Genomic DNA, 72089 nt, shown 5'->3' on the forward strand with positions numbered 1-72089 from the left:
CGAATTAGTCATGATAACTTAGAGTTTGTGTGCCTATTGATTAAGGAATTAATTCGCTTTATCACTGATCGTATAAAATCATTAGTCTCTATTCTCACGTGGTAAGAAATAACTATAGGGTGGTGCTATTTGCATACTCATTTTTATCTCTCACACACTCTCAATTTTCTGCCGTCGGATCAAATAAATTGAAGAAGATCAAAGAATAAAAAATAACAAAGAGTATATAACAGGTAAAAATAGATGTGTGAATACCTAACTGTATTGATCTTGGACTAGCAAGAGCCCAATCCCTTTCCTCCTGTACAGTTATTAATATTCTAATAGGCGAAAAATTTTTAGGTGTGCTGGGTACACCAAATTTTTTTGGTGTACCCTCACTCATTAGAATTTTTTTGGTGTACAAAAAGTGAGGGTGCACCAAATTTTTTTGGTGCACCCTCACCATTATGAGTGAGGGTACACCAAAAAAATTTGGTGTGCCGGGTACACCGAAAAATTACTCCTAATAGGCATCTTGGGTCCGCCTATTGTTTTAGTAAGGAGCCCGCCAGCGGATGAAGCACTTGTGGACAAACCTATTCGGCCCTGGCCTAAATAACTTTATGAAACCTTATTTGAATATACAAATGAAAATGGAATTATAAATATTCAAATGAAAATGGAATTATAATATATATATATATATAGTTATATAGTTAATCTTCTGATATGATATTATAAACATGAAAAGATTCCTTGACACGTAGGATAAGTGTACTCATATTTGTATATCTCCCAGTTGGACATGATTCAGACGCTAGTGGTTGTGGTTGAGATTGAAAAAGATTGACATTGTTTTTTAGTATATGTTAAAAGTAAATCGTGTTCTCTGGGATGGTTACAAATTCACACTGTCCCTGTGAAGAAATAACTTGGAATCTTCTTGGAAAAAACAGAAGAAAAAAAGACTTGGCACTGATGATTTGTTTACATGCATGTTAAGAAACGTTTGACGGATGAGACACGTACTCGTCCATTTTCAATTTCTACAATTACCATGTTCCTCTACTACCGAAAATTCTGAGCTTAAGAAACTATCTGTTGGGAACTTTTGGATCGTGGTTTCCCATTCGCAAAATCAAACCGCAACTTGTAGGATAAAACAAATAAAGGAGAATAAACAAAAAATAAGCACACATAAAGAAAATCCGAGTTTTGTGAGATTGATCTCGAATTGAGTTGCGTTATATTTATTGAAAATTTTTATTTTATATATTACACGAGAATGGACTAGTTATAAATTCATATCAAATTCGTCATTCAAGAAAGTCAGTTTAAAAATCTTGCACTTACAAATAAAAAGTAATCTACCTAAGTGTAATATTAATACCCACTTATTGACAATTATTAAAACAATCATTTCCTCATTTTCTCCATTTCTCATTGGGGAATTACCTAGGACTTTCTAAAAGATGCTTTTCCACAAGTGTCACTTATGAAAATTATGTACTAAATACTATAGACATGACAGACCTAACACTAAGGCCATCTCTGTGACATCCCACATCGCCCAGGGGAGTGATCCTTAAATGTATATTCTCATCCCTATCTAGCACGAGGCCTTTTGGGAGCTCACTGGCTTCGGGTTCCGTAGGAACTCCGAAGTTAAGCGAGAAGAAGGCTAGAGCAATCCCATGATGGGTGACCCACTGGGAAGTTCCTCGTGAGTTCCCAAAAACAAAACCGTGAGGGAATGGTAAGCCCAAAGCGGACAATATCGTGCTACGGTAGTGGAGCGGGCCCGGGAAGTGGTCCGCCCCGGGCCGGGATGTGACAATTTGGTATCAGAGCCTAACCCTGGTCGCGTGTGTGCCGACGAGGACGTCGGGCCCCTAAGGGGGGTGGATTGTGACATCCCACATCGCCCAGGGAAGTGATCCTTAAATGTATATTCCCATTCCTACCTAGCACGAGGCCTTTTGGGAGCTCACTGGCTTCGGGTTCCGTAGGAACTCCGAAGTTAAGTGAGAAGAGGGCTAGAGCAATCCCATGATGGGTGACCCACTGGGAAGTTGCTCGTGAGTTCCCAAAAACAAAACCGTGAGGGAATGGTAAGCCCAAAGCGGACAATATCGTGCTACGGTAGTGGAGCGGGCCCGGGAAGTGATCCGCCCCGGGTCGGGATGTGAGTTTGGTATCAGAGCCTAACCCTGGCTGTGGTGTGCCGACGAGGACGTCGGGCCCCTAAGGGGGGTGAATTGTCACATCCCGGCCCGGGGCGGACCACTTCCCGGGCCGGCTCCACTACCGTAGCACGATATTGTTCGCTTTGGGCTTACCATTCCCTCACGGTTTTGTTTTTGGGAACTCACGAGCAACTTCCCAGTGGGTCACCCATCATGGGAGTGCTCTAGCCCTCTACTCGCTTAACTTCGGAGTTCCTACGGAACCCGAAGCCAGTGAGCTCCCAAAAGGTCTCGTGCTAGGTAGGGATGGAATATACATTTAAGGATCAGTCCCCTGGGCGATGTGGGATGTCACAATCCACCCCCCTTAGGGGCCCAACGTCCTCGTCGGCACACACGCAGCCAGGGTTAGGCTCTGATACCAATTTGTCACATCCCGGCCCGGGGCGGACCACTTCACGGGCCCGACTCCACCACCGTAGCACGATATTGTCCGCTTTGGGCTTACCATTCCCTCACGGTTTTGTTTTTGGGAACTCACGAGCAACTTCCCAGTGGGTCACCCATCATGGGATTGCTCTAGCCCCCTTCTCGCTTAACTTCGGAGTTCCTACAGAACCCGAAGCCAGTGAGCTCCCAAAAGGCCTCGTGCTAGGTAGAGATGAGAATATACATTTAAGGATCACCCCTGGGCGATGTGGGATGTCACAATCCACCCCCCTTAGGGGCCCGACGTCCTCGTCGGCACATTTCCGGCCAAGGATAGGCTCTGATACCAAATTGTCTCATCCCGGCCCGGGGCGGATCACTTCCAGGGAAGTGATCCTTAAATGTATATTCCCATTCCTACCTAGCATGAGGCCTTTTGGGAGCTCACTGGCTTCGGGTTCCGTAGGAACTCCGAAGTTAAGCGAGAAGGGGGCTAGAGCAATCCCATGATGGGTAATCCACTGGGAAGTTGCTCGTGAGTTCCCAAAAACAAAACCGTGAGGGAATGGTAAGCCCAAAGCGGACAATATTGTGCTACGGTAGTGGAGCGGGCCCGGGAAGTGATCCGCCCCGGGTCGGGATGTGAGTTTTATTGTGACATCCCACATAGCCCAGGGGAGTGATCCTTAAATGTATATTCCCATCCCTATCTAGCACGAGGCCTTTTGGGAGCTCACTGGCTTCGGGTTCCGTAGGAACTCCGAAGTTAAGCGAGAAGAAGGCTAGAGCAATCCCATGATGGGTGACCCACTGGGAAGTTGCTCGTGAGTTCCCAAAAACAAAACCGTGAGGGAATGGTAAGCCCAAAGCTGACAATATCGTGCTACGGTAGTGGAGCGGGCCCGGGAAGTGGTCCGCCCCGGGCCGGGATGTGACAATTGGTATCAGAGCCTAACCCTGGCTGTGGTGTGCCGACGAGGTCATCGGGCCCCTAAGGGGGGTGGATTGTGACATCCCACATCGCCGAGGGGAGTGATCCTTAAATGTATATTCCCATCCCTATCTAGCACGAGGCCTTTTGGGAGCTCACTGGCTTCGGGTTCCGTAGGAACTCCGAAGTTAAGCGAGAAGAAGGCTAGAGCAATCCCATGATGGGTGACCCACTGGGAAGTTGCTCGTGAGTTCCCAAAAACAAAACCGTGAGGGAATGGTAAGCCCAAAGTGGACAATATCGTGCTACGGTAGTGGAGCAGGCCCGGGAAGTGGTCCGCCCCGGGCCGGAATGTGACAATCTCCAACCGAGGGCTGACCATAAGGCTTGTTTTAGCCCCTTGGCCCTCTAAGATATTAATATTTTAATGAACAGTACATGGTCATATTTGCCTCCATTTTCAACCGAGGGCCATAGGGCTTGTTTTAGCCCTGTCACAAAAAACCGTATACAACCAAGGGCCAAAGGGCCATAGGGCCAAACATAATTTATTGTTTAATTTTAAAAATTACAACAACTTAAATTCAAATCCAACAACTTAAATTTAAAAACTACAACTTATATTTAAAAATTACAATGGTAACTGGCCCAAAAAACCAAAAAAATTAGAACTTACATTTAATGAATGGTTTAGGTATTTATAGGAAAAAAAAAAATTAGAATTTTTAAGAATTTATAAAAAAAAAATTGGCCCAAAAAAAAACAAAAAACAAAAAAAAAAATCAAATTTTTGTTGAAGCATTCCTATCAGTTATATCCGACAGGATTTTTTGAATTTCTGGCCAACACCGAGCTAGCTAGCTGGCTGCATGCGGCAAACCCTTTGGCCCTTTTAGATTCTATGGGACCCACGAGCCCTATGGCCTAGCCCTCAGTTGGAAACAGTTTCCGAGCTATTTTCGGCCCTCTAAACCCTTTGATTGGAGATGGCCTAATATCCTTACAAAAGCCATCACAAATAAAGGACACGCCAATCGCTGAAGCGACAATTTGTTTTACTAATTTAAATTGTTCTAGCGATACAAACAGAAAACATAAAACTAGACCTGACAATTTCTTACACGACCTGTTAACATGACACGAAAATAACATGTTTCAGGTAGGCATGATAACTAATCGGATCGTTATCGGGTCACACGATAAGAACCCGTTAATAATGGGTCCTTAACAGGTTTACACGTACTAGGGCAACACATGGGTAACCCGTTTTGACACGTTAAGGAAAATGTTATTTTGATGGTTTTAAATTTTTTTAAACTAATAAAAAAAACCTACTATAAAATACAATAGTCATAGTGTATATGTATAAATTGTATATCAAATATGTATTATTGTATTATTATTCTATATAAACTTAAAAGATTTAAATTTTGTTTATTTTTATAGTATACTATACAAAGAGTGAGATTAAAAAATTATAAAACACATTAAAAGTAAAAATATTAAGTAATTTAAAAATACCAAACACATTAAAAAATTATAATAATTAATTTATAGGTACGAAAAATGTGAAAAAATAGGCAAACGCTCGTGATCGCATTGTCTACGCTTTGAGGATGAGTATATCACCGTTGAATTTTTAGAACCATACAATGTCACATCCCGGCCCGGGCCCCCACCATATTCCGGGCTTTTCTCTCAACCCAAGGCTTCAACAAGTAGCTTCGCTTCCTCCCCATCTCTGAATAGGGCGGAAGGGATCTCTTCTTGCCTGCCGGGCCTCTTTCTCACAACTTCCAACACAAGGCAATGAAATTGTTCCATTACATACTCCTTTAGGTAATCTGAAACATTCACATATGCAGTCAACGCAAGAGCAGCAGCCTTCAATAAAACCTCTAAAATCCATGGCAAAAATGGAGATATCAGATGTGCAAGACTTGCGTAGCACGATATTGTTCGCTTTAGGCCCCGACCATGCCCTCACAGTTTTGTTTTTGGGAACTCGCATGAGAACTTCCTAGTGGGTCACCCATCCTGGGATTGCTCTCGCGCGAACTCGCTTAACTTCGGAGTTCTGATGGAACCCAAAGCCAATGAGCTCCCAAAAGGTTTCGTGCTAGGTAGAGATGGGAATATACATATAAGGCTTATAGAATCCACTCCTCTGGGCGATGTGGGATGTTACAATCCACCCCCCTTAGGGGTCCAACGTCCTCGTCGGCACACTCGCACCACACGGCAAAGTGGCTCTGATACCAAATTGTCACATCCCGACCCGAGCCTCCACCACATCATGAGCTCGACTCCATCGTAGCACGATATTGTCTGCTTTGGGCCCCGACCATGCCCTCACGGTTTTGTTTCTAGGAACTCACACGAGAAATTCCCATTGGGTCACCCATCCTAGGATTGCTCTCGTGATAACTCGCTTAACTTCGAAGTTCCAATGGAACCCGAAGCTAATGAGCTCCCAAAAAGCCTCGTGCTAGGTAAAGATGGGAATATACATATAAGACTTACAAGATCCTCACCACTGGGCGATGTGAGATCTTACATACAAACTCTCATGAATAGTATTTTTAAAGGAGTTCAAAATAAATAAAATTCATAATTATTAATGTACAAGTCTAAAAAATATGAAAACATATATAAACGCTCGTGATTGCATTCTCAACCTTGAAACGCAACTCCCTTCATTTTGCATATGTTAGAACCAATCAAATATGAATTATATAATTATATAATAATTGCACAATTTATTTTGAATGATAACTTCACTTTATATACAATATAACAAAATGTGAACAATTAATAAAATTGTATATAAAATCACAACAATTGACTTGTTTATGGAAGATAGAGGCTTGCAATAGCAATCTCCTAAGACAGAAATTCGCCTCTACACCAGTGCAGTAGTTCACGGACGTCTATCTTGCAGGATACAACCATCAAACCCAAGTTCTTGCACTCGAATTTGGATTCTTGGCGAATTTACTATGTGTTTCCCTGTGGAGGATCAAAGAGAGAGCGATGGAAATTGTATATATCACAGCCATATATATAATGGCGTTTTTGAACAATTATGGTTGTTCATTCTTACCCTTTTAGAAATGATGTAACTATTTTGTATACAATCTTATCCTTTCAAAAAAAAAAAAAAAAAAAAAACTGAATCCTAAAATCAAAAACGTAAAAATCGTACTTGTGTTTTTCGTTCATCAGCAGTGAAATCGGTTTACATTGATTATTTTATTAGTTTCGTTTGGTTGTACCTTCATTTTTCCAAAGGAAAAAAAAAAACAATTTGATTTCAATGAAAAGAGGTACACCTAACAAAATTTTCTCAAGATTTATTTGGCCAAAAACACAAAATAAAAATGATTTCACTTAGCAAAACTACTACAAATGTTACAAATATTGTCCAACTTAAATCGAATGTGTCATCACATAGTTGTAACAAATGCACTTTCATTTGTTTGGTCAAAAAAAAAATCAAATACCATTTTGTAGTTACAAAAGAGATAAAAATGGCCACAATTCAAGCACATACCTCGGGTGCGAGGATGAAGCTCACCACTACTGAAATTACGAAACACTACTAACTAGACTTAGATTGAAATCAAATTTTGTAAAATATGTACATGGAGAATATTAAATTAAACCTTTTAGGGGGGTACGTAGGATGTCTTTGTGCTTTGTGGACGAAATAGTACAAGAGGGTTCAAAGGATGAGAAGCTTCTGGGCATGTGATGCCATGTGGAAAATACGTTTCAAAGGGCTCTACTTGGTGTCGTTTACGTATTATTATGCAACATCTGTAGTCAAGACTCAAACAAAATTTGAACGAATGCACCTAATATCTGCCTGTTTCGTGGACTTGAAGGCACATATATATAAGAGGGAGTACGAACTACTACCCAAAAAGAAAAAAGAAAAAGAAAAACCACAAGAACTTGAGTGCATCAAAATATTGGTTAGATTGGCATGTCTGTTTGATCTTTACGCTTTTTCATAATTCATTTATGATGTTAGGAAACATAATTTAAAGTGGTTGCCTGCATCCATACTTATGATTTTGATCTCCATTTCAAGGAAAGGGCATGCCTAAAAATCCAATTTTTCTAGCATGGTTCCTTTTTGTGCTTATATGCAAAATTACATCTTTTAGGCTTTTATTGAATTTTTTTAAATATAGATCTCAAAGATTAATCCTAAATGGCTAGTTCTAAATTTTATAAAGACGTTATTCTTTTGGAGATAAAAATATATTCGCACGATGTTTGAATTGTTTTACTAATCCATTCACATTCAAAGAAATCGATATTATCATGGATTTCATTTAACTTTAGGGAGGGAGTATGAAAATATTGGATTCTAAAAAAATTTTCTTCATCATAGATGAGGCTTCTTAATCTTTCTTTCTCTAGAGTAAGAAATGTTCATGATCTTCCCGACATGGTTTGCATCCCCTTTTTCTCTTCTCAAAAATTGCTTTGAAGTTCATTTTCCATCATATTCATACACCTTTTTTAAGGATAATTCTCCCATCATATATATAAAGTGGTAGATGCATCCAAATGATTCTAAAGACTAATTGGCTAACTAGCCCACTAATAGTTCACATTTTATTATTAAATAGGGTCAATAAGATCTCAAATCCACTTTTAATCAACCCAATTAACTAAAGTCATCATTTTATATTCGTAAATTGTAATAGTGTGGTACTAAGAATATTATTCCTTTCTTTCACCTCCATGTCTTCTCCTCCCCACTTTTCTCTCACTTTTTTTTTTTTTTGGGAACTTTCCCGTTATTTAGAAAGACCCACCAACCAAGGGTTCTCCCTTTGTGTCCCCCAATGCTTTATTCTACGACTTTTCGTTTTTGTCTCTTTCATTAACATTGGTTACCAAGGAGAACCAGAACCACTGCTTCCAGTCACCCCTTAACAGCCAAGCGCATGAAAACAACAAATCAATCCTTGGGTGCAAGTCGTCATGAATGGGGCACTTATTGCTTTCTTATTGGAAGTGTTAAACACTCGTTCTCAATTGGTGTCACAAGGGTGAAAATATTATAAAACAGACGCAAAATTATATATAATCAGTGATTGATAGAATATGTTTTTCTCCACATGCAATCACAGTTACTGTTTTAGCTTTGGACCTTTACATCAACTACAAGGGAGGTTACATATGATTTACAAAACAATAATTCTAATGAACAATTGGGATTTGGTGGTTCAAGGAAGATCTTGAAGGGACATGGTAGTTGCCAAAGTAGGGGATAAGAATTAGCATGGATGTCAGTGCAAGGAGCAGAAGAGAATACCTTTGAGTAAAGAATCTAGAAGTAGCCATAGCTAGGCCACAAACCACCCCCACCCTTTATGTACATTTGGGATATCCTTGCCTTCTTTTTGCTCCCTTCACTTTCTGCAAAAGTCTTATCAAATGCATTTTCTTCCGTTTTAATAATAAACTGAGAATCAGCTACAGAAGTTGGCAAAGACTCCGGAGTCTCTGCAACAAACAAAATGTAGTTGGATTCTTTGGCCACCTAGTACGTAAGAGACGTGTCATTTAGGTAAAACAATCAAAACTCTGACACGAGGGAACTGTTGGGGACAAACACCATTGTATCAAATAATTAGAGTTTGGGGTTCCCACAATGTCCTTGACTAAGGCTGCAATATTACTGCTCATTTCTTTGGTAGAAAATTCATAACTTAAAAATGCGGTTGTCAATCCGGAGATTATTTGGCGGACAACGTATATTACTATGCACGGTTTATACAATGTTCGTTTGTTAGATAATTTTCATTCATGTTGATAATTCATAAGTAATTTAGGAGAAGAATACAATTGTTACGAAGTGGATGTCATTTTAAATGTCTAACAAGAGCAAAAGGAAAAAGAAGTCATGTGCTTTTAGGTGTGCCAATTAATCTCTTCTATGGTTGATCTTGAGTCTCGTATGGATGGTGTTTTCGTCTCTTTTGATTTATCTATTACCGATCTTTTAGGATATCAATTTCCCTAGTCAATCATTGTACTGCGTCTATTTTATTTATATTATAATATTTATATTAAATTCATCTAATTTATGTGAAGAAAAATTTAAACTAAATTTGTAGTGGCTTGTATTATTTGGTTTTTATCATGGTTGATTCTTGAAATTGAACCTCCCAATTAAAATGGTTCCCGAAATAGAAAATTCATCAATTTGGTACTTTAAAATGGGTTTTGCGAATCATTTTGGTTCTTTCATCACCTTTTCCTTAATTTTTCTGTTAGTGTGTTGTTGTGACACACGAATAAATCCCACCTTTTTAATTATGTAGTGCCACGCAAATCAACCATAAAAAATTAAAGAAGATTTGAACTTCTAAAAGTGATAGAACTAATAAAAATGAAAAACCAATAAACAACTTGAAAAATAAAAAATAAAGAAACTGATGATCGTCATCTTCAAGGAGCAATTTCCAGCACCTCCCTCCCCGCACCTCCGCCCTCCCTACGCCACATCCAGAACTATCTCCTTTCGCCCTCTCTCTCTCTCTGGTAGAGTTCCAAACTTCCAATCCAGCTGGAACATTCAATCTTACTATCTTAGTGGGTGAAGCCTACCGCGAACACAGGATTTGACTCTTCCAACAACCAATTTCTCACCCATGTGACCCTCCAAGAAATAAAACAAATTAGGCCCTTCTAAAAATATTCTTTTATTAATTCTTTAATTATGCAAATTGATGGTGCATGCATGCATAGTTTGAAATTTGATTCTCTTTTTTTCTTTTTCACTTGGTCTCGACAATAACATTATTAAAATGTGTCCTACGAAAACATCCAAATAGCTTAGGTAAGGTGATATTTCGTAATATTACTAAATTTGGTTCTAATTTCCATATGCTAGAAGGAGTATATGCAAACATTTCTTTATCTACAAGCAATAAAAACTTGAGATCTCATGCTTTAGACAACGAAAATGAAGGTAAAAATACAATGTAGAAGAATGCTACAATCGTTGATGAATATCAATCTTCTAATGAGACTCATCTTAATCAACAACTCATACAGTCGAAGATGAACGACTGCGCGACTATATCTAGAATGTTTTTATACAACCTAACTTAGCTTTCATCACAATTTGACAGCGAGAGAGTGTGTGTGTGTGTGCGTAATTAGAAAAGTTGGATATAAATTGTCATGGGTCGTATTGGTGGTTGAGAGGAAGACCAAGACTTGGATGCGGACAGTAAATGTGTGAAAGAGCACATCATCAGTCTTATAGTTCATACTTCATACTTTGCCAACCGACATGATCAATTTATAGTTTCTACCCTCAATAATGCATTCTGATGGATTGAAATTTATTCTTCTCACCATTCTCCGTTGTTGTTTTCTAAGTAACATTTTTGGAACTTTTTAAAAGAGAAATAATAATTAAGGAAAGGGACTGATGGAAGAAGGCCTAAAATTTTCTTTTTAAGAAAGCAATGGGTTCTTTCTTAAAAAGGGTTTAGGCTTTTAATTAACGCCGAACTAGAAAACTATAAAAACTAAACATATAATTATTATGATATGTTGAAATATCCAAATTTATGAGAAAATAAGAGTTTATATATTCTAAACTTCACTCCAACTAATACCGAAGCCTTTTTATGATAAGTCCACACACTTGCTAGACCGTGCATGTGGTATTAATAAGTTAAGGATAATATCGATATTGTACGAAGTAGGCATTTAACCTGTCTCTTTGATAATTTGACATGATATATACTGATATTCAAGTGTCATTGCATCCACTGCTATGTTAGCCTCTCGAAAAATACAAAATAACATAAAAATCATTTCGTGAAATTAATGACAAAATCATGCATGTTCTGTTTTTGCATCTATTTTCGTTTTTTGTTTTTGCATCATTGTTAGGCTTTAGCTGGTGGCAAGTAGTATTCTGGAATCCAAAAAAAAAATGTTGTTGGCTGATTGAGCTGGAGGTTTCCTCAGTCATGATAAGTGGGGCCAAGTTGTTGCAGGAGACGTTGTCACTTGGACTTTTCCTATTTATCCGTACGTAATCGGACGGTGGCGAAGGCTATTTGCTTTTTGAAAGCATTAGCCCACGAATAAAGTCATTCTTCTTTTCTCACTTATTGAAGTCACGATTGACTCATTTGCAATTTATATATAATACACATGTTATTCTATTGGAAATTATTACATATAATTTCTTTTTGAATTTTTATATTAGCATCCCACAAAATATTGAATGTATCTTATGTTAAAATTTAATATTAAATGACTTATTTACCTCATTATGCAATGACAATTTTGACCTTATTAGATTTTTTTTTTTTAATTCTAAATACATCATAAATCACTTTTAGCGTATTATTTATCTTTTCAACTATCAAAACCCTCCCACCCTCTATTGTTGAACAAAACCCTAACCAATGAAACTACAAACATGTTGATTGAAAAAAATTATTTTTGACGAATGGAACACGAAATCTAAGTTTCGGAAGCTTCACATGAGGTAAGACTTCATATTTTTCATTGTGTTAGTGTTTTTGATGAATGGAACACGAAATCGATGTTTTCTAGCAATCCTTGCAGGAGAATCATATTCCTCAATAAGACCTGCAACACGATCAAAATCACATTATAGTAAATAACTATGAAGATCATTAGGAAAGTTGAATGGATTCATATGGCAATACTAACTGTGACTTAGAAGCAGAACCATGTCACAGTCAAGAACATATGTTATACAATGCGCAATAGTAATGACTGTAGTGCAATCAGTAAAGTGATGTCAAAGGGTCTGCTGGATCAGATGTGGGGTGTATGTACAAAATATAAGGTGTATATTGAGAATGTGGGGTGTGGGGGTATTATGAAAAAATATGTGGGGTGTATTAAAATAATTTTTAAGTGAAAAAGCAAATGTGGGGTGTATTAAGTATGTGGGGTTTATTTAATAATTTGTAGGGTGTTAATATAATAAGCCTTTTTTTTTTGCGCATTTACGCTTGTTTTTATACATTAATTTTTTATACAACGTTAATAAGGTCAGCCTAAGTTACATAATATTCTTTAGAATCTTTCATAGAAGTCGATTTCAAGAACTATATTTACGAGTGAGTACTAGTAAGTTACATAATAACTTTAGAGTCTTTCACAGAAGTCGATTCTTAGGGCCTTAAGTTTGATTACAGGAAAAATAGTTAGCTTCACTTTTTGACTCAGCGAGCACAACAAAACTTATAAGGTGATACTTACAATCATAGTCATTATATCATTTATATTAAGAATGCAGATCGAAGGCAAAAAGAATTAATGAAAGTATCGAATTGTATATATCTCGAAGCCAATGCCAATAGCGTATTACTTGGATCGAGTTTAGGGCTCTGAATTAATGATAAGATCTTGCTTAGTGACTTGAGCCTCTAGTTTAATTAAATAAAGCTTTAATATGAATTAACTGAAGCATTAATTAATTGAACACATGAAAATTTTGAAGAAGATGGAGGGATATGACCAAGCGATCGAAATGCTACATGTGGGTGAGCGTGACAAAACATTTTCAGCTCCAATTTGTTGAATAAATCCAAATAAAGAAAACGATTGCTCTAATTCTATTTCACTGTACGGGCACCTTAGCTAGGGCATACCATGAAGTAAATGGAAACCCACAACATCCAACTAATCCAAGTTATTTAGATGAATCATATGATATTAAACCAAATTAATAGTTATAACTCGTAATTAGTCTTGTTAGAGCATCTATAAAGGAGATGTCAAATTTTAACCATCAAAATGATATTTGATGGCTTATGTGACAATTTGACATTTTATACAATTTTTTGCTCCACCCGATATGTTAAACAATAATGTATTTTAGAATTTTTTTTCCATCTCTTTGTGAGGTCCAATTATTGAGACAACCAATCAAATACTTAGAACACAACACCATTTATTATATATTGCATCATATCCATTAATAAAGTTATTAAATGAATTTGAAAGTTGTTGTCAAATTTGACAGCAAAAGGTTTTGCCTTAAATTGATCAATGTCACGTAAGAAATTGAAAGCTCAGTTGGAAAAAGGTTGCTGCCATATTTTACTGTTGTATGTTTATGTGGCAGTTTTGACATCTCCTTTAAAGATGCTATCAAAAATCACATGGTGACATTGGGTATTTGTGTATTAATATATAAACATGTTGATATGGTTGAGTAATAAGGAAATACTAGTCGTTAAATAATGCCTTTGTGCTGAAAATAGATGGGTCACCCATAGCCACTACCTTGGTATACTATAGCACCAAACAATTTAATATACCAAACAACGTTGCCTACACTAGTAGACCCCCTTCCCTTCCCCTTCCAATTGTCTCCTTACGGCAAGGTTAATTAAATTTTTGTATATGATATCAATCTATTAATCTACAGTATATGTTAAAGTTCAAAAATTATTGATGATTATCAGTTAGTTTTACCAAATACCATAGATTGATACATGATATCGAATAATCTTTTCATTCAATTAAATATTCATTTTCCTCATAGTTAGTGAAACCATCAAATGTCACTAATTAAACACATTACAACTTTCACCTACTTATTTTTATACATTTGCTTTCCACCATACATACATGATCCACCACATACTATCATCATCATCCTTAAAACAAACCATCTATAATATTACAATATATATACCCACACGCAGAGATCCCTAACCAAAGCTTATTGATAAGAGGGCGAAGTCATCTCAAATCTCAAGAAAAGCAGAGAGCGAGAGCGACTAGAAACTCAACCCTCCTCTCCTCTCCTCTCTCCGCCACAACAACCGCTATGTCATCGAAGGACTGCGGCCACCATGGCCACAGCAAGTGGAAGAAGAGAATCCGCCGCGGCTGCGCCGGCCTCCTAATCTTCAACTTCATCCTCCTCGTCACAATTCTCATCGTGTGGGCTATCCTCCAGCCTTCCAAGCCCCGCTTCGTCCTCCAAGACGTCACTGTCTTCAACTTCAACACCTCCGTCCCCAACGTCTTCTCCTCCAGCTTCCAGGTCACCATCTCCTCCCGAAACCCTAACGACAAGCTCGGCATCTACTACGACAAGCTTGACGTCTACGCCACGTACCGTTCGCAGCAGATCACGTTCTCGACGCTCATCCCGCCGGTGTACCAAGGCCACAAGGACGTCAACATCTGGTCGCCGTTTATCTACGGCACCGAGGTCCCCATCGCTCCGTACAACTCCATCGCTCTCGGGCAGGACCAGAGTGCCGGGTCGGTTCTTTTGCTCATCAAGATAGACGGCCGGGTCAGGTTTAAGGTCGGCACCTTCATAACCGGACGGTACCATTTGTACGTCCGGTGCCCTGCTTTTATCCCTCTGGGTTCCCAGACCACCGGAATTGTGGTCGGTAATAACGCCGTCAAGTACCAGCTGGTGCAGCGCTGCAGTGTGAGCGTATGAAGAAATTGGAGGCAAAAATTGATGTTGCCCTTAATTGTTGGTCCAACGCCGTTAGTTGAGTTCCTTTTTCTCATGTTTTTATTTTATTTTAGCTTTTTTTAATTTCTGTCTTTTGTATTTGGATAATTACATATATACGTTGGGCTTGGAATTGTACATTTTGCTATAGAATAAGCATGGAGGATTTTATGAAATAGACGTATAGCAAAATTGCAGTCGGTGGTAATTGAATTTTAAGTTTTATAATTTTTATAGTTTTATTAATATAATATGAAATCAATAATCCTGCATTTTTTTTTTGGGGCACATAGCAACTTGGGAGCAAGTGGAGGTTGGGGTGTCAATGTCATTTTATTTCATTTTCAATTTGCCCTTTTAAAATTTTCTATTGTTGCTTGTTGTTCACTCATTTTCTAATTTCTATTTTATTGTTTCTCTCTCACTTTCTCACTTTTGTTATATATATTTTTAATTAATTAGCCTTCCTTTTACTGATTTAGTTATAGTACTTAGCTGGAGAAGTCTTCTTCGCCAACTTTTTCCTCAACATTTTTTCTGATTCTTTCACATGGGAATGGTCTTATTATATGTAGTCCATCTCATTTTCTTGTGAGAAGTTGGAGAAAACAAGTTTTTTGGGAAAATAATTGAACTCTAGAGCATGATTTTCTTATTAAAAAAAGTGATAGTACAAAGAAAGGCCTAAAAATGGCCAGAAGCCAAGGAGAAGAATATTGAGTGCATAAAAGTATACAGTTTATGTTGAATGTGATAAATGTTTGCTTGTACTTATGACTATATGAGTGGCCCTCTACAAAGTATGTGGGGATGGGGCATGGCTTGGGCTTCATGCGTTTATTTAAAGATAAAAAAAATACTTTTATAAATTTATATTTTACCGGCGATTTGAATTTGGTCTAGTTAACTAAAGTAGTGTGCTTCCACTACTGTAATCGAGTTTAAAATTAAGTTAAATACTGTTAGTTTAATCAAGTTAACTAAAGCAGTGTTCTCTCCGTAAAACCTAATGTAAGTAGCAAGCTAGGGTGGGGAGGATTATTGGGAAACTTGGATGGGTTTGGGGGTGGTTTTATATCCTCCACATGGTAGTAGGAGTGGTGGTCCTTTTCATAAACCCCTAATAATGGAGGGAGGGGGATGGAAAGGGACTTTCGTTTATGTTAAAAATAATCCGAAAGAAAAGCTTAATGGAGCTTCCAAGAAGGGAGGTGCCTTAATGCACGCAATGCATGTTAGACTGTTCTGGAAATTTGACATTGTTGAAGCGTGGGCGTACTAACGAGTGTCGCATACACGTCAAACCAATCACATGATTGCATGTTCTCTCAAGCTCTTCACGATTACTCAAGATACAATGAATATATTGCCTACATAAGATTTTGGTCTATGTTGATTTTGTTTAATTTAATTAAAAAGCATAAACAAATTTTGTTTTCCAACGTTGATAGACAACCATTGATTTAATCGGCAACTCACAAATAAGTTTCTCAAAACTCAGTTTCATAGTAAAAAAAAAATTCAGTATAATTTCGAATAAAAAAACCTCTTCACTCAACGGCTTTTCCACCATATATATAATGATAGATGAGAAGAAGCAAAATTATTACCCTAAAAGGGTAGGGCATTTTGAAGTTAGAACGTAACAGGTAGAAGTGTGCACTATAATAATTCACTATTTACATAGTGCTACCCTAATTAACTATATGTATTTGTGAAAATATGATGCCTGGGATTTCACATATATAGGGCCTGAAAAGGAGGATCTGGGCTGCTTGGATTTCCAGTTGAACTACATAAGGCTTCCTGGTGTAGGACTAAAACGTGTTTAAATCAAATAAACACGATGACATGCCAACAGCAACAGAATTAGTGGCAATTAAATCTCATTAATTACGTAAGAAAAGACTAAGGCAACCAAAATCACATTTTATTTCAATCCTCTCCAAAAGATCTTAGGGTTGGTTTGCTATGAAAAACGTTTAGGCTACACCAGCTTGCTGAGTTGTAGGTTGGACCCCTTTGATCTGTACGTTTCTAGTTGGGTGGTTTCAGGCCCAATAAACTTATTAGGACCCAATGGCAGCTTCAAAGACGAGGAATTTTTCTCTTTTTTACAACAATATTTGAGATGGGAGATTTGGATTCTTCATTCATAAAAAGTCAAACTTTTTACTCATAAGTAGAGAATAATATCATTTTTTTTAATTCAAAGCACGATATTCATTTAAGAAAATTGGAGTTTTTACAGTATATGTAGAATATGGTGCAAATTACTGGGCCTCAATAAAAACTTTGGGGATTTCAATCCGGTCAAAGGAAAAAAAAGCATCCTGCACCTAAATTACAAAGATAAATTATCCTCCACAGTGAGATCTATAATAATATCAGAGGTTCTTCAAACCACAATCTTCCTTGATTATTGGAAAGTCCCAACCGTGCTCTAAGAATGCGTCGTTGTGAATAGTAAGTGCTCGGGGATGCTTATTATCAGAGAATGCAAATAGAATAACCTACCCACTTTTACGGATAAAGATTCAAAAGAAAGTCAAGTTATTCCTCCTCTTCCCCAATCACCATCCGAGTAAACTCTTCGGGAGACCAATTTGATGGCAAGCTCACCCCTATTTCCTTCATCTTATCTTGAAAGAAACTCCAACCTAATCATGACAAACCGGGAAGTGTCATAATCTGGTACACCTCTCCTCTATGTTATTCTTTGTGTGCTAGTGGATTGAACTAGAACCTTTTCTTTAAAGAGCTATCCACGAATAAGTCTCGATCTTTCCCATCGAAGATGTATCCTCTGCAGCGAGATTGTTGAGAGCCAAGAGGACCACCGTGGCATCCCCCTCGAGTTCCACTGCTGCGGCATTGACTTCCCGTGCCAACATAACCCCAGCGCGAGCAGCTTCCAACTCCGTGGTGAAATTCCATCAATCTTCTTCACCACCGCAGCCAAAAACTGACCTGTATCATCCCGCACTACCACACAAACTCCTCCTATACTTCACGCTGCTCGTCCCAAGCTCCATCAAAGTTGAACTTCATCCATCCTTGCACTGGTGTCTTCCACCTCACGATACCCGCAGATTTTCTGCCCGAGTTTTCCTTCCCATGCCATCTTTTAAATTCTTGCAGCCATGAAATATTTTTGTAGTGAATATTCTGAGGGTTCTCCGCAAGACCGTGCCAGATAATGTCATTCCTCCCCTTCCAAAACTCCAAATCATAACTAAAAAAAGATCAAAACTCTCCCTTGCCAATGAGGTTAGACGCACTAACCAATCCACCCATCCCAAATTTCCCACTTCATGCACTCGAAAATCCAATGGACTAGAAAACCAAATATTTGCCGATCTTGGACAATCCCTCAAAGCATGTTCTACTGTTTCTATGCCGCCATTACAAAAAGCACAAAAAGCGTCGGTGAGAATCTTCTGTTGTTGTAAACTTGCCCTCGTTGGTAAAGCCTTCGAACAACTTAGCCAGACACAAAGCTTCACCTTCCCAGGAACACACGCCCTCCAAAGGGCTTTCCATAACAATTTGATGTCGCTGCCAATTTCAGACGCTCCAGGACTATTACCATTTCCCACTCCATTCGTACGAGCAATATGGTACGCACTTTTCGTAGTGAACTTCCCATTTGGTTCTGCATTCCACATAATTATATCCGGTGGTTTCAACAAACTAAATGGTATGCTCCTAACCAACCTTGCCTCCTCCTCCCAAAATAGGGCAGTGATCAGCTCCTCATTCCACAAAGTTCCATCTTCCAAAATTAGGTTAGTGACCTTAAGGGAAGCATCCATACCAGCTGGAATTGGGCTGATAACCTTGAAAAAAATTTGTCTTGGCAGCCAATTATCTCCCCAAACATTGATACTCCTCCCATCACCCACACGCCACCTCGCATCCAACTGAATTACACGTGCTTCAGCAATACTCCTCCAAATATAGGAAGCATTCGACTTTACTGGAGCATGCATAAAGCCAACCTGAGAAAAGTACCGAGCCCTGAAAATCTGAGCAACTAGGGACTCGGGATGTTGTAGTATGCACCATCCCGCTCTGCCAACAATGCCAAGTTGAACGTGTACAAATCCTTGAACCCCAAACCTCCTTCACTTTAAGGTTTGCACATTTTCCTCCGACTAACCCAATATATTTTCCGTAGCCCTTGATTTCTCCCCCACCAAAATTGTGCCACCATTTGCCTCAACTCATCACACAACGTCTTCGGTATCAGTAAAGTTTGCATAAATTAGACTGGTATTTATGAAAGTTAGTATAAATTAACATATATAAACTACATATAAAATTAATTAACTTATTGAAGGAAAATTGTGTTTAAAGTTTCAGAGAGACTGGTATTAATGAAAGTTAGAAGACCATTAATCGCATCAATATTGTCCCCACTTAATCGCTCGTGCAATCAATAAGTGGAATTTTTATGCAAAAGGACTTGATGCGATTAAAAGTGGAACTATTGATATAAGTTGTGATCTATTTTGTGAAATGTATGATGTGAGACTTTTTATTCAACATGTCCCCTTATGTGGAACCACTTTCGAGTATACCACTCGTGGAGTAAATTACGTGGTAACAAATTTCTACCGTATTTAGTATTGACGAAATTGTACCTACAAAACAAATAAATACCTTTGTTCAAGGCCAAAGCCTCATGCACCCACAAGGTAGGGGGTGTTTGGCCAATGGATCTCTGATGTCTAAGTTAATTTCTTTGAAAAGAGAGAGAGTTTAGGGCTTAAGTACGTAGCAAAAGCTTACTAGAAATTGATGGAGATAAGGCATTTATAGGGAGGTGGCTGGAGCTAATTATAAGAGAATACGGGACTACAACGGTGACTGAAGCCAGATCATGGGATGAATATAATATAACGGTATTTGAAGTGCTTGCTTTAAGAGATGCACTCAAGTTTCCAAAACAAAAAGGTTTCTCAAGAATTTCCGTGGAAGGAGATTCTAAGTTAATTATTGATGCTATGGAGTGCAGGTATGGTGTCCCTTGGAGAATTCAAGACCGTTGAAGACATCCGTTGGTTAGCTTCCTCCTTTCATTGTGTGACTTGGAAACATATATATCCTGAAGCAAACTTCGTGGTTAATGCTATAAATAATGTGGGTTTATCTCTCTCCAATATGTATATTTGAGATAGGACCCTTCCATTACGAGTTTTTACTGCTTTCATGTTTGATTGTAATAGTATTGGTTGTTCAGGGTTTCTTTAATTGATTTCCTTTTCCAGTAAAAAAACTACAAGATCGTAGGAACCCTAATTACAAAAGTCAAGTAAGCCCACATGTGTTGGGCTCGCGTTAACAAATTCTGATGGATTCATATAAGAGTGTTGTTTTCTGTTTTACACAATCTAAATTAGAAAGTCCAAAAGTTAAGCATGCTCAGATTTGAGTATGCAATTACCTTTTTTTATGTTTTCCAATTCAATTTGCTCTTAAAATTCTCCTTGATATTTTTCTCATTTTCTTAAAATCTTAGCCACCCAATTTCTGAAGGATATTCCTTCCATCTTTATTCAGTTGTTTGCGGACATGGTTGTCAGATAAGGACCTTTTGTTCGTTTTGAATTTTGTTTGTGTGGATTTGGTCCAGTGTGAAAGTTTTGCCATTTTGAGTTTCTTGTTTTTATTTGAACTTGATGTGATTCTGCCTTGTAAACCACTTTGATGCAACATTGACAACTTTTTAGTTTTTTTTTTTTGGAAAATATATACCAAGTTCATGAATCGTAACGGACGTTGAAATTCCAATTTTTTTCGAAACCGAACTAAAAGAAAATAGCCGAACTAGAGCTGGAATCCCCTAATACTGACCCAATCAGTCTGAAAATTAGGTCAAATGCACCGTTCTAATGATCTTGTGAAAGAGAAGAAAGAAAGAAAGGCATGGATCGATACATGTCACCTGTCATGATTTCAAATAGTCGGACTTGGCCGCAAATAACTGTGAACAAGTTATTTACGAAAAGTGAAGATGAACTTGGCAATGCAGAATTTACTTAATTGTCAAATCTATAGTATTCTGCCATAAAATTCAACACCCATGGAGAATTGAGATAGACTTTATGTATAGTTTGTGCTTCATACATGTGTCTCCACCTAAATTCACATTACCAAATGTTAGAAAATAAAATTTCAGTCTAATATTCTAAACGATACGTCCTGAATTTAATTTATGATGTTAGTAAATCACATGATAGTGGTTAGAAGGAAGCTAAACTACCTTGTAAGTTTTTCCAGCTCCAAAATTAGTACAAAATTTAGTTCACATGTGACCTAATTCTCACATGGCTTAAAAAAAAAAAAAAACAAAAACAAAAAAACTAACTAATGAAAATTTCTTGAAAATTTTGAGTTTTAACCAAAATGACAAAAAGGTGTTATAAGTGAATAGTACCAAGAATGATTTTTTAGAGTAAAAATATCCTTAACATTAAAAGTAAACAGTGTTAGAAGTGTTTCGTTTAGACAAAAAAAAAAAATTGGTTCTTTTTATGTTGTTTTCAAGGCAGCCGCCACATATGGCCGTTGGAGGACTTTTCTCTTTCATTTGAATTGAGTGTATCAGTGTTTATATTGCTTTTTTTCTTTATGCATCGTTATCTAATTAGATTAATGAAAATTCTTACATGGTTACTGTAATTTGCGGGTTGTTCCACAAAACTTGATCATTTTCTAAAACAAGCTGCTCTGAAAAAAAAACCATTTGCTTTGCTCTCTTTGTTTAAAAGGGAGAAAGTTAAGGTTTCACAATAAAATTAATAGGTAATATGAGGAGTAGCACAACTTCTTATAAGCTCTTGTATGGTCTTGTCCCTCACTGATGTGCAACTTTGTCATCACATTCTCACATGCTCCTTCACGTATGGTGGATTTTCAAGCTTAACACATGAACAACACAAATTGGATGATATGGAGCATGGGTGGTCATTTGGCCCATTGAATGTCGTGGGGAACATGTGTGGCCGTTAGGCTTTACACGTAGGTCGACCTGCTTTGATAGCATAAAGAAAGTTCAGCTCTATATTGCTCAACTCCTTATAAGCTTTTGCATGGCCTAATCTTTCACCGATATGGGACTTTATCTTCACATTCTCACAGTTATATTAAATAGGAAAAACGATTAATAATGTTTTCTTGGTGTAAAAAAAAAAAAATGATTCATTTTTGCATTTAAGTAATCAAACAGAAACAAAAACGTCAAGCATGAGTTTTATCTAGCCAACAACTTATGCAGAAGTTCAAAGATTTTCTATACAAGTTCCACTAATTACTTATTTTTTCGGTTACAAAATGTAATTAATTAATATATTATATACCAAAAGATTATATAGAGAGGCAAGTTGTAGAATGGTTAGATCTATGGACATGGTACTGTCTATTTCAATGTGATTTGAGAGTTTAATTTTTTCACATATTCTCAGTGTAACATGATATTTAGTCGATATTTTAATCCTTGTAATCTTGCATTTTTAGTGAGCTCGACTTTCAACAAAGTGTTTAAAATATTTTTATGGTTTTGCAGTTAATTATATTGTATTGCAATATTTTTAAACCTAGTGTGAATAGTCTATAAATATGTCTATATAAGGGCCTTTATTCAATAAATGAAAATACCATACTTTTTTTTTATAAAATGATCCAATCTTCAATGGAAAATATCATTGATTAAACAATAATGAATGAATTCGTAACAAGGCACCAATAAGAAGTGGTCAAAAAAGTGATATTTTATTTATTCATTATATATATATATATAGATAAATCAACCATAATTAGATATCGAACTCTGTGTTTTATAGTAATTGATTTTAGAACTCAAACACCCAAACGTTTGTCATTGCACATACTGATCAAATGTTAAAAGTTAAAATTCAAGTTCGGAGAAAGCAATGGTGTCAAAACTTTGGCTTGTTGGTAAACTGAAAAAACGTATTTAGCTAGAGGTTTCATTGATAAATATTCCTTGGCCCCTTGGGGCCCTGATAATCATTATCAAATTGAAGTTGGGTAGAAGCAGATAACAGCAAAAGTCAATCAAGGAAGCTACGTGGAACCACCTCAATTCTCTACTGCTAACAAATCACCATCCCTCCACACGCTGATAGTCTCTCAAACAGAGAATTCCCGCGCACACAAAACTTACCACTTCCACCTTCTAAAGCAACCGCGTTGTGTTGCCACCTCCCCACGCGGCCTCGCCGCATTCCTCCCTTATATATACCCACACCACGCTTCACCGTCTCATCTCTCATTCTTCCCAGCTACACCCATTTCACTACTTTCTATTCCCTACAAATTGTTTGCTGTTCCTCCGACGTCCTCCGCTATGTCAGAGAAACAAGCCCATTTGAACGGGGCCTACTACGGCCCCTCAATCCCTCCCAAATCCCAGTCCTACCACCGCCCTGGCCGCGGCGGCAGCGGATGCCTCAGCTGCTGCTGCAGCTGCATCTTCGGCCTTGTTTTCAAGCTCATCATGACCGCCGTCGTCATCCTGGGCTTGGCGTTTTTCATCTTTTGGCTCATCGTCCGCCCTAACCGTGTCAAGTTCCACGTCACGGACGCCACTCTCACGCAGTTCAACTTCTCCAACGACAACACCCTCAACTACGACCTCGCCCTCAACCTCACCATCCGAAACCCTAACAAGAAGATCGGTATTTACTACGATCGCCTCGAGACCCGGGCCTTTTACGAGGATCAAAGGTTCAGCACGGTTACCTTGACGCCCTTTTACCAAGGGCATAAGAAAACGAACGTGTTGAACCCCGTGTTCCAAGGCCAGCAAGTGTTTGTAGACTCGAAGGCGCTTTCAGAGTACAATCAGCAGAAGAGTACTGGGATTTACGAGATCGATTTGAAGATTTATCTTCGGATTCGGTTCAAACTCGGATTGATCAAGACTGGCAAGTTCAAGCCCAAGATTAAATGCGACTTGAAGGTTCCCTTGACTCAGAACGGAAATTCAGTCGGCACTTTCCAGACTACAAAGTGTAAAGTTGATTACTTCTAATCAATCTTCACAGCCTACGATTGATCGATCGATCTGTCGATCGATCGAGTTCATATATCTTGTTGTTCATTCAGTTTTCGGTTTTTTTTTTTTTTTTTTTAAATTTTTGCTACTATTCTTTTGTTTTTTTGTTTTTGGCATTATTATTACGTTACTAGGTAGCTCTCATATATACAGAGATGATTATATGATTACTTTTGATACCTACTTTGGTTACGCATGTTCATAAATAAAGATGGATTATTTTTAGCGGTTAGACTTTTGCTTTCCGTGATGCATGGTTTTGAAATTGATGTTTTAGTTATACTTGTTCAACGTTCATGTTCATAAATAAATATTGATGGATTATTTTTAGTTGTTAGACTTTTGCTTTCCGTGATGGTTATCAAATTGATGTTTTAGTTACACTTGTTCAACGTTTCATTTCTTTCGAAAACGATAATCCGCCGCTAAAATCTCATGTCATTTCTAATTCTTAACGGTTGAATATTGTCCTTTGGAATAAAACTTAAAATAATAAATGACTTGCGAACACATGCAATCTAATTAGAATTGTGAACCGTTGATTGGTGAGTTATATACTATGTAATGTTCACTTCAATCAACAGATATCAATACTTACCATCACGATGGATAAACTTACTTATTCTGATTTCAATGTTTTTAAAGAAACTCTCTTAATGTGAATAGTTACACGAACAGAGAGATAACAGAAACACACTAAAATGGATATATAGGGAAGTATTTTCTTGAGCATTGGCGACTCATGTTAGCTGTCTCGTCTCTTCGGCCACTTATTCTATGTCACATGGGCTAATTTTGCCGAAAGAGGAGACAGCACATTGTAAGTCGAAGTCGAATATAGCAGTACTCCTTGCTGCTTGTACAAAATGAAATAGTTGATTCGGTCAGAACTTAATCAAAGATTGAATGTTAAAAAATTATAACTTTCTAGAGCAGTGTATTTCATCCTATGTATTTAAATTCGAGTCTTTATCTTTATAGTTTATATTAATTTAGTGTAAAATATCATATGTATCGAAAAAGATAATCTTTCTAAAACTTTTGAGAACTCTTACCGACTGCAGATTTGACTTAACTTACTTATAAACTATAATTGCCTTCATGTTTTCATATTAATTAAAAACAGCTTGGTAGACATAGTTTGGTGGCTAGCTTTCGTTATTTCAATGGAACAGGGGGGAAGAATTCGTGAATGCTTATTCATTAAGGTAATACATGCTTATTTTATATATATATATATATATATATATATATATATATATATATTCAATCCTAATCACAATTAATTTTTTTTTATTTTATAAAAATGCCCTTTATTTGTTGTGTCACTCCTTCAACGAAAATTACATATAATGTGAAAAGACGCTTAAAATCTTACCTCCTCATTGAATATTGAGGAACAAATTTCTGCTGATACCACGTTCATATTGGTCAATTTGGTAATTTGCCTCTCTGTTAGGTTGATATGCATATTTGCTATAGTATATTTACCTTATTTTAAGTTTTAATATTATTGCCTAAACAAAAAATTAATCAGCAAATGGGAACATAGAGAAACTACTGAGAAAGGGTCAAAATTCAGCGGCCGGAAATCATAACAAAGAGACAAAAGAAAAATTAAGCCTTGATTTTATAGTCTGTACCATTATTGTTCAAGTATTGATATTCACACACTCATTTTTATTTTTTACATATTTTTTTAATTTTCAGCCGTTATATCAAATGAATTGAAGAAGAACAATGACTAAATATTAACAAGAGTATGTGAGAAGTAAAAATGAGTGTGAATAGCATTATCCTTATTATTCTAGAGAATTGTTATTGGCATTTCAAAAATCTCATTGTGCACCCTAAACTTTCTATTGTTAGAAATAAAAATACATTTGGGCGGAATGTAAAATGAGATTTTTAGAGTGCTAATAACAGTTCCCTTATTCTATTCCCATAAACAATTGATCCCCCACAAAAAAAATTCATTCCCTTACTTGTCAGTACTTTTAATCTTGACATGGTATCGTCTTTTTTTTTTTTTTTTAACAAATGATATTATCTACCTAACATTACTTAGTCTACAAATTTGATTTCCCTAACATTACTCTTATCTAAGCTAAGGGGGAGAGGGATGTGCTACCAATAATGTGATTAAAATTCACCTTTAGCGAGAATTGAACCTAAAACCTCTCATTATACGTGAAAATGAATACCATTTGACGGTCATATTAAGTGACGACATAATATCGTAGTTTGTTTTACTGCGGCCGAATACTCGGTCGACACAACATTGGTGTTTCACTCATAATTACATTGAGCCCCTTAGGATAAAATCACCCCTGCTTTTGACCCGCTTATCTGAAGAGTTTTAATGAAAATAACCTCGCAATATAATTTCACTTGATCAATATTTATTTAATCACATGGGATATTCTAATGAAGGCTGCCGCTGATTCACTATGTTTATACGGTTGCGAGAAGTTGATCGAATATTACAATTTGTTCTTATAATTAAAAAAACAAATTATTACGCGTTTTGGATTAAAATAAAAAGTTTGTAAGATCCTTTTCGTTAGTTTTCTATTGTACACATGTCTTGTTCCTTAAAGAAATATAGTATCTTCTTTTAACAAATGATAGTATACTACACTAAACTACATGGAAGGAAATCGAAACAGAACCTTGAACGCAATACAACTTCTCTTAATCAACTGGGCTACAAATCACTTGAAGAGAAATATAATACAAGTGAAATATAATACCTGATTACCTAAATGTTTTTCCAAATTCTAGTGAGTGGGTTGTGAGATAGCATTAAGTTGTTAAAAAATTTGAGAATAACCCATCAAAATTTGGGTTATTTTTCTTCTTTTGAATTTCTTTTTATCAAAACCACAGAACTAATTTGGTTAAAGCTGCATGTAAAGGTTCTTTCTTTTTGTTCGTTATATTCATTGGTTTAGCACCCAAACCCAACGCTGAGGCCCAAAGCCCTGGTATAACCTTTGACATTAAGAGGCTCTTTAAAATCTTTTAACCAAATATTATACAGCTCTTTCACTAAAATATAAATTGATAATTAGTAGTATTTTAATAGTTCGTGATCATTATAAATTCACCAGTTTAATCTTTCGTTAAGCAAGAATACAAGTGTGTGATCCTATCATTAGGGGAGCAAACTGAAGTTCGTTCTCTAATTTAGTGTTTTGTCTTTGTGCTAGATTAGCCCAACCTTGGACGCTCTTATAGCGCGTTTACTAATCTATAATCAAATTGAGAAGAATTGAATTGAGGATGAATTGGATTGAGGAGGAATTAAAATGACATTCTGAGCACTTGAGTGTTTCATATTAAAAAACTCAACTGGTGTCGTAGGACGATAACCATCTCTCCACTCATTCAGATGATAACGGGTTCGTCTATAAGGTGCAAGAAAACCTTTTCCGTTTGTGTAGCCACCATCAACTAAATAGTAACAACCTATTGTTGACAAAGAATTAAATTGTCAAGCTTACAACTTTATATCACTTGCAATTCAAAAGCTAAGAATTTTAATTACTAAAAAAAGTAGTGAGTGTCACCATTAGGTATTTTCAATCCATTTCTCCTAGTCACAGCATCTCTAAGAACTCGACCATCATGTACAAACTCTTCCCATCCTGGTAAAACATATATAAACAGCATGTCTGGAGTGCAAACTCCCAAAACATTCATTGCTATTTCATTTTTCCTTGTTCTGTACTTTGGTTTATCACATTCTGGTACATGCACCTTAACAAGTGTTCCATCTAGTGCACCTAAGCAATTCCACAGTATATAGGACACTAAATTAACAAACTAAACTATGAAATAAAAAGCTAGTAATTACTGAGTAGTGTAGGCATGTAGATACTACATACCTTAAACCAGTTCCACTTTGTGTCGATTGAGTTCTCAGGGATAGGCTCAAGTGTTTGCCAGAAATCCTTTTGGCATCGAATCATTGCTTTAATACACTCATGGAAATACTTACTAATTGTTCAACCAAACCTTCTAAAGTGGTGGTTAATTGTGCGATTGGTGTGCAAGAATGTATTGAAAAAAATGCAACCATCTCCTCTATAGACACATTTCGAGTAGCTCGTAGTTGTCCTCTAGTCACAAGAACTTGACATAATCTATGAAAGGATCGTCTATCCATTTGTAGTTCAACAATACATGTCACATCACTCTCATAAATTAAACCATGTAAGTATTCTAATTGCTTGTAAACTCTTATAACTGTTTGACAAGGTGAGGGACTTCTAAGGCACTTTTGGAAACGATACCAAGAATAGAAACAAGAAGTAGCACATGCAACAAATATAGTTCGAAGATAGACAATCAACACATTCAACACAGCATGTAATTTCTTCTTTGTGGACAAACTTAGATGAGCCATTAGTCTACACAAAATAATGAAGAAAAAAAATTTCATGGAGGACTTCAATGAACAAGTTAATAAACATATCTGCAAACTGAAATAAATTAACATTACAGAACACAATCAGTCACAAAAATTTACTTACTGGTTATCTTATTTCCCTTCGACTAATAGGTTATTTGCTAATACTAAGATTGAGGACTTTCTCCACATGAACTTGGTAAATTAAAACAATCCTCTAACTTTTCTCCCCGTTGTTGATAGAGTGATAACATAATTTACACAACACAAATTGTAGTTCAAAGTTCCTTTGCAATAGCTTCAGGTGTTTAATATCCATTTTGTTGTCACATATACCAGGGAATGGAAGTTGACCTGAATACGCAATGAGCCCCTAATAGAAGCAATGTGAATAGCTAAAAAATCTCACACTTTTGAGCACACCCAAATCGAAATCTAAAAGAACCCCATTTAAGGAATCCATCATTTTTCTCCCAATCTTTGCAAATATCATCGCATTCAGCTAACCAAATCCCTAAAAGCAGACCAGCAGTTTCCCATAAACGCCAGAAACTCAAAACTATTAAAAAAATCTTTCTGCAAGAACATTACTTTGGCAAACTTTGTCTTCTACAATTGAGCAAACCAGCTAATTATTCCTCCCATTTCAAATTTAATGGGAAAACAAAATACAACCCACTACAGAACAAGCAATGCAAATCTGAGATTCAAGCGCAAAACACTGAAAAACCATTCCAAAAGTACAGAAAGAGAGAGAGAGAGAGAGAGAGAGAGAGAGAGAGAGAGAATAGAGCAGCTAGAAGAAGCATACGTGATGCACAAGCAAGAAATCTGAGCAAAACCCAACTCACAGTCTGAGCTCTGCTTCCTCCAGTCCTCCTCCACTCCCCTCTTCTGGAAAAAAAAATAAAAAATGATTCTTTGATTCCTCAGACCGTAAGCTCAAAGGAAAACAAACAAAAACTCCTCTTTCACTCTCTCAGTTTTTCACTCTTTCACTCTCTCTCTCTCTCCCTCCCCCCCCCCCCCCCCCCAAAAATTCACTCTCAAGTTTTTCGCACACCAAAAAATAAAAAGAGAAGAAAATTGGGAAAAAAATTGCACGAAATCCTGACGAAATCCTGGAAAGAAAATCCATCGCGGAGAAGAAAGAAACGAGCAGCGAAACGCTGATATTCATCGAGCTCTATGAGCACAGAGATAAAAACGCAGAAGAAGTAGAATTTACCTATCCGTAATTGTGACGAGAGTCGCGGTTGAGAGAGGACAGGCGCCTGCGGCTGAGAGAAGATGGAAATGAGCTGGGTGAAAAGAAAAATAAGTCTAGGTTAAAAGGATAATCTTGGAAATAATGAAAATAAGTGAGGGCATAAAAGAAAAATAATTATCATTCTAATTGCTTGGGCAATTTCGGAATCAAAATAACTTGTATATGTTGGAAATCCAAATCCTTCAATTTCAGGAATTTGATTCCATTTTTTGTGTGGACCTCACGCATTTTTTACTCCTCCCAATTTTAGTAAATACAGGTATAATCCGTAATCAGAATTGGATTTCTTATTCTCATTCCGATTACGGGTTAATAAACACGCTATTAAGGTTCTTCTTCCCGTTAACGCATGAAGTTATTTATTTTAAATCTTAAGTATTTTTGCAACAAAATAATTTGTTGCCTTCGACAAATTCTTTTGTCCAAACCTATTATAGAAGTGAACTCTTTTTAAAACAATAGTTCAATTCGTCCACGATTATTTTATTTATCGCGAACTATTTCGTCAAGTTCTAATGTGATGAAATAATTTAGTCTCTTAGGTTATTTATAATAGCCAATTGAGTTGTCGCGACAGGTGTTATCTAACGACAAAATTTAAATTGTTTCTAATATCCTCCACCGATGGGATTTTTGCGAAAAAAACTCCAACCAAAAACTTTCGTAGCGCACATTTACCAACATGTACTTTTGTCGCCTCATAGCATCTCCAAAAGAGATGTCAAAATGTCAGTAAAAACGGTAACAAAAAACAGCATTAATTTTTTTCAACCGAGAAGCCAAATCTGATGTGGTATGACATGGATTGACATCTCTCCCCCTTACTGCTAAATTTGAAAGCACATTCAGATTTGTTTAATTAATTATTAAATACTTTTTATTAATTTTTTATTGTTTAAACCATTATTCTTTTGTTTCTTTTCATTCCCAATGCAAAGAGAATACATATGAATTATTATTTTATATTTAAAATTTGACATATCGGTTGGAGATCAATAGTTTAAAATATACCAAAGTACTACTTAAGCTTTCAAATTTAAATTTTAAATTTTAAATTTGACATCTCTTTGCATTTTTTTAGGGATCAGGATCCTCTCCTGATCTAAGGATGAGGATCCTCATGACCAAGGCGTGTGAGCTGTTGGATAAAAATTCAATGGCTATGGCTATAATTATTATAACTTTAAAGGGACCTCCTGTTTGTAGCCATTGGATTTTCATCCAACGGCACACACTCCTTGGTCATGAGGATCCTCATACAAGGATCAGGAGAGGATCCTGATCCTTTTTTTAGTGGTCCAACCTTTCTTCCATTTAATCTCCACCATCCTTCAATTCCCCAACAGACAACACAACAGAGTCACATAATGTGTAGCTGTACAGCCCCAGACCGACTCTCATCCCTCCAATTGAGAGAGTTTCTCGATTTCTCTTTCCCTAACTGACTCCCTTTCCTCTTAACTTTCATCCATATCAGTCTGGTCGTCATTGCTTTGTCGCCGTTTCTGTCTTTTCTTCGTCGATTGAGTTTCATCCCCGTGTCCGTCGATCGAGGTCCTTCCCACCCACATGACCATCTCTGTCGATCCTAGTTTGCTTTTTTGTAGTTTGAGATCCTTCAAGATAACCTCTAATGAGATCTATCGAGTTTTACTTGATTTGGGTTTTTTTGCATGTGGTTCTAGTCAGGAATTAAATGGATACAAATTCTACATGTGGGATTTTCTGCATCTTGGTTCTAGTTAGGATTTTGTGTAGTAAAGAAATAGAACAGAAACACAAGCTTTACTCAATACTCACACACTGCCTTCAAAAATTTGCATTAGGTTTTTCAGATTGGAATTGGATCAGGAAATGGACCCGTTGGGACCGACCCATTTGGCCCGTTTCAAATGGGCCGAGTTAAATTCGATTCCATTTTCGAAAATGTGATGACCCGTCCCGTCCCGTCTTGTTTCACTTCCAAACGGATAGGGTCTAGTTTCACTATATTTGGGCTGACCCGGCCGTGCCCACCCCTATATTTGATATTGTCCCGTCCTGTTTCACTTCTAAAACAGATAGGGTCCAGTTTCACTACATTTGGGCCGACTCGGCCGTGCCCACCCCTAGTTTTGATATTGTTGATGCAAAGAAAAACCAATGAGATAAGATTGTAAAATCATATAAAGACAAAAATGCAAAAGATATATCGCAGTAAATCCACACTAAATAGATTTCCCATTTTTACTTTACTAATCACGTTGATTATATTTACATTGTACGAGAGGGATGTAAGAGGGAGATTGAGAGGAATATTTGGAAAAAATATATATATTTGCCGATTAATCCTATAAACTTGTACTGCGTAATTTTCCTCCTGAATATTTGCCGATTAATCACTCTCTTGAATTATTATAATTATTCAATCTCTTCATTTCATTAAGTTTTTAAATTTTCCATCCAACATTTTATTATCTTTACCGGGTGTTGTCCATGTAGGAAATTTACAAAGGGTAAAAAAGTCAATTTGCAAAAAAACTAACCCCAACTAATTTTGCTTTCCCTTCCCTTCCCTTCCATCCCCTAAATTCCTAACCTAGCAAAACAGAGTTTGGCTATTGAAAAATTAATAGAAATTCCTACTAAAATGCTAATGTGACTAGTCGGCGGTTTGGCCCACTTTCAATTATTTTCTCTTTTCTACAGAATTAATAAGTTTGAAAAGTACCTCTCAAAAAGACTAGAATCTCTCACTTACTAATCTTCTCCATTTCTTAATTGCTCTCTTAAACTTTTATAATTATTCAATTTCTCCATTTCGTTAAGTTTTCAAAATTTTCATCCAACATTTCATTATCTTTACCTTGTGTTGTCCATGTAGAAAATTTACAAAGGGAAAAAAAAGTCAATTTACAAAAAAACTACCCCCAACTAATTTTGCTTCCCTTCCCTTCCCTTCCCTCCCCTAAATTCCTAACCCAACAAAACAAAGCTTGGCTACTAAAAAACTAGCGGAAATTCCTACTAAAATGCTAATGTGACTGGTCGTTGGTTTGGCCCATTTTCAATCTTTTTCTCTTTTATACAAAATTAATAAGTTTGAAAAGTACCCCGCTAAAAGACTAGAATTCCCTCACTCGTTTTCTCCATTCCATGATTACTCTTCATAACTTTTATAATTATTCAATTTCTCCCTTTTGTTAAGGTTTCAAATTTTCCATCTAACATTTCATTATCTTTACCGCGTGTTGTCCATGAAGGAAGTTTACAAAGGGAAAAAAAAAGTCAATTTGCAAAAAAACTACCCCCAACTAGGTTTGCTTTCTCTTCCCTTCCCTCCCCTAAATTCCTAACCCAGCAGAACAAAGCTTGGCTACTGAAAAATTAGTGGAAATTCCTACTAAAATGCTAATGTGACTGATTGTTGGTTTGGCCATTTTTTAATCCTTTTCTTTTTTTTTACAGAATTAATAAGTTTGAAAAGTACCCGTCTAAACTATTAGAATTGCCTCACTTACTAGTCTTCTTCATTCCTTGATTACTCTCTTGAACTTTTATAATTATTCAATTTCTCCATTTCGTTAAGTTTTCAAATTTTCCATCCAACATTTCATTGTCTTTACAGTGTGTTGTCCATGTAGGAAATTTACAAAGGGTAAAAAGGTCAATTTGCAATAAAACTACCCCCAACTAATTTTGGTTTCCCTCCCTTCCCACCCATCTGCTCCAAATTTGCCCTAAATTCTTAATCCAACAGAACAAAGCTTGGCTACTGAAAAATTAGTGAAAATTCCTACTAAAAGCTAATGTGACTGGTCGTTTTCAATCCTTTTCTCTTTTTTACAGAATTAATAAGTTTGAAAAGTATCCCTCTAAATGACTAGAATTCTCACTTACTAGTCTTCTCCATTCCTTGCTTACTCTAGAAAAAGTACTCACTCGTTGCCTTTTCTAGCAAAGCCATCATCTATTTTTTCAAGGAAAGTCATCATGCTTTTTAAGTTATATTTTTATGTTATCTCCGTGTGCCATTTTTGTATTACAACATAAAAAGATGAAATAATAATACATAAGAGTACTTTCACCATTGATTTTCCGTTTCCAATGATATGCGAAGACAACTATAAGTACTCGTGAGCATAATTTGGCCTAGTGTAGGGCAATTGGATGTTTTAGCCCTTTGTATGTTTAATATGTGGACAACACGTGACAAAATAACTAAATGTTAGATGAAAAATATAAAACTTAACAAATGAAATAAATTGACTAGTTATAAAACTTACAAGTTTAAGGAGTAAATCCATGAATACCTTTGCCTAAAATGAGGGAGGGGGAGCTCTTTATAGGACAAGGTCTCGTCCTCCCCCTTTACACATTTCATCTGCTAACAAAGAAAAAAAAAAAAAAGAATTATATGCTTCATGTCTACAAAGTTACCAATGACGTTCTTCAACCTACAAGTCCCTCGGAAGAAATTCAAAGAAAGTTCAAATATATTCATACGCAAAGCATCTGTAGTATTAAGGACATCCATATTACAGTAGAAAAGAAACTAATTACGGAAAATAAAAGTAAAGAAATACATGCACTCAGTACGACATACAGATTGTCGAGCAGAAATACTCATATACTATAGGGCAGACGTAATAAAACTGGTAGAGCTCTGAACCCTAATCGGTTCTTCATCCGCATTCAACATGGCATCTAGTTCCTTCACAAATATCTCCATCGCCGCGGCCGGCAAACAAATCGGAACCACAATCCCATCTTCCCCTCTGTTGTCTCTAAACGGTATGTAAAAGCTAGCCACTCCAGGTATTGCCCCGACCCCGCCCTTCGCTGGCCCACCATAAGCCGCTTTCCCCCACCCAAAATCCACTTCTCCGAACCCAGCACGTGTCACATCCGACACAAGGTAAGAATTCACCACCGTGAAGTGGGGCCTACCCTTAATAACCATGAGGTCAGCCAACGACCTCATGTATTCCTCCGTCACGTCCGCCTTGGCCTTCCTCACCAGCTCCAACGCGTACCCCAATGGGTTGTTGCATAGCCTCCCTGCCGTCGTCACCGCCACCGGGAACGCAAAAGCGTTGCCGTAATAACCCACCGGCAACGGGGGGTTGAACTTGGACCGCGAGTTCACAATGCACAACACACGCACCTCCTCATTTGGGTCTTTCTGGAGTGCGATGGTACGGCAGCGCCAGAGGCAGGCCGTGAGGACCTCGAACGTGGAGCACTTACTGAGGAACTGCGGGACAAACCTTCGGATGGCGGACACCTCGGTGGGGCGGAAGAAAAAGGACCGGTGGACCATGTCATCAAGTGGAATTATGGTGCCCTTGGTGTCTTCCACTTCTTCGTATTCGCGGTGCGTGCATGTCACACGGGGTGGGTAACGCGCATTGAGCAGCGCCCTCTGCCACACCGGCTGGACGGTCGGAGAAACTGCGCCACGAGCTATCTCTCCCAAGGCCGTCATGAATTGGACGAGCCCCGCCGCGTCGCTCATGGTGTGGTTAAGACGGAGGGCGACGATGAAACCACCGCACTGGAGCCGCGTCACCTGTTTATGAATTACGATAAATACTGGTTAGTTGAAGGCTACGTTACAACAAACTACTCTACAAACAGGACAACAATTGTCCTGAGTTTCCTTAACTTTATCTACTATCATGAAAAAGACAATAATATGTAGTCTGCTCCAAAATAATAGCTGATATAAAAAGAAAAAAACAAAAATGACTGATGTGTACACATGTGATAAATATTGACGCCAACTGTCTGTATTTAATTTTTCATCGATGACAACTTAGACATTATTTTAGGATTTGAATTTCATCTAGATTGAAATGATAGACATTTTAGAGATTTTTACATCTTAATCATTCATTATGTATCGTGCATTCAGAAATTATTTAACTTTTTTTATTTAAAATTAAATACAAATAGTATATCACGAAAATTAATTATACGATATACGATGAACAGTTAAGATGTGAAGATCCTTAAGATCTTCACAAATAAATCCGAACAAGATCCTCTTTCAGTATTTTAAGTACCATATGTTTTTGTCCGACATTTTTAAAGTTACAAACCTATGTAATCATATAAAATAGTTCAAATTTTATGTTTTAAGCAAAATTATTGCGTATAAAATATAATTATACCTACCTAGTCAAGATACTCTTTTGGGGCTTACATTCAAGATGTTATATACTCTTTTGGACCATCTAGTTTACTGTTAGTACCTAAACCATTGTTGAAACAATCATGCATGTGATGGACCACACACGTGAAATTTCTCCATAGATTTTTATCGTGAATGATAGATTGCAATTTTGAAACTTTCTCAAAAAACCATCATGATCTTTTAATCATGGATGCATGACAGATGACAAGTTTGAAAATAAGAGAGAGATGGATGCCTAAATATTATTTCACTACCACTACTACGAAGAGCAATATAGATACTTAAAATATAATTATATAACATTATTGCTTCGTTTGGTTGGTTGAATGAGATTTGACATTAGAGATATGATTAAATTGACATAGATTTATAAGACATAACCTGTAACTCATGTATAGAAATAGGTTAGATAACCCACTCTATTGTGGATTTATAACCCATCATGTCTAGTCCTGTGTATCTCACATTTTGACACAACAAACAACGGACTAGACTCAATTCTATTTTAATTGATCACAATCTATCTCATCCACCCTACCACAAGAGGCCTATATTTACACGAAAAGATTGATGAAATTTGGTGTAACTTACACTATGAACAAATCACAATAAATTAGTATCAAATTTGAAATTCAAGTAGGTTCTATTTAAGAACATTCACTTATAAAAAAAAGAATTATTATTAGCACTCTAAAATTCTCATTTTGCATTCCAAACTTTCTATATTTAAAAAGTTAAAATACATTTGTGAACAGTGTAAAATGAAAATTTTGAAATATCAATAACAATTCTCTAAAAAAATTACTAAATTATAGTACCAAGTTACGTTAACCAACATTTATTAAGCGATTCTAGTTACATGTACTAGTTTTTTTCCATATATCTTGGCACTTCTAATTTTTTAATTTTTATATTATTACTGTCAGGGTAATCAACTTGTTGGCCAGAAGACAATTAAGTTGATATTTTATCATTTTTATGAAGCCACGTGTATCGTACGTCTATTGTTTTTGGATAAGAAGACATTTACTAAATAACGTACTTGCAGTGCCAGAAGACAATTAGTACAGAGTGAGAAATGTTAATGATGAAATTTTGAGTCCTTACTTTCTATAAAGTACATACGTAATCGTACCTGAATTAGCAAGAGTGGGCAATTAAGAACCCCATCGGAACCAGGAACATTATAAAGAAGCTCCTCCAAGCAAGGGAACGGTGGCTGAAGGGCGTCACCGAATTGCTCTAGGGTAACGTCGGCATCAGCCTCAATGAACATGACACCCTCAGCCGTGCATTCCACCGTGAGCTTCCGGTCAGGTCCCTCCCTGAGCCTACCGGCGAAAGGGTAGTAAAACACTAAGGTTTGTGCAATTGCCTCTCTAAGGACATGCACAGGATCCCTTCCTTGCATGGAGGGATCGTATTTATAAAACTGTATCACGGGGATCTGAAACCGAAGACCTTCTTGGTCATCGATATCAGAAAGTTGTCGAAACTCATATGGCGTGGCCTTTGCCGGCGCCACCAGTTCCGGTTGGCGCCTCTGCACTGTGAAGACCAAAGAAATAGGAGAAGATGCCATTTCCTGAGTGAGAGAAAGTTTTGGTGGTTATCACACTAGAATATAGACAGGTTGTAGTGGTGTGGTGTGGTGTGGTGTGTACTATCGTAGTTCAACTTCGAGAGGTTATTTATAATGCGCCAGAGGGCAATGGGAAGTGCGAAGGCATGCCCTACAACTTTTTTTTGTGTGTGCATTATTTGGGTGGGTGGGTGTGAAATTGCATTGTAAATTTCATGTATCTTTTTCTTTTGTTTCGAAAAAGACGTGATGGTGGGCTTGACTGGAATTGGTTGTTAGGAACATACACTTCCATTTCCTACTCAATTTCATTGGGGTTTTGATCGGTTGGACTTGAACCTTTATAATAGACCTGGCCTAAAAGAAATAGAGAAAAGAAAGACTTGACCTGAATTGGTTGTTAAAAACTGTGTTTAGACACTAAGGAGTTTGTAGCGTGAGGTTCTCCCACCCGTAAATTGTCGCTTGTGTTAAGAAAAAAACCCTTGTCCACATGTATGGAGAAAAAATGGGAGCGAAAGAGATACTGATCTCCCTAGACTGGCATTAGAGGGGAGCAGATGGACCCAAATGACACACAAATTTGTTTTTTTTTTTTTTCTGTCGTATAATTCGATAATATACAGATATATAAACAGTTTTATGGGTCTATATCCAAATTAACGTTCATTGAAGCTAGCTAACATCGATGTTTTCCTAGAGTAGTTCCAGTTTCAAATGCCGCAAAAGTTTTCAGTTAACAAAAATAAAAAAGTAACGAAGGATATGAATTTGAATGTGATTTGACCTTTCCAAAACTTTTTTATTTCCCGTTGGGTTGGGTGGGTGTGAAGTTGCGTTGTAAATTTCATTGCCACTTTGATTGGATTGACCGTAACCTACCAAAATGAAAAGGAGAAAAAGAAAGACTTGATAGTGGACCTAACCTGATTTGGTTCTTGGCTACGCATTTCAGTATTTCTTAAACATAGTGCGCTGGTTTGTATTGCAGTGTTTTGGGAAAAAATTGTTTCTACTGAGTTATGAGAATAAGCAGTTATGAAATAAAACAGTAAAGTATTTGGTAAACTATAATTGTAAAAGTGTTTTTAGCAAAAAAATTAAAAAAAAAATTATTATGGTGTTTTGTAAATTTTTATGTGAAACAGGTGTGACCATATAAAATGACAAAAAAGAAACATATTATTAATTTAATTGTTTCAACAAATAAAATCAATTAACTAACTTATATTTTAAAAATTATGTTCAATTTAAACCTGTCTCTTCCACTTTAACCTTTACTCTTCTTCTCAAAATTCGTAATTCCCGACAGCATCCTCCAGGACAAAGACGACGAGGCAGAAGACGGATTTCAACGTTGTTCCTACACGGCAAGTCTTCCTTGATCTGGTGTGGATTATTTCGACGACATAAACTGATGGCATGTGGATTTGGATCCTCTGACGAGCTTCAGCTTGCATGTAGCGAGGCAGAAGACAGAGGCAGTTGAATATTTGACAAACTGTATTTTTAAAATGTTATGAAATGAAAAACAGTGTAAAAGCGTTTGGTAAATTTCAATATAAAAGTGAAATAATTGTATATAACAACAAAAATAGACGTAGTAGTAGGGGTGTTGGCAACGATAGCGGTGTCAAGGGTAGTTGTGGTGATGGTAGTGAAATGGTGGAGGGTGTGGTGGTTGGGTGCAGGGGTAGCAATGGTAATGGTGATTGGGGTGCAAAAGTTACAATGGTGGTAGAGGTGGTTGCAACATCCATGGTGGTTGAGGTGACTGTGGTGGCAGTTGTGGTTGTGATGGTGGCGGTAGTGACAGTTATGGTTGGTGGTGGTAATGGCAGTTGCGGTTGTTGTGCTAGTGATGGAGGTAGTGGTGGTTGCATCGACGATGGTGGTGATGTAAGGTTAGTGGTTGTAGTCATAGGTGGTGGCAGGTGTGGTTGTGATGGTGGCGGTGGTGACAGTTATGGTTGTTGGTTTAATGGCATTTATTGTTCTGGTGCTAATGGTGGAGGTAGTGGTGGTTGCAGTGATGGTGGTAGTGATGTAAAGTTAGTGATTGTAGTAGTAGGTGACGGTCATCACTTTGTTTTCAAAGGGTAAAATGTAGGTACAACGATAAATAAGGTCAAATTTAAAAATAAACGAGGGTATTACAGAATAAAAAATATTCATTAGGCTCAACTCTATTTTTTTTAGATTATATAAAAGGAGCATTTAAAAGCAATCTTGCTTAATTTTAAAGTGAAACAGTTTTTGGTGAATAAGATCAAATAACAAACGGGACCTTAGACCTATTAGAGGGATACTGTTTACCGTGCCAAACTCATTCTCTTAATATTTTCTTAACAGGTGACCAACTAAAAAAATCAGCAAATATGATTTAGAGCGTGAATTAGAATAAATCTCAATGGCAAAAGAAAATGTACCAAACCTTTATTGCTAGAAGTTATAATCGAAACTCACTGAAAAATTACATTTGAACTCTTAGATTAAAGCAAATTATTATAGTTCAAATCACTAAGACCATCTCCAATGGTTGGGCTAAAAGCCAAATTTTTTAGCCCGGAAAATTTAGCTTTTAGCCCAGAAACAACTTTTCTGCTCCAACCGTTCTGGCCTAAAATTTTAGCCCGGGATTATTAAAGAATGAACTTATGCTATTTTTTTTGTTAAATTAATTTTTTTAAAAAAAAATAAATATGTAGACTATCGTAAATTAATTTAATGAACATTTTAATCTAAAAAAATTTAAATTCCGATAAATATTGAAAAATCACTAAATTTCCCACAAAGTAAGCCGTCAACTTAATTAATAAAGCACATGATTAATAAACTTAATTAATAAAGCACATAATTAATAAAGCATATAATTCATACACTACATAAACTTAACAATCATATCCACTATCTTCACTTGGTGATGGACTTCGTTGAAATGTTGGGATATAGGGTTGAGAATATTCATCATCTTGAAACATACTCCTTGAGGCAGACTTTCGCATAATTTCCTTTTGCTTATCACGTAAGAACTTCTTCCTCTCTGGAGTGTATTGGCTGAGGTCCTTCATCATGAATTCAATTTCAAACCTATTTTCCTCCCTATCCGAGATTTCCTTCATTTGCAAACGCATTCGAGCCGCTTCTTCTTGGCGAGCGCTATGAGTCTCGTTCAATTTTGCCATTCCGGTATCAAGGTGTCCACTCATCAGATCTTGGGACTTCCCTTTTCTCTTTGCTTCCTTTTGCTTATCTCTTCCTGGGGGCCTTGCAAAAGAAGGAGATGGGGTCGTTTCATCAACACCTTTATCTCCGGCATTTGTCTGTGCAGCTTCACGTTGAAATAATCTTCTCCATTGTTGGTCCGCATCGGTTCCCCACCTTGGACAATCCTTGAGGATGTCCCAAGCATGTTGCAACTTAAAAACTTGATTTTTTGGTGTTACTCTTGTCTTGTAAATTTCCATTGCTTTGTCACCCTATGCAAAAAATACATAAAAATAATTAGTTGCAACATAATATTATGTACATGACAAATAAAATATCAAGAACAAAACTCACAATTTCTATGGCGCTCCTCCCACTAGCCATGCCAACCACGGCTCTCTCCAAGCTTCCCTTCCATAAAGTGCATGCTTTGTTGATAGTCTTCCACCGATCATAAACACCACCACCATCCCGCCTGCTACCATTGCAGTTTTCTTGAAACTTTGCAATGATTTTATCCCACAAAACCTTCTTATTTTGATTAGTGCCAACTGCACCATCTTCGCTAACAGAAACCCATGCCAAGCATAGAGCAACATCTTCCTCACAAGTCCAATTACGACCTCTAATATGCTCTCTTGCCATGTTGAACAATTTGGAAATGGAAAGAAATGGTAGAAAGATAAATTGGAAGAATTGTAAGAGAAATTTGAGTTTTGTGTGGATGTTTGAACAAATACATAGGTATTTATAGAGTTTTTGGGTGAATTTTGAGTTAAATAATTTTTTTTAATTATTTTAACCGTTAGATTTAAATTTGGGCCGTTAGATCTTTTTTTTTACCGTTAGATTTGATTATATTTGATCTCAGCCGTTGGATTCAATGTATTTTAAAATAACATATTTAAAAAAATCAAATTTGAATCTGGACCGTTGGATCAACCAACGGTCCTTGAAACGCAACCGTTGGATTGAAAAACTAGCCGTTGGAGTTCATCTCGGTGGCCGACAACCCGCTGACAGTGGGGCCCACCCTGTCGGAGACGGAATGCAAGCGCTCCGCGTGGGGCGCGTTCGCGAGTGAGCGGGCCGAGACTGGCCTTTGGGCCAGCGAGTCCAGTCGCGCGGGGGGGGAAATCTGGGGGGTATTTGGCCCAACTTTAATATTTGGCATTTAGCCCAATGTTTTAGCATGGGTTGGAGATGGTTTGGGGGGGAAATTTGGGGGGAAATTTGGCATTTAGCCCATTGTTGGAGATGGTCTAAGAAGAAAGTTTGATCTATACGGTCACACACTAAGAAATAAATAATGCAACGGAAAAACAGCACATCTTAAAGCTTCTCACCTCTACACGCCTCCACGCCTCTAAAAATAGTAGCTATTCTGCAGGATCAACCCCTACACCGTGAAATGCACCTATAAAACTCGCGTGAGTAAAACTTAAAAAAATAGTTTTGAACAAAGTCAATCAATTTATTAGTGTAGATAATATTATTTGTTAAAAAAAATGAATTAATTGATTAATTAACATCTTTTCATGATTGGTGCATTTCTTGTTCCTTCTAGCGTTTTTCTTCAAAAAAAAAAAAAAAAAAAAAAAAAAAATTCTCTCACGAATCTAAAATGCCAACTCATCACAAATCAAGAATAACTTGCCAAGTACATGAAGCATTTTATCGAACAGAGTCCTAATCTATATTACTATATAAAGCCGGAAGCCACGGGCTTCACAAAAAAGAATGGGACAAAAAATAACTTCCAAACAAAAAAGTTCAGGAGCAGCTAAAATAATTCATCAAATAATGTAGGAGTATTTTTGTCATATAAATAATTTTTTTTTTTTTTATAATTCGTACTTTACAATAGGCTACCAATAATGCAATTCAATCAGCTGTTTATTAAATATTATTTTATCTATTTTTAAACACATTTAAAATATCTAAAGAGGCGCGTAGTGCTAGTTATAAAAAAAAATTTCGCACGCGTATAATAATGTGATTCAATTAATCATCAAATAATTATTTTTTTTAAAACAAATAATATTATCTACACTAATGGGGAGGGATGGACTTAACCTACATGAAAGCTAGTTAAGCTTAAGTGAACTCAAATCTTAAGTCACTTACAAATTACCCCAATTTCACACAACCAAATTCAAGACAATTTCAGTTATGACATTGAACAAAAAGGTGTGAGAATGCTTTTGAGGGACAAGGATTGTCCCTCCCACTTCCGGTGCCCTTTTGTGCCCTCTTGTTTGTATGGTTATGATTAAGCCACGTCAACATTTTATATTACTATTCATTTTTATCTTATTATCTCTATAAAAAAAAACAATATAAAATATTATCATAGTTTATCTGTGACCACACAAAATAGAAAGACACAAAAGAACACTAAAAGTAGAAGGGCTGATAATCCTTGTCTGCTTTTGAGACTCCTCATCAATAAACACCACACAAATCACACACGTGTATGGTATGTAATCATGAGTTCTGTGAAGACCTAGAACATATTACATTTGTATTTTTTATATCTGAAATAGGAAATGTCGGCCCATGTTTATTCTTCATCAGATTAGTTATCTTTTATCTTCTTTCAGCCCAAACAAAAGAGGGAGAAGTCACTCTCTAGCTAAACCTACCAACCAACATAGAGAAATTATTCCTTCTTATCATTTTTGTTTCTGCTTGCTCAACCTATGTGCAAGTGTCGTGTAGCAATATAAACTTAAAAGTCTGAATGTTCGTATTCCTAAGAAAGTGTTGAAAAAAAAATGCAAAATTTGTCACAATTTAACTTTTAGAAGAAAAATTCAACAATTATAAACACTAAAACATCTGAATTCCACCTACATACATCTATTGAATTTCATTATTTCGATTCATTATAACTCAACTGAGATACAAATGTAAAATAATCTCAGTCGGATGATATGGCAATTAAATATTTTCAATATAAAACTGTTTGAAAAGTGATTTTTCATTATAGTTATTCAAAACAAAACACCAATTCAATTCCCTATAGAAATAATCCCAAAAATAATTTGTACTTAAGGCAACAAAATAATATTAAGAAAATTTTCCATCGAAATCATACCAGTCTACTAATTTGTTCAATTCACTAAAAGAAAGAATGTGAAACAAAACTATAAGAAAAACGTGATTGAACCTATGAATTATAACTAACATTCATCAATTCGAAAATAAAATAAATAAGAAATTCCTTGAAATATCCATAATGTAAAATTGACACTAAAACTCCAGAATAAAATCAAAATAATAAACTACATAATCGTAATTAATATAGATTTTTCCCCTTAGCCTAAGCTAGGGAGATTAGTTCTCCATAAACTAAATTAAACAAAGAGTTCTAAAGATTGGAAACTAACTGATAGCAGAGATGCCAGCTTCCGCTTCCACTGAGTCGACCCATCCATAACGCATGCTTATGTCACTGGATTCCTAATTTCTCTGTGTTCCTGGCCTTTCACACCTGGCGATGTCGCTGACTCAATTGCACAGGACGAAGGACGAAGGACTCTTTGTTGTTTGCACCTTGTTTGCAAGTAAGCTGCTTGCTTTTTAACTTGGACCCTTTATTTCTGGCCCAACTACCCGAGGTTGTACTTGCACATTTTCACTTCATTAATCCACTGGACCACGTGGCCTCCTCTTTGCATTCTCTTTCTCATACCTTTACATAAATAAAAGTAAACTAGTCAAGATAAATCAAACAGTTGAATAATGAACTCTCCTAACTAATCAAACTTATGAGAGCTAAAATATATATATATTAGTAAGGCAAACATGCTCGTGGGTATAATTTTTTTTATTTTTTTAACAAACGATAGAATTTACACTAAGGGGTGAGGAAGTGAGCTAAGCCTTACAATGGGCTTGCCATAACAATGTGGTTTAAATTTACTTTTAGTGAGAATCGAATCTAAAACCTCTCACTTGATAACTACATTGCAATATTTGGGAATTGAAGGGAAAATTAAGAAAAAAGGATGAACAGAAGAAAGAACACAGAGATATTAGAGAGAGAAAATAGGATTTGTATTAAATGATTGAATGAAGATTACACACTTTGTTTTTATAAGAGAAATCCTAACTACTCTAACCAAATACTAACAAACTTACTAACTGTATTGTTAACTGTATTTCTAACTGTATCACTGACTTGTACCTTTAATACTCCCCCTCAATCTCAACTGAGGTATCCCAATTTAAGATTATAGTAAAGTCTCAAATAGCAAAAATTGAAATATGGACTAATGGACGCAATACAGAGTGTTCTTGTTCCAGTTTGACTTTGGTGATGTTTTTTGATTGCAAAGGGTTTTGTTGCCCTGAGATTGCAGCAATTGAGCTTGCTTTTGCTCCTCATTTTCTTCTCACTGTGGTCCCACAAACATAAACCTAAATCCATACTTAAACTGACAGGTATCCATACTCAAACATGCTACTTCCACAGATGCTACTTAGTAAACTGACGGGTTAGAACCTAAATTCATACTCTAGAACAGTGCAATTTCATATTGGTTCTTCCCAAAGAATTTCAGCCCTATAAACTGATGTCTACACCTCTCGTATGAGCTTCAATCAAAGAATAACCTCTTATAAAGTTGTAACACACCCTCATGCCGGTTATAACAATTTCTTACAGGATTACCCTTCGTGGGATTTACATTAAAATTCCGTTTCTTTTTTGTTGGGTGGATTAATTCCGATGCTTTATCTTGTTAGTGTCCTGGAAAACTGGATATTGCATCAATGGATTATTTTTTATGCTCGAATACTTGGATTGTATGAATTTGGAGCCTCTCACCCATTTTTCTTAAATTGGGATTTTGCATTGGAAATTGTTGGTTTCAGCATAATTTGCCATACGGGAGTTTGACGGCGGAAGACTTGGACCTGCGAGTTGCAGTTCACTATGGCATCCCATCCACGGCCTCCATTCTTGCTTTCGACCCGATTCAGCGCCTTTTGGCCATTGGAACAATGTGAGTTAAAATGCACCTACTCTCTTCTTTCTTCTTTTTTGTTTATGCTGTTTTCGTTGTGCGAATTGATCAAAAACCAATCTACTTAGCATTGCGCACTGTCGTGTGGTTAATGAGGTATCTTGCTGCAAAGCATTGCTGTTCCACATTTCTCGGAATTGCTATTCGTTTCTGTGGTCCCAGAAATTTTGAATGGCAAAATACACATGTATATTTGGTGAAGCATGCTTGTAGATACTGCAATGAAGGCATGATATTACGTACATCTATTCGCAGATATGATATCCCTGCATCACACAAATCACATTGTTGTTTTGATTCTTATTTGTTTGGTAGGGATGGGAGGATTAAAGTGCTCGGTGGTGATGGTATTGAAGGACTCTTTATATCCCCGAAGCAACTGCCTTACAAATACATTGAGGTATCTGTGTGCACCATTCATTCCCCTTGTTTAGTTACAAGGATAAAGTATCAATAGTAAAGAGTTTAGGGTGAAACATTTTTTTTTTTTTTAATGATATATTTATATAACAACGATTATCGACAATCGTCATCTAATAGTGCCCTGTCTATCCCTTCTTTTTTTTCTCCGGCTATGGAGAATCTATGGAGAATTGGTGTTTTAGTAAGTCATTGACCAAATTTATTCACAACAACTACGATTATCGACAATCGCTCGGAAGTTTGAGAACTATTTAGCCCAAATGGGAAAAAGAAAAGAAAAAATCAATAAGATCGAAAAAGGAAAACAAGGCTCATCCAGTGAAAACATACACAGAAAGGATGAAAGCCAAAAGCGAATGCCAAAGAAAAGTCATTTTCCCAAACCCATTTACATGCATTTCCTCACTTTCCCATTTCCCTTTTCCAATTTTCTGTAATTATTTCCAAGTACAACTAATTCTTTCCAAACTCCAATCAAGAAAATTAAAAAATTGTATGTAAATGCAAGCTTTACCTGTAGATTAGCAACAACAAAAGCAAACTGCTTCCAACAATCTGGAGAAATTTGGGTTTTAATGATTTGAGTTAACTGAAATTGATTTGGATGAGCAGCTTTTTGTTTCGATTCATGGTGTAGCACAAATGAAGAGGTGGAGAAGTACGGAACGAAATGGTGAGAAAATTTGGTTGAGCAGTATTCCGTATCAATTGGCAGTGGAAGAGGAAGGAAACAATGCAGATGAGAGGAATGAAGCGGTGCTACAAATCGCCCTGGCATGCCATGCGTGCAATTTGGGAATTTCACTGTAAAAGCACAAAAAGTAGGAACACATAAACATTAAAATAAGGGCAAAAATGTCAAAACACTGTTGCTTATGAACAGTGTTTTCTCATTCCTCTTTAGTAAATATAAATTTCAACGAATCATTTCGACGTGTACGAGAAACGGAAGCACATGAATTTACTTGTGGGGATGAATAGTTTTATTGTTGGTCGTGACACAAGTTCAAACCTCCTTGAATTTTCCGCTTCGTGTATATAAAAAATGAGAGACTTGTTGAGTTGTTTAGGTGATAAGAAGGGATAAGATTCTCTCCAGATCTTCGGCTAAGGATCCTTTCTGCTCGCAATCGGTGTAGACCTTGTAACCCTCGCCCTCGTGAACAACAGGGCATTCTTCCTTCTGCCACCATCGAGAAGTGGGTGGGGATCAAATCGGCCACCAGCAGGCCAGTCTTTATCCGTTTGTTTGGAGCCGCAGTGGTAGTGGTGGTTTCCTCTGGGTCGGCGTTGGAGGCTTTGATGAATTCTCAGTGTGTGAGACCCAAAAGTTCTTCTTCGTCTTTGATTTCCAAGAAGAAGAGGAAGGGAAAGAAAGATTTATGAACTAAGGATTTGAATCGAACGGCCAAGATAACTTGGTCCTCAGAATTTGAAGCACACAGATCCGGAGAGAATTCTTACCTGATAAGAACCAATTTTTTATCTCCCATGCCACGTGGTAGCCACCACAAGCATCATTGGCTAGTCAAAAATGCCAATTGGCAACACCAGCATCTGCTAAAAGATTATCACTTGCAGCAACACATCATGAACCAATTTTCTCTATTCAAGCAGCGCAGCAGCTTGTTTTTTGAACATTTATCATGCCAACCAAATTCTCTCGTCACTAAAAGTCAAGGCAAATTTGTCACCCACCTTTCAACTTCACTGCTACCAACAATCACTTGGAACTGCACCCCTTTATTATTTGGTCCCATCATCACACACACTAGTGGCTAGTTTAATGACAGGGACTGAAACATATTGGGATCAAGATCAAGTTCAAGTTAGTCCAATTAGAATTCCAATTTAGTGAGCCGTCTTAGGTTTGAGGCACATTGATAGCAGTGGCGTAATATATTTATGTTAAGTTTAATAGTTAGTAAATAGTTGATTCATTGTATGGCCTAACCCAACCACCCTTCCCTTAGCAGATTATCCCATCCACTTAAATGCAGAATATTGTTGTATCAAAAAGTTCTTTTAGCACCCTCCCTTAGAGTAGATTATCCCCTCCGTTTAGACGTGGAATATAATTGTTCAAACAAATAGTCTTTTATGCAACGAAAATGCTACCTCAAGTTAATTGTACACTGTTGTGTGGAAGAATAATATGGTAACCACTTTTGAACTCAATAGTGGTCTATTTACTGACCAAGAATGAGAATGCAAAATGTGGGTATAATTCTAACTCTTGACATCATGCGTTTACTAAAATACAAGGAATAAAAAGGTAATGGAATCCCTTGTTAAACAAACGTGTTCTGTTTATAATTTCAACCATGTATCATTACAAATAGAGACTTGCTTATTTCGTACTTGAACAATGTCACGTATATATCACTTTCATATCATTATCATATCCACAAAGTAAGCAAGCATGCCCTAAATTACAACTACAACAAGAATTTTCTATCGATCGAAATAGTCCAGTCCAAGTCAAACCACAACTCACAAGTAAAGAATCCATCATTCACACTTTTTTTTTGTACTTAGCCATTTAAGATTTAACAACTTCCTCCACTTGCAACATTGCCTACTTGGAAAGACATCCCACCCCGAGGGGAGTATTTATCAAATATAGCAAAAAATTAAGGGAGTTTTAACAGATCACTCTCGATACTGTTCACTTTTAATGAAAAACCACATTTATACATTTCGTTGGTACTATTCATTATACCTTTAAAAAAGGCTTTTCATTAAAAGGAGAGTTTTTTTGGATTTTTCGTTAGTTTTCCCAAAAATTAACCCTTAATTTCAAAAATGTCAATTTTTATAAAAACTTTCAAATACATCCAAATTTTCACTTAAATAGACACAAATACCTCAAATTAAAAATTAAATAAATTAAAGGTTTTTTAGCTACCGTCGCCTCAAGCTCCGATCCAACTCACCTTTGCTTCTACACTCCACCACCACAACCCTATCCCCTTCGACCCCTAATCACTGACATTGAGCGCTGTCATGGTTATCACAAGTTGGAGTAGCAGAATTTCAACCATGCCTACTAATATCATTTTTAGTTTTAAATATAAAAATAGTTTTAAAGTTAATCCACATGTCGTTATATGATTGTATTTGTAAGACCCACCTGATGCCACATCATTACACTAACAGAGCAATTGACATATTTTTCATGAAAAAGCTAAAATGATCACGATGGACAAATTTGAAGAAAGACTAAACTGATTCACGATAGATAAATTCAAGAACACTATTATTGATTATCATTAATTGTTAAGGACCAAATTAAGATGTTATGTCAATATCACGAATCATTTTGGCTAAAAAACCTTTAATTTATTTGATTGTTAAATTTGAGAGTATTTGTATCTATTTCAGTGAAATTTTGGACATATTTGAAAGATTTTATAAAAAATGATATTTTTTAAGTTAAAGGTTAAATTTTTGCAATATTTGATAAATACTCCCCCGAGGGTTTAACCTCCCCATCCACCCACCCACAAAAACCCAAAAACGATGACTTGGCTTCACACAATCCCTCCGCTTGGCAGCCTTGAGAGGTGTTGCCCCGTCATCCAGAAGAAATTTTTAATTGTGACAGAAATATAAATGATACATTAAGTATTTTTATATAAATAATAAGAAATTTTATTTTTTAAGTTATTAACTTTTTAACATTAATACGAAAAATCTCTCGTCATCCGGGTAGCCCAAAACAAAACCTCGACGATATACGGAGTGGCGGGAACGATCAGATTGCTTATAGGTAAGTCAATTGCTTGCTTTTACTCGCTCTGGAGTATTTCGAAACGAAAATGTGTAACTTTTTTCCGTTGTATTGTATAAATCTGTGGATTGAATGGCTATATTTCCAGGGAATGGTGTTTGTTTGCTGAATTGATGTGTTTAGTGCAGGAAATTGTGCTCTTGTAATAACTTCGCGGACGGAAGTTGGGACTTATCTCGGCTTCCCTGTTTATCGACTGACCTCGATGAGGTTTCTGTCCTGCAACGATGGTATGAAGAATTCAACTGCTCAGGAGGTAAGGGTTTTGATTCTTTTCATTCGTTAGCGAGTTTGAGAGTGACTTGGCATGTTTTAATTTTGTGATGTGTTTGTGCAGAAAAAGGATGAGGCGTACTTCATGGCTCTGTTGAAAACAGTCCAATCAACTCCGGGGCTGTATTTCTCGTACAAGACTGATATAACACTAAAGTAAATTCTTATGTCTATTTATGTATCTATTCGGTAAAGTGTTGTATTTATTTATTTAATCATATATAATTGATCATTTCTACCAGCTTTCAAAGAAGATGTAAGTTAGTGGAAGGATGGATGGCCAAACCAATATGGAAGCAGGTTAGTTGGAAATTTGGAATATTGGGTTTATCGGGACCTGATTATTTCTTAAAAGTGATTCATGTTATATACATCAGGTGCATATAAGCATATATATTGTCCACACGTTTAGTTTACTAGGCATCCTCAACTCTTTCCAATTCAGAGGGTTAATGGGGAAAGAAAGGAAAACCGCCCTAAGGATTTGCCAAGTTCTGTGTTTTTGTGCACTATACTTATCTTTTGTTCTCAAGGTGAAAGTTTCAGCTCAATAAAGATACCTTCTCAGTTCATATCCTTGAAAACATGCCATCCTTTGTGCAATTTTTTGGTTGTCAAGAGATCTCCCTTCCCCTTTATCGAAAGGATTTTTTTGTCAGCACTAGAAGACGAGAAAGCATGAGTATCGAGTCAACTGACACACCATATCATATGGATGTTTATCAGTTTTTTCTCTTAATACCATTTTAGCTCCTATCAAATGTTTACTTTACACATTATGATCTATGACTAGTAATTGCTTGGTAGTTTTTAACATTATTTGTGTTTTCAGGCTGAACCTCGATTTGTTTGGAACAGAAATCTTTTGGACGAACTTATCAAGTATAAGGTTAGACTTTCCATCTTTGAGGTCATAATTAGTTAAACAATTTGAAGTATTTTCTGGCTTGCCGCTACTTAATGTATATCTTTAAGGAAGAACAGCATTTCCAAAAGTCGTCAGTTCTTCGCGCACAAATTTTATTGCTAATGCTCATTAATTTTCTCATGGCAGCTTGATGGGTTCATTATTCCTCTAGTACAAGGAAATATCCTGAACTTACTGATTTCTTATGTGTATGTCCCTCTCTCTCTCTCTCTCTCTCTCTCCCTCTCTCTCCCTCTCTCTCTAAGATTGAGATTCAGAGTTTAGGTGAGTAATATGTTATGGTGTTCCTTGACCTACATTTAAGCTTCCAGACTGCACAGCTAAAGCTAAAGGGCTTATCTGCCACACTTACGATAGTCTCAAGGAGGTGTACCTGGCGTCTAGGCACAATCTTATAGAGATGATTGATTCTTGTAGTCACTTTTGTGTCTGTATCTGCATGTTTTGAAGGACTTAAACATGAAACACTGTAATGTGGTCACGTAGGGACAAGAATGTGGAGAAGAGGAGCCAACCTTGATGGAGATGTTGCTAATTTTTTGGAAAATGAGCAGTTGGTGGAGATTGAAGGTTTCCAGCCTGCATTATTGCAGGTAATTCTCATATGAAGGTTCAGAAAAGAAATGTGTGCTGAGGTATTATTGTATCGGAGTATTTTTAGTTACTATTATGTTTCTTTGCCTAAATAGGACATTAGCTTATATCTTGGTCTCATTGTACATGTGATCAACTAAGTTGGCCGAGGATTAAACATTTGAGAAAAGTATATTCTGTTGAGAATGAATCCCATATTGATGGGAGGAGGGACCTTGCATGAGCTTATAAGTAAATTGGGCTAATCCCCATATTGCGAATTGGTTTTATGGTGGAACCTCAACTTTCTTCACATTCTGCCCTCCTTGTTGATGTGAGAAATATCATAATTGTAGAACTTTGTCATTCTTTTCTGAGGTTTATGGACTGCCCCTCACATAGATGAAACTTTTGTACAGTTTAGTAAGGATAGATTGGTTTTTGCCAACTTATATACATTTAGAGAACTTTTTCAATACTATACTTTCTATATATGCAGGCGCTGTTTCACTATTAACCCTTAAGACTGATAATAGATTGGAAGTTTTGTCATAAATTAATTCAAGAAGATTTATTTATCTATTCCTTTTTTCTGAATAAAGACCCTCCATAATACTTTTGATATGTTTTTCAGATTCGAGGTTCAATTCTGCTTCTTTGGTAGCAAATTGTTGACTTGAGCTATAAACCACAACTTTGGTAGCAAATTTGTTGCCAAAGATGCAAATCCATCCCTTTTTACTCTTTTCTGGCTTCTGGTACAGTTCTTGTTAGAGTAGTTTCTGAACTTTCCCAATCTACTTACAGTCAAATGTTGTGGAGCGCCATTTTTTTGATCTTTCCCAAAGATATGGAGAGACAATGGCAATAGACCTAACTGATAAAGGAAGGGTTTCTTCTCTTTTTAATTTTTTACTTTGAATTTAACAATCCTTGCACACTGGTTCACCTTTACGTTAAGCTGAAAAGTTTGTAATTTTTTTCCTTCAAATTGTGTTTGTACGACATGCTCACCTTTTTGTGGCTCTGGGATTCGCTAAATAAGCAATGGTGCCTATAACTCGTCCCAGCTGATTGCTTGTGCTACACAAGTTTTACTGTTTTTTTAATTGTATGCAAAGTATATGTTGTTTCATATATTTCCAGTTATAAGTTTTCCATTTATTGTTATTTGTAGCATGGTGATGAAGGTCAACTAAGCACGGCATTTTCTGCTGAAATGCAAAATCTACCAAATGTGAGGTGACAATTTGCATACTTATGTATGCAACTATGTTGGCTCCCAACTGAATCATTTTCCCACTTCAAGTGGATTCCTTTTTTGTTTTCGAGGTTGCTTAAAACGAAGTCAGTTCTATTGGTTGGCATTGGGAACAATGTCAGAAATGAGATTTTGTTCTCAACTTACTAGTGTTTTTGTACCAGATACGTTTCATTTGACTTTCAACATGTATGTGGTAACTCAAACTTTGAAAACCTAAAGGTTCTATACGAGCAGATCTCAGAGCAATTTGAAAAGCAAGGGTAATGAAAGCGTAATATCTGATTGAATTAAGTATGCCAAAATCCAGGTATGCTGGCTATATGTAATACTGTTTTTAATCAAAATTGTTCCAGTTGAGCAGATACTTCCTTGTAGATGCGAAAGGCAATATACTGGAGGAGCAGAACTGCATTGATTGCCTTGATTGAACAAATGTTACTCAGGTTTCTAAGAAAATTACCTAGTGTGATTGATCTTAATAATTTGTGCCAATATGATATACCATATGCCATTGCATGAGTAAACTGAGATTTGATATTCAATTGTTTACTGGTTCGTTATTTTGTAGAGTTGCTTGGCCCAGAAGTCTCTAGATGCACAGTTGCAGAGGACTGGAGTGCTGGATTCTTCTGAAAGCATTTCTATGTTTGCTGAAGACTACCAAACATTTAGAGCATGTATGGAATTATTCGTGTCATGTATCCTGTCTTTCATAAATGATCAAACGATGTCTATAATAAGTTGTTATACTTATTCTCAATTCCGGGTCTTTGGTGTGGGCGGAGCAAGGTGACGATATAAGCTTCGACTAAGCAAGGACGTATGCCCTTAAAGGGAACCTTGTTAGGTAAATTCAGCTGTATAGTATGACTCGAATCATGGACAATATATATAATGTAATTATGTATATATGTCCTTTTTTTTTTCGAATCATATTCTGGATCCATATGACCGCAGATAAGGGAAGTAGACATTTGGAGGAATAATTAAAGATGGGATGAGTGCTCTTTCAAGATATATTTTGAATAACTTTCAGGATGGCATTCGGCAGGTAAACTGCCTCTCTTTGGCAAATAGAGTATTCCTCATCTGCATGAAAGCAAGTGACTTCCATGTATATATACTTGCTTAAAATAAGTTTCAAATTTGTTCAGGATGCTATGGATCTTATCAGTGGCCGCTGTACAGTTAGAAGGGATATTTCACCATCCCGGGCTGAATCTTTTTCTGTAAGTACAATGAATCTTTCAAAGAAATTGAAGTGCCTGAAGTCCTTGTCTGGTTTTATATATCCCTTTGTTATCAGTTATACAGATCCCGGGTAGGATAATAAAATCTTGGTCCATCTTCTCGGAACCTTGATATTTTAGTTTATGATCGTTTGGGGAGTACCCTTATGGTTCAATTGCATCTCATGAAAGTAAATTTATTAAGAAATCATGCCTACTTTAGCAAATACGAGCGATATTTAATGGATATGCCTTTAGTAACGAAAGGAGAAGTAAAATTCAATTCTAGCAAACTTGATGTTTGATTGGCCAGCTTGGCATGTAATCATCATTAGTTGGCCACGAATGTACGTAACTTGTGCCGCTTTTAAAATGCCTTCACTGAATCTATGGTCAAGTTTTAAGTGAGAACAAACATTGCAGTATCTACCGGTGGCATCAGCTTTGCTAATTGGAGGGTAGACAATGACATCCGTCACACTTCAACAAGGTATTACTATTATTTGGTTTTGCCTGAAATCTTAGCACATGGAACTTTGTTCTCAGGTGCGAGTTCTATTCAATATTCACTAAGACCTGAGAAATTTCGAATCCAACTTGCAGCAGGTCGAAATGCCCAACAGTACATGTCTTCTATTCTTTGTGCTAGAGTGACTGCTGGAGTAGCGGCAGCGGTTAAAGCTAACGGAAGGTAATTCTGTTTGAGACCTCGCTTGTGCAGACTAGTGTAACATTATTCTGAACTCGTTCATTCAAACCGTAGAGTTACTGTGTTGCAAGCCTTGTAATTTCGTAGCTAATATTTACAAGTGACTTGTGGTTAAAATGGTAAACTTGTTTTACTGTTTCCAGTTGCAGCCGATAAATTACTTAGTACATTTGGCCACGAGTTCAAATGGCAGTACAATTGGATATGGTACACTCCTTTAGACATTGTTTTGATAATCTTATGCAATCCAAACAAATTGAAATCGCTCTGAATTTACTCCAAATCTAACATGATTTCAACTGGACGAAATACTTACAATGCCCTTTTGTATTTACTGATGCCAGTTAAACTCATCTCTTCTTGATCGTTGTTAACTTTGCAAACCCTGACTAGAAATAAATATAAAAAGCAGTACGAGAAAATCTGTCCTATCGCCAATTGTTCTCTCGTGTAAAACCTAGTTCTATACAAACTTTGATTGAAAACTTTCTAGGGGGATGACAAGGATCAGACTGTTGTGGACTAAGTTGGTCTGACTATTCCAATCCTCCTAAGCTGTGGACTAAAGTTGGTCTGACTCTTCCGTTCCTTCTAAGCTGTGGACTAAGTTGGTCTACCTTAATATCTGTGGCCATCCAATCTCAAGTGTTTTTTTCTTACATGTGATAAGATTTCTTAATTTCTGTTGGCTAACTATTAAGTTGGTCTATCTTAATTTCTGTGGCCATCCAATCTCAAGTGCTTTTTCTTACATGCGATAAGATTTCTTAATTTCTGTTGACTAACTACTAAGTTGGTCTATCTTAATTTCTGTGGACATCCAATCTCAAGTGTTTTTTCTTACATGTGATAGGATTTCTTCTCTTTAGTGCTTTTGTGAAAATTAAACTTTGGTTTTCTGGTTTTTCATTTGTCTTTGAACAATGATGGAGCATTCACGTACTATTCCTAATCTGGTTTTGTTGAAATTCCTGCATGGCTTCTTTCTCTTAGTCTTATGCATGATGAGCACATGTCCGGAATCTGCTGCATTTCCCAGCTCTACCCTGCTTGGAAACGAATCTGATCGCTTGGCTTTGCTAGACTTCAAGAAAAGAGTAACTGAAGATCCCCTCAGTGTCATGAGCTCGTGGAATCATTCCATCCACTTCTGCAGCTGGGTAGGCATTACATGCCACCGTGCCACCCAAAGAGTCTTGATTCTGGACCTGCAAGATAAACAATTGGTAGGCTCCATTCCACCTTCCATTGGGAATCTTACTCGTCTAATTGAAATAAGCTTGGGAATCAACCAGTTTCATGGTGAAATTCCTCAAGAATTGGGTCGACTGTGGACCTTGGAAAGTCTCAACCTGTCTTTCAATTCTTTAGGCGGGAAACTTCCGACTAATATGTCCCACTGTACACAACTCAGATTTTTGGATCTTTTATCCAATAAGATCATTGGGTCAATTCCACGCCAACTGAGTTCATGGTTGAGTTTGACTGTTCTACAACTTGGAAAAAATAATCTCAGTGGAACCATCCCAGGTTGGATAGGAAATTTTTCTTCTTTGAGGAGTCTTAGACTTGGCGGCAACAATTTTCAAGGAAGCATACCAAATGAGCTCGGGCATATAACAACCTTGGAATTATTCATAGTTGTGAACAATAATTTGTCTGGTATGCTCCCTTCTTCAATTTATAATATTTCTTCCATATACATATTCGGTGTTGCTAAAAACCAATTCCATGGAGAGCTACCACCAAATCTCGCCATCTTGTTTCCTAATCTCGTACAATTTTACTGTGACATAAACAATTTCACAGGAAATATTCCTGTATCATTGTCAAATGCATCTAGACTTCAGGTGATTGATTTTGCTACAAATGACTTCACGGGGACAGTCCCTGGAGAAAGTCTCAGAAGCTTGCGAAGCTTAATTTCGCTAAACTTTGCACAAAATCGACTGGGAAATGGAAAACTTGGTGATTTGAGTTTTCTCAATTTCTTGACTAATTGTACTAGTCTTCAAAAATTGCGTCTTGCCTATAATCGTTTTGGAGGAGAAATCCCAAGATCCATAGCCAACCTTTCGACCCAACTACAAATTCTTACTCTAGGGGGAAATATGTTACATGGAAGCTTCCCAAACGGCATCGGAAATCTGATAAACCTCATTGGTCTAGAGATGGCTCGGAACTATTTGGCGGGTGTTGTCCCTGAAGAAATTGGGAAGCTCGAGAAGATGGGGGAACTGTATTTGTATGATAACAAATTTTCTGGGCCAATTCCATCTTCCCTGGGTAATATGACTTCATTGATAGAGCTCTACATGGATAGAAACAATTTTGAGGGAAGCATACCTCCAAGTCTCGGAGACTGTCCAAAGCTGCTAGTACTTACACTTCATAATAACAATCTAACGGGCAGCATACCTCAAAAGCTTATGGAGCTTTCAACCCTTTCAATTGTTTTGGACCTGTCTGAAAATTATTTGATTGGTTCACTGCCAAGTAATGTGGGTGATCTGGTGCATCTCACACTGCTAAATGTATCAAAAAACAAGTTATCAGGTGAAATCCCCAGCACCATTGGCAGGTGTACTAGTTTGGGGGGCTTGTACTTGGACGACAACAAAGTTGAAGGAACAATTCCTCAGTCTCTTAAAGATTTAAAGGGCTTGGAAGAACTTGACATTTCAAGCAATAACTTATCCGGGCAGATTCCTGAATTCTTAGGCAAGCTTGGAGCACTTAAGTATCTCAATCTTTCTTATAATGATTTTGAAGGCGAGTTGCCTAAAGAAGGAATTTTTTCAAATGTCAGTGGTGTCTCGGTTCTTGGAAATTATAGGCTCTGTGGTGGCATCCCACAATTACATCTACCTGCATGCCCCAAAAACAAACACCATTCATCTCGAGGACTACTTTCCCCAAAAGTAGTCATCCCTATATCTTGTGCACTTGCATTCATAATTGCTCTATCATGCTTCTTCAGTGCTCGTTCAATGCTGAAAAAGTCAAGAGATGGACTTGTAACTTCACGTTCTTATAAGGATTGGAAATTAGGTGTTTCCTACTCACAACTTGTTGAATCGACTAATAGTTTTTCAGTGGATAATTTGATTGGTTCGGGAAGTTTTGGTTTTGTTTATAAAGGTGTAATTCCTAGCGATGGAACGGTAGTTGCTGTTAAGGTATTAAACCTTCAACAACAAGGAGCGTCCAAGAGTTTCAATGATGAATGCAAAGCTTTAAGAAGTGCCAGGCATAGAAATCTTGTCAAGATCATAACTGCATGCTCGAGCATTGATAATCATGGTAGAGACTTCAAAAGTCTAGTCTTCGAGTTCATGCCAAATGGAAGTCTTGACTCGTGGTTGCATCCTAGAGATGAGGATCAATCTCCAAGTAAGAGATTGAATTTTATGCAAAGATTGAACATAGCCATTGATGTTGCTTCTGCGTTAGATCACCTCCACAACCATTGTGAAACGTCCATTGTTCATTGTGATCTAAAGCCGAGCAATGTACTTCTTGATGAAGACATGGTAGCCCATGTTGGGGACTTTGGTTTAGCAAGGTTCCTCTTGGAAGCATCAAATGATCCTTCTCTTAGTCAAACAATGTCATCGCAGCTCAAGGGTTCTATAGGTTACATTCCTCCAGGTATGAGCTTCCATCATTCTAATTTATATTTTCGGTTCTTAATTATTAACTTATTACTAAAAACCAACTAATTAAATTCTATTTATTAAAGATATACTATTGACTCTTTTTCCTGGAAACAAGTAACATTAATCTAAAATAAGATATCAATTTTAATAGTCAATTGCATGTGACATCTTATTGTCTATATGTATGTCATGGCAGAGTACGGCATGGGAGGCCAAGTTTCCATACATGGAGATGTTTACAGCTACGGGATACTTTTGCTAGAAATGTTCACAGGAAAAACACCTACTGATGACATGTTCATCGAAGGTTTAAGCATTTACAAATTTGCAGCCATGGCTTTGCCTGACCATGTCATGGATGTTCTTGACCCTTCATTGCTCCTTGACTTCGAAGCTGATGGTAGTGTTAACGATGACAGATACGAAAGGACTACGCTGCCCAAACGTAACAATCGCGGAATGGTGAAAGCAAAAAAGGTAGAGGAATGCTTGTTTGCTGTGATGCAGATAGGACTTTCCTGCTGTGCAGTATCACCAAGGGAGCGAATGCTTCTGAATATGGTTGTTGGAAAAATGAGTGCAATTAGAGGCTCGTACCTCAAAGTTCAAGAAGGCTAAAGAATGGCAAAGATATCTGCTTGTGGTTTTTCTTTTCTGTACCTTTCCTACCATCGCTTTGAACCTTGCCTCTTTTATGTTAGCGGTTGTTTTATAAGGACGAAGTTTTCATTTGTATGACCTGAAGCTTTCAAATTCTTATTTGTGTGGAGCTATTTGTAATTGTCTTGGTTATGTCTATCCTGTTTAGAATTTGATAAACTCAATGCTGAAGTAGTTTATAACATTTTAGTCGCATATTTCTTCCTAGATGGTTGCATGTGCTACACAAGTTTTGTTGGATTTTTTTGTTTTTTTTTGTTTTTGGTAGCATGTGGGTTATGGTTGTGACGAAGGATGAAAGATTGTTTTAAGGCACGTATAATTATGTTGCCGTTCATAATCTATTTGCCCCGACATACAATGTGCAAAAGGGATATGCGAATAAGCCTTGTGGATACAGTTAAGCCCGACGTTATGCCTATTGTTTATCCAAGTTTTGCACACTCCTAAAACAAATTCCAAACACTCAAGGAGATAGACAAGAATAGTCAAGATTTAACTAGAAATTGATACTGCAGATTTGGTTTTTAGGCTTTCATTATGTCAAATAATAGGAATATAAAGATAATTCTCACTTTTTTTTTCTTCTCTCTAGCCTTGATATCACTTACATGATTTTCTATGTTGTGTCGGGTTCGTTCTAAAACATTTGATCGAGTTGATTTTATAGGCAAATAAATAAGATAGCATGCCTCAAAATATGTTTTCCGAAAATAAATTTATTTTATTATAACAGGTCGTTCCCCTTTACAACATAAAATTGGTAAATAAGAAAAACAAATTTTGTTATATGAATTTTTTTAAACAAATGATATTATCAATAAAGAAGTGGATTAAGTATTTAACAATAATGTGGTTGAAATTTGTTTTTATCGTGAGTCAAATCTCCATTTACCCATATGTTAGCCAAGCCCAGCTCCCCCAATCGCTCCGATCCCCTGTTACAGTAGCATCCCTTCATCCGAGTCCTCTCCAGCTATCTTCAGTAAGCTTTGCTCTTTTCGCTTCTCGTTCTTCCTCTCTAGTTTTCGCATATGTAGAAAACTGCTGCTGTATTTTGATTATTTCCATCTAAAATTCAAATTTCTAGCCGAATGCGCATTGGATTACTTGTTTTAGGGTTCCTGTTCTGTTCAATTTATTAATCGTTTCATCTATTTACACAGCATCTGTAATTCCCACAATTTGTTTTCTGAGATGGCAATTAGCCAAACATCGGAAGCACCCAGAAGTTGACAGAGTAATTAGAAATTAAAAATTTTGGATTTTTTGGGTTTTTTTGGTATTGGAGTTATGGGGCAATGAACTGCTTTGCATTGATGAATTGGTGTGACAAAAGTAAACCACTTTTATTATTTTTGTGCATAGTTGCAAAAACAGATCATGTTTCGCTTAGCTTCTGGAAATCATTTTGTTTTGTTCATCATCGAGACTTAGCCAATATTCTAATCAGGTATTTTTCTTAGGAAACTTGCTTGTTGCTGCTTGTATGTTTGACTGTTGTACTTTCTCGTTCGATACGTTTCCAACCTACTCTCATTCTGTGGCTAGTCTAGTTAAGGAATTAATGACTTCCATAATTCTCACTCGTAATCTTTGTATGTGGCATGCATCTACGGATGTTTGAACTCCTCGGTGTTCTTGGAGCTTTGTTAATCCAATTTCATATCTGATTTAAGATTCAGTAGATGAACTTGGCATTTCCTTTTTATCTTCTACCGAAGGGGACTCCATGCTAAAGATTGCTCAGTAAGTCGATGCTATACTCTTAAAAATCTTTCAAAATCTCAATTGAGTACACCCCGCTTAATGATTTTGGCTACCTAGTGTGTCCTACCCTTTGCTCCCGAGTCCAATCCCTTCCCCCGAGATTAGGGTAGTCAAAAGAAAGGACCCCATTACTATGCGATTCAAAACTTATGGTCTACAAATGAAGGTCAACAACTTTATTTAACATTGGCTTGGGCCTTTAAAACAGAAAATTAATAAATTATAGTGTGGCATCGGCCTTAACTAGAGTACCACGGGATCGCCCTTTGTGGATTTTACCAAAAAACAAATACTCTTAACAATTTCAACAACAGAAAATCAACATCTATGTAGGATTACCCTTCGTGGGATTTACCTACTCACATCAGGGAATTACCCTTCGTGGGATTTACCGTTAATAACTTCTTCTATTCTTCGTGGGATTTACCTATCCACATCACGGAATTACCCTTCGTGGGATTTACCATTTACTTCTTCAAACTTCATCATATAACCGGACTTACTGTAGATTCATGTTAACAACTGAGTTGGTTAGACTCGACATTATAGGCTGAGATTAGGGAAAATCACTGCAAACTCCTCAACAGAATTGCAAAAAAAAAAAAAAAAAAAAAAAAAAAACAGTGAAGTAGAGAGAAGAATTGGATATTGCAAAACTTCTTGACTAAATCGACAATGAACACAAGAATCCAAGAATCCATACCCATTTTATCAAACATATCAAGATTTGCAGAAAAATCAAGAGCATGAACCCAATGAAAAGTCCAATCAAAGCAGCAAAGACCAACACATCAGAAACTTGAACATCTCGGCCATAGCAAGTACTAAGAAAATACTGCACCATATAATTGAAAAGAAGGAAGTTGTCCCCATCCGAACTAAGCTATCAAAGCCCCTTAAGGTGCAATACAACCAGGCATTGATAAAAGAAACAATATACTCTCACACTGCATAAGCCACTTCAAAACGAATGAATATGCCTGCTCAAACTTTGTTTTGACATAATCACGGGCATATAATGCCTTACTTCCAAAGAAAACTCAAACTGGCAATGCCACTTTCCATAATCCAACAATATTCTTGAAATTGGGATCACACAGAAACACAAATACCCAAATCTTAAACAAATATAGTTCCAAACGACAACATAGGCCACAACTAAGTAGTAGAATCATAATTCTTAACTAGCAACAAAAAACTTGAAAAACCCAGAAAAGATCCATTATAATTGTTCAAGAATTCAGAGAAAATGGACTGAAAACATAACCTTCAAATGAAACTTGTGAACTGGGACTTTCTTTAAACACCTGGACTGCATTAAGCATTGATGTCAAAACCACTCCTCAAAAGATCAGCCATATCGTTCTTCGTCATCTTTATATTTAATACATCTTGCTCTCTGAGGATTCACTCACGATCCCCTGAGAAACCCGTGCCGAGAAGAATCTCTCCAATGAGGCCGCTGGCGAGAAGAAGAAGAAGAGATCGAACCAAGTGATGAACACAAAGAAGAAGAAGAAGAAGAAGAAGAATCTCCCCAATGGTAGTAGCAATAGTAGTAGCAGTCACCGATTGGGATGAAAGGATTCCACTGGACCCAAAATAAAAAATTGGTTGACACCCCATCTTCTTTCCTTGTATTAAGAACTCGATGAAAATTTCCATTTTTCACGATTTCATCTTTGTCGTCCTCAATGGCGACTTACTCATCTTCTTCCTCCCACCAAGAGAAACCACAAAAGGTTCAATTCTCGTTGGACTCCGCCATGTACGAAAACCTCTAAGAAATTGGCTCTAGCGACAAGAATTGCATCAAGAAGCACACCAGACTCAGAATCTTATCCATGGCCAACGCTGGTCTCGGAACCAATGGATCTCAGTTCTTCATATGCACTGCCAAGACCGAGTGGCTCGACAGCAAGGCTGTCTACATCCTCATGAACTCTGCAATTGTCACAATCAAGTCTGTCGACCTCGACTAATCCACAGTTGATTTCAAGAGCAAACTACGCAACCCCCTAACAATTGCAACAATCAACCCATGCTCGTGGAAGCACCGAAAATTTAATGGAAATTTGAAGAGAAACTAAACTAGGAAAAAAAAAAATGTAAACTACTACGAAGAAAAACCACCAGAATCCATGGCGTGAGCCTAGTGGCTCCGATACCATGTTAATTACATTGCAATATTTGGGAATTGAAGGGAAAATTAAGAAGAAATGATGAACAGAAATCCTAACTACTCTATTTTTATAAGAGAAATTCTAACTACTCTAACCAAATAGTAACAAACTTACTAACTGTATTGCTAACTGTATTTTTAACTATATTACTAACTTGTACCCTTAATATCACTTACAAGTAAATAAAAATACCACCAGACCGCACTACTAAATGGCTGCTCATGGGTATAATTTAAATACACAAAATGTATACTATTGAGCTATTATCACTTTCCTAATCCATTTTGTGATTATCTTCTGCTATATGCTTAGTACATGATCTGCTATATGCTTAGTGACACTACTATGCTGACTATTGTAGACTATCTAACCAGGAAGTGGGGGGTTTTTAAAAACGGTGAAAACCTTGAGAAGGAGGCGGAGGAGCTAGGGTTGTGGTGGAGACTCTGTAGCTGCAGGTGGCAGTTTGGTGATTTTAGATTGCTCTATGAGCAGTCTATACAGCTGACAAATCTCAGCTATAAAGCAGGTGCTGGAAGATCTAGGTTCAGGTTTCAAAAATGACACATTTCCTATTGGGTGTCTTGAGTATTTCTTTTCAATTTGCTTTATCATGTTGTATTCTTTATTTTGATCCCAAAAAAAAAATCCTCTGAGTACCTATTTCGTGTTTCTACCACCCTACTTGAAGCTTTGAAAAATCATAAGAATTGAAGTTACGAAATGGTCATAATTTCTTGGTGCAGATTTCATAACTTTCAGTTTCGTAGTCCCTTATTTCGTCCGTATTTTCTTTCATTACAAAGCTTATTTTCAAAATATTCTTTCCGTAGGATTGAAGAGGGATTCATAAGCTTTAAATCAAGTACTTAAACGAAAATTTTCATTTATATTTAATGGGTTAAAACCATGTTCAAAAGGGTCCCTTTGAACCCGTGTAAAACTCTGGTACAGATTCTTTTGCACATGCTATTTCAACTCGTGATTCTTCCAGATATCCAATGAATATAAACTCATAAATTTTCGTTGAGTTTTGATAAGTAAAAAAGTTGGTCATATTCTGTCCGCAAAACTGGAAAACATATCAGTTTTTCTGCAGTTTGGCTTTGGTAGAGATGGTGGACGGTGATTTTATATTACAATATTCTAAAATTTGCTTTGCCTGTCGTTTCTTGTTACTCCGACATTCAGCTCTAGACTTGAGGGTGCCTAAGAGCTCGAGAAAAACTAAGGAAAGAAATATTAGCTTGGTTGGAGTCGAGGTAAGGGATTTAGGGATTAATATTTGAATAGAAATCCATAAGTTAGTCATTCACTTATATCTAATCATTTACTTATATTGTTACAGTTTATATGTTTCAGATTCTATTATTGATTGAGTGGTATGCTTGCATAAATATTATGATTCTTGAATTCGATATTGTGATGATTTATGGTTAATAAACTATTGGCACATGATTGGTATATGATGCTTTGAACCCATTGCATTTCATTATATATTGGGGGTCAAGTGTTAAGATTGCAGAAATATTGAAGAAATTGTAGAAAGAATGCACAGAGAGAGAGAGAGAGAGAGAGAGAGAGAGAGAGAGAGAGAGAGAGAGAGAGAGAGAGAGAGAGAATTCGAGCTGAGAGAAAAACACAGTTTTCTTATTTCTTGACAATGGAGTAATCTTCTTGTACAATCTGGTATATGACTAATCAAAGTTTCTTATGAAAGCTAATGTTTAACAACCTTATAACAACCTATGTCATCTATTGACAAGTGTCAATCACTTGAACTATTGATTCATTCTTCACTTGGATTACTTGGATTCTTAACTTCATCATTCTTACATCCCCCACCATCTCATACTTAAGTGAGCTTAGCATGAGATTGCCACAATGTAGCTGAAATAAAGGTGCAGACAACCTTTTTGTTAGAATATTAGTTGACTAGTTTGATGAAGAGACATGTTGTACATGGAGATCTCCTCTTGTTACACTTTCTTTGACAAAATGATGGTCGATTTCAATATGTTTAGATTTGGCATAAAACACTAGATTTATAGACAAAGCTATGGCTGAAACATTGTCACAGTGTATCATAGGTGGAAGTATAAGTGGAATATGCAAATCACATAATAATTGATTTATCTAAGCAAGTTCTGTAGCTGTGATGGCAAGAGCTTTATATTCAGCTTCGATTGAAGACCTAGAGACAGTGTGTTTCTTCTTTGAAGCCCATGAAATAGGATTTGAACCTAGAAAGACAACAAACTCAGAAGTGGATCTTCTGTCCTTAGGATCTTCAGCCAAATCTGCATCATTATATGACTGTGGATATTTTGGTTTTGATCTAAAATGAATTCCGGACTTTGAAGTACCTTTAAGATACTTGATGATTCTCTTAATTGCAATAACATGAAACTCCATTGGATTGTGCATGAACTGACAAGCTCGATTTACTGAGAAAGCTATGTCTGGTCTGGTGAGTGTAAGGTATTGCACTTATTGATCAGGACTGTGATATGGTTTGCCATCATCTTTAAGCAATCTGTAATAGGGAAGACATGGAATGGCACAAAGTTTGCAGTCTTGAAGATCAACATTGTCCACTAACTCCTTTATATACTTTGATTAAACAACAAATAAACCATCAGAACTGTAGCATATTTGTAACTTTAAGAAATAGTTCAAAATTCCTAGATACTTCATATCAAACTCCTTTGTAAGGTCAATAATCACATTTTAAATCAACTAAGGATCACTGCCTGTTAGTATCACATCATCAACATATCCCTAGTGATGTGTGTTGAATAAATAAAGAAAGATATGCTTGTGAAGCTTTGAGGCCAATCTTGGTAAAAAGCTTGTAAATTTCTCATTCCAAGCTATGAGAGCTTGTTCCAGTCCATAAAGTGACTTTTCAAGCTTGCAGACATAATTTGATGGATGATTTGAAATTTGAAGCCCTGGAGGTTGTTCAATGTATACCTCTTCTTGAAGAAAACCATGTAAAAATGCATTTTTAGCATCCAATTGTCTTAGAGACCATTTGAATCAAGCTGTTAATACCAGGATTAGTCTAATTGTTGTTGGTTTAACAACTGGACTAAATATTTCTCCATAGTCTATTCCCTTTTATTGACTGTATCTTTTTGCAACAAATTTTGCTTAATACCTTCACATTGACACTTGCATTTTTCTTTATTCTGTACGCCCATTTGCATCCAACAAGATTTTATGTTGTGGAAAAGGCATTAGTGACCATGTCTTCTGAAAATTAAGGACATCAATCTCCTTTTGCATTACAGTTTGCCATTCTAGTACTTTTGCAGCTGCCTTGAATGTTTTTTGTTCTAAAATGGGTGTATGATTTGCAGCTACTTAAGTAGAATATGCTTTTCTTTTTATAATGCCACTCTTTGTTCTTGTCTGCATTGGTTGCAGAATCTTATGGATTAGAAGAATGACAGTAAGTTATTCTTGTTAGAAATCATGATTAACAAGGATAGGAAATTGTGTAATTTTAGTTTGGTAAGGTTCTGTCATTGATGAATGTGTACTTGTATCTGAGTACTGTAATATGGGTGTTTGAATAGAATTTGAGGCATAATTGGTTTTTCAATAATTATGAGGTTGTAGATGCAGATAAAGATTTTGTGGCTCTAGATGATGTTTGATTCAATGACTCTGATGCTCTAGATGAAGATGAATGCATATGAGATGATGCTAATGTGACATAATTATGCAGAGAAACTGATGGTAATGATGTTGGAAGTAAATGTAGTAGTATGTTGGATACTGGTAGTGTTGATTGATGTATCTCAAATGATGTTTTAGAGGATTGGAATTGTGTTCATTAAAAAGGACATGTCTAGAGATGAAAATCTTATTTGTGATACCATCTAGACATATAAAATCCTTATAGTTTTATGCATATCCCAAAAAAAAATGCAAGTTGTTGTTTTTTGTTGTAGTCTAGAATTGCTATAGGGTTTCAGTAATGGATATCATGCACAACCAAAAACTCTGAGATGTGTAATGGTTGGAATTTTACCAATCAACAACTTGTAAGGAGATTGCATCTTTAATTTCATACACGACATTTTGTTAGTCAGGTATATGGCTGCAAAACAAGCATAAAACCAGAATTTGGATAGAAGTTTGGCTGTTTGCAATAATGTGGTGATGGCAGTTTCTAAAATATGTTTATATTTCCTCTCTGCCAAGCTATTTTGTTTTGGGGCGTAAGGACAAGATTTATGATGTGAAATTTCTTTTGATGCTAGAAAACTCTGAAATTTTTACTTGTATATTCATCACCACCATCACTTTGAAATATTTGAACTTTTGCAAAAAAATTGGGTACACAAGAATGTATACAATTTGACCAATATTGAAACACCTTGACCCGGAATGTCCACTTGGACTTTGAATAAAGTTATGCTGGCCAACACCAGGAAGATGACGAAACCATAAAGTGTAGTGAGGTGGAAAAATGTGAATAAATTTAAACCTAAAAGTGACTAAATGCAAGAGTGCACGTGTAAGCGGAATTGAACTCATTTTGCAAGTGATGTCAGAGTATAAGTAAAGTACAATAAAATTTGAATAAGAATTATATCATCGGAAGTAATATCCTATGTTAGTGTATGCCAAAAATCCTCATCGACATGAACGCTGCTGCTAAAACTTAAAGGGGCGAAAAATAAGGTGAGTGGGCTTAAAAATAAAGTTTTGTAAAAACCTTTTCAAAAACATATAACCCCTTGTTGTAAAACAAGTATAATTTCCAAATATATGTACTATATATAGTATGAAAACATTTACCGTAAACAATAATATTTCAAAAATATGGTAAATCACAATATTTCACATATAAAACATATATCATCCGGTAATCACAATATCTCGAACAAACGAATATATAATAACAGGTGCTCATCGACATATGCTGACATATGAATTCATGTAGAGGTATTTTGACATAAGCAGGATTGGGTGTAATAATGATTACGCTTTAGTACTACAATCACGTGAAGACTGGCGTTATGTGCATCACATACGAATCCTAATTGGCTATAGCAATTTAGGACAAGACTGGCACCTACAATGGAACCAAGGTAAGCGTATTGGTGTGATGTAAACATAGACGTGAAGACTGGCCCTGGCCCGAGCGAGTACTAACACTAATGTGATGAGCAGTTAATGTAAATATGATCATGCAACGGTAATTCAATAACTCTAGTAAATAAAATACTATTCATGGCCGCAACTATAATTAAGGCATTCCATAATAGTACGTATACATATGCATCCAGTAATATCTAGGATATTTCATAAATTTTGTCAATTCCCTAATTCTTATAAACGTTAGTCTAATATATATATATATATATATATATATGGAAACTAAATAAATATATATTTAAAAGCAAAGACCCAATCACAAATCATGTCATCCGGACAAACTCGCTTCACGGGTATCGAAGATCTTTGCGATGCATTTCACCAATTTGAAGCTGAGTCATCATCGGAGTTTACCGGAAAAATGGCTTGAAAGTGGCCCAATGACCACGGTTCCATTCTTCAAGAAACCTAGGAAATCTCCCCTGAAGTGTTTTCTGCACATAATGGAGCCGTCACGAGTTTGTCGGAAAATACGACGTTAGTGATGGTCATTGGGCTTGGGGAAGGGCGAATGAGGTGAAAGAGGAAGGAGAAGGCCCACAGATGGTGGGTGGTTCATTGTGAATCATGGCGATGATGGTTGTCAAAGGATGGTGACTCTGCTGTTGAGCGTTTTCTGCATTTGTAGGAAAGAGAGACGAGAGAGTTAGGGAGTTTGAGAGAGCAAAGATGATGGTGGTGTGTTTGCTGTTTCACAGAGGAAAGAGGGAGTCGGAGAGAGTTGAAGAAAGTTGAAGGGAGAAAAAGAGAGTGTGAGGGAAGATGAGAGAAGGACGAGAGGGTAGGAGACACAGTAAAGAGGAGAAATAGGGTGTAGGCCCCACTGTCTTGCAAAACAATACCACAAAAAGACAGACAAAAAATATCTCCTCAGCATATGAAATTACTAAACTACCCTAAACGTTTTGTGTTTCGTAAAATCTTCACCGTAGATCCAAATTCAATCGCGTTTATGCTCACGCGTTCGTATCATTGAGTACTAATTAATAAAATACTAACATAGACAAGCCTACTTGCCCACTTGCTTAATGAAGCCAATGAATAAACTATCAATATTATAGTCTGTAACTCGCATACTGATAACGCAATGTTGTCTCGATAAACAGGTAATAAATTTTCAAGAGTGCAAAATTACCCTTTTGCCCCTCATGCTCACGTGTTCGTAAGGACACGTACTACCTAAGAAGATGTGCAAAGGAACAAAAAGTGACAAGGACTCGAATGTCCATGGAGGATTTCCCCCCAGTTAGGGGCATTTTTTCGTAATTTCACAAGATTAGGCAATCAAATAAGTATAAATTCGGTACGGGATGTCACAAATATTGCAAAAACTTCAGTTTTATTATTCATTGGAAAAATCCATATGTATCTGGTACATTCAACATTGAAGCTAACATAGTACTTAGAACTTAGAACCTTCAAAAGACAACACAGAGGCAGGTCCTTATACATCACTATGTATCGCCTCTAATGGGTATACAAACTTATTTACAGGAAATGAAAAATAGAACTTTATAAATTTCCATTCTAATTAAGGTGTACAAATGGTTTGACAAGTATCTGTAGATGCAGAAGCCTTAGTGTATTGCACTATTGTAGAAGTGATTGCATTTGATGAATGTCCAAATCTTTGATGTCATACAAGGAAGCATGCATGTGATCATGACAATATAGGTAATTTCTTTTGTGGACAGTGAAATAGAATGGGGGTAATAACTAGCTTTACATAGTTCCTTGAGTAATATTTTCCCTGTAATTTTGTCCTAAACCCAAAAAGAGATATTATCATATATAAATCTACAATTATTATCCTTACAGAGTTGATATATAGATAATAGATGATGTGAAAGTTTAGGAACATGCATCACATTCTTCAATGCAAAACTATGGTTACGAGCAATTAAATTTGATATACCAATGTTGAAAATGTTCAAACTTGTACCACTTGTAGTAGCTATTGTATCAGTGTCTTGATATGTAGCAGCTAAGTCCAAATTTGCAAGTTTTGAGGTCATATGAGATGTTGCACCAGTGTTTGCAACCCAAACTGTTTTAGTGGTGCAAATGAATTGTGACTTTCTTGCATTGTAGTTAGATTGACTGAAGGTGGTCTTCCTTAGTATGCAAAATTATTTCTATCATAATACTGCATGGCTGAGTGTCCAAACTTCCTGCAAATTTGACACTAAATGGTAGTACCAGTTGTTGTTGTATTGTGCCTTCGGAAACAATCTATTGCAACATGGCCATTTTTGTTGCATATTAGGCAAGTGGAATATCTGATGGATGTTCAGGGCAAGAGTATTGAAATGCACTAGAAGAGCCAAAGGGGTGCATTGGGATCCCTTAATCCCAATAAGTTTCTAAATTTACTCTTGTGAAAAAATATTTGATCCGTATACCACCAGCACTTAACAGATGAATTATGGCCAAATTTAGTGGGCCATTTGTTGTTTTTTGGTTCCATCCTTCTAATGCTTTTGGTTTCCATCCCTCTAATGCTCTCCTTGGGCTGCTTCATTTGTGTTATGAGCAATCACTCATATGAGTACTACTTTCGGTAGCTTTTGAGGGAGAAATTTGTTATGTATTTTCGTCTTCTTTATTTGTTTGAGTGAGAGCTATCGGTATATGTGTAATTTAGATTTGAAAGTTAAACTCTATTATTTATTTGTAATTTCCATTGTGATATATTTGAAAGCTATTTTTAAATGAAAGTGTGATCGATTTTCTAAAACTATTTTTTGATCCCATAGTTGTAAATTCCTAGCTCTGTCACTGTTGAAATGGTTTGGGAGCTCCAAGAATTCCAAGACTTAGAGTTATATGATGGAGATTGAGATCTTGGACTATTGTTGTATTGAAATCTACCTCTTCCTTTTCCTTTATAATTTGACCCTTTATATCCACCTAATTTACCACCATTGGATTACCAGATGAACCATATTGCGAAGATGACCCCTGACCAGAATTGTATCCATTAGAACTAGATCTGCCATTAAAATTGTATCATTGGCCTGAGTATCTTGTATCAGAGTGAAAACCTTAAGACTGAGTTGGGTTTTGTTAAAGATTGAAAGCTTTGCCTTTGTCTGATTATGTACATGCAACCATTGTAGTTCTAAAGTTCACAGTAGACTAAAAAAATTGGCCAATTATGGTTTCTTCAGCAAGAAGCTGTGATCTGAAATCTTTCAAAGAAATTCCATTTTCTTTCCTCTGATAACACAACAAAATGTATTGTACTCAGAGATAACCCTTTTAGAGCTAGAATGATTATATCATCATGTTTAAAGATGACACCAGCTATAGCAAGATGATCTCTTGCACCTTTAATATTCTATAGGTAAATAAATACTGAATTAGACCCCTTTTGAATGTTTTGTAGCTTTGTTTTCTTATGGAAGATTGTAGCTTTTGTTTATGTAGAAAACATTTCCTTTAGACTAATCCACATATTATATGAACTAGCACTTCCAAGAATGCATGAGATATCAGTAGATGACAATGTAGCTATGAGAAGCTGCATAAGAGGATGATCATGCATTTTCTAAACTTGACAGGCATTTGTTTCAACTCCTTTAAGATTTGCCTCATCAAGAAACCTTTGTGGACATTTCTTGGACTCAACAACG

General features: G+C 36.6%; 6 protein-coding genes and 2 long non-coding RNA genes across 20 annotated transcripts; 6 read left to right on the forward strand and 2 right to left on the reverse strand.

Annotated features, from left to right (window-relative positions):
* The first annotated feature begins 14365 nt into the window (after positions 1-14365).
* Positions 14366-15222, forward strand: LOC103961717 (NDR1/HIN1-like protein 1). Its single transcript, XM_009374306.3, has one exon. The coding sequence runs from the start codon at positions 14396-14398 to the stop codon at positions 15026-15028; it is 633 nt and encodes a 210-aa protein (XP_009372581.1). The 5' UTR covers positions 14366-14395; the 3' UTR covers positions 15029-15222.
* Positions 15223-23321: 8099 nt separating this feature from the next.
* LOC103961716 (NDR1/HIN1-like protein 3) lies at positions 23322-24363 on the forward strand. The gene has a single exon (XM_009374305.3). The coding sequence runs from the start codon at positions 23421-23423 to the stop codon at positions 24105-24107; it is 687 nt and encodes a 228-aa protein (XP_009372580.1). The 5' UTR covers positions 23322-23420; the 3' UTR covers positions 24108-24363.
* A 3042-nt stretch (positions 24364-27405) lies between these two features.
* Positions 27406-29861, reverse strand: LOC125469924. Of its 2 annotated transcripts, XR_007252226.1 has the most exons (4): positions 29774-29861; positions 28022-29439; positions 27704-27919; positions 27406-27602 (listed from the first exon to the last, which is right to left on the reverse strand). It is a non-coding gene; the product is annotated as an uncharacterized LOC125469924 (long non-coding RNA). The 2 variants fall into 2 exon arrangements; XR_007252225.1 differs by having other exon boundaries at positions 27704-29439.
* A 4411-nt stretch (positions 29862-34272) lies between these two features.
* On the reverse strand, positions 34273-37825 carry LOC103961715 (benzyl alcohol O-benzoyltransferase). Its single transcript, XM_009374304.3, has 2 exons — positions 37129-37825; positions 34273-35366 (listed from the first exon to the last, which is right to left on the reverse strand). Exons 1-2 carry the CDS (start codon positions 37573-37575, stop codon positions 34428-34430), a joined length of 1386 nt encoding a protein of 461 aa, XP_009372579.1. The 5' UTR covers positions 37576-37825; the 3' UTR covers positions 34273-34427.
* Positions 37826-39237: 1412 nt separating this feature from the next.
* Positions 39238-39678, forward strand: LOC125469875 (loricrin-like). Its single transcript, XM_048567926.1, has one exon. The coding sequence runs from the start codon at positions 39238-39240 to the stop codon at positions 39676-39678; it is 441 nt and encodes a 146-aa protein (XP_048423883.1).
* A 5979-nt stretch (positions 39679-45657) lies between these two features.
* Positions 45658-46318, forward strand: LOC125469867. Its single transcript, XR_007252172.1, has 2 exons — positions 45658-45794; positions 46131-46318. It is a non-coding gene; the product is annotated as an uncharacterized LOC125469867 (long non-coding RNA).
* Positions 46319-49852: 3534 nt separating this feature from the next.
* On the forward strand, positions 49853-51771 carry LOC103961730 (phosphoinositide phosphatase SAC8-like). The gene is made up of 7 exons (XM_048568119.1): positions 49853-50010; positions 50160-50287; positions 50369-50460; positions 50547-50604; positions 51137-51193; positions 51359-51420; positions 51719-51771. The coding sequence occupies exons 2-7, from the start codon at positions 50237-50239 to the stop codon at positions 51750-51752; spliced, it is 354 nt and encodes a 117-aa protein (XP_048424076.1). The 5' UTR covers positions 49853-50010; positions 50160-50236; the 3' UTR covers positions 51753-51771.
* LOC103942137 (probable LRR receptor-like serine/threonine-protein kinase At3g47570) lies at positions 51695-59510 on the forward strand. 12 transcript variants are annotated; one of them, XM_048568110.1, is made up of 11 exons: positions 51695-51825; positions 52983-53047; positions 53231-53329; positions 53423-53512; positions 53638-53916; positions 54027-54120; positions 54224-54298; positions 54722-54788; positions 54902-55214; positions 56001-58658; positions 58863-59510. In XM_048568110.1, exons 9-11 carry the CDS (start codon positions 55124-55126, stop codon positions 59282-59284), a joined length of 3171 nt encoding a protein of 1056 aa, XP_048424067.1. In that variant the 5' UTR covers positions 51695-51825; positions 52983-53047; positions 53231-53329; positions 53423-53512; positions 53638-53916; positions 54027-54120; positions 54224-54298; positions 54722-54788; positions 54902-55123; the 3' UTR covers positions 59285-59510. The 12 variants fall into 12 exon arrangements, 11 of the variants coding, with proteins under 11 accessions (XP_048424067.1, XP_048424070.1, XP_048424071.1 ...); XM_048568113.1 differs by having other exon boundaries at positions 53431-53512; XM_048568114.1 differs by having other exon boundaries at positions 53445-53512.
* The last annotated feature ends 12579 nt before the right edge of the window (positions 59511-72089 follow it).

This window comes from the organism of the source record quoted next, unplaced genomic scaffold (assembly GCF_019419815.1).
Source record: "Pyrus x bretschneideri cultivar Hongxiangsu unplaced genomic scaffold, Pyrus_bretschneideri_v1 Contig47, whole genome shotgun sequence".
Lineage (NCBI taxonomy): Eukaryota > Viridiplantae > Streptophyta > Magnoliopsida > Rosales > Rosaceae > Pyrus > Pyrus x bretschneideri.

Coding starts and splice junctions, on each gene's coding strand:
- LOC103961715 (XM_009374304.3), bottom strand. CDS start 37,575: ATGGCATCTTCTCCTATTTCTTTGGTCTTCACAGTGCAGAGGCGCCAA. Junction 35,367..37,128: donor GCCCACTCTTGCTAATTCAG/GTACGATTACGT, acceptor ATTCATAAACAG/GTGACGCGGCTCCAGTGCGG.
- LOC103942137 (XM_048568110.1), top strand. CDS start 55,124: ATGGTAAACTTGTTTTACTGTTTCCAGTTGCAGCCGATAAATTACTTA. Junction 55,215..56,000: donor TGGCAGTACAATTGGATATG/GTACACTCCTTT, acceptor TCTTTCTCTTAG/TCTTATGCATGATGAGCACA. Junction 58,659..58,862: donor TATAGGTTACATTCCTCCAG/GTATGAGCTTCC, acceptor ATGTCATGGCAG/AGTACGGCATGGGAGGCCAA.
- LOC103961730 (XM_048568119.1), top strand. CDS start 50,237: ATGAGGTTTCTGTCCTGCAACGATGGTATGAAGAATTCAACTGCTCAG. Junction 50,605..51,136: donor CCAAACCAATATGGAAGCAG/GTTAGTTGGAAA, acceptor TTGTGTTTTCAG/GCTGAACCTCGATTTGTTTG. Junction 51,421..51,718: donor AACTTACTGATTTCTTATGT/GTATGTCCCTCT, acceptor GTGGTCACGTAG/GGACAAGAATGTGGAGAAGA.
- LOC125469875 (XM_048567926.1), top strand. CDS start 39,238: ATGGTGGAGGGTGTGGTGGTTGGGTGCAGGGGTAGCAATGGTAATGGT.
- LOC103961716 (XM_009374305.3), top strand. CDS start 23,421: ATGTCAGAGAAACAAGCCCATTTGAACGGGGCCTACTACGGCCCCTCA.
- LOC103961717 (XM_009374306.3), top strand. CDS start 14,396: ATGTCATCGAAGGACTGCGGCCACCATGGCCACAGCAAGTGGAAGAAG.